Source organism: Uloborus diversus, chromosome 4, assembly GCF_026930045.1.
Source record: "Uloborus diversus isolate 005 chromosome 4, Udiv.v.3.1, whole genome shotgun sequence".
NCBI lineage: Eukaryota > Metazoa > Arthropoda > Arachnida > Araneae > Uloboridae > Uloborus > Uloborus diversus.
Window position 1 is genome coordinate 85,608,489 of NC_072734.1, and position 72,089 is coordinate 85,680,577.

General features: G+C 32.5%; 1 protein-coding gene across 1 annotated transcript; it reads left to right on the top strand.

Annotated features, from left to right (window-relative positions):
* Positions 1-2,182: 2,182 nt before the first annotated feature.
* LOC129220132 (uncharacterized) lies at positions 2,183-59,453 on the top strand. The gene is made up of 4 exons (XM_054854475.1): positions 2,183-3,431; positions 52,518-52,682; positions 53,742-53,922; positions 59,086-59,453. Exons 1-4 carry the CDS (start codon positions 2,267-2,269, stop codon positions 59,354-59,356), a joined length of 1,782 nt encoding a protein of 593 aa, XP_054710450.1. The 5' UTR covers positions 2,183-2,266; the 3' UTR covers positions 59,357-59,453.
* Positions 59,454-72,089: the final 12,636 nt, after the last annotated feature.

Here is a 72,089-nt window from a genome sequence, read left to right on the forward strand (position 1 = left end):
ATAGTTTTAAATAGAGATTAACATTTCACAAAACCTTTTCTTTCATTCGTGTAGGAAGCCAAGCAATGATTGATAAAAAAATATTTTATAAACTTGCCTTTTCTCCTTCTTTTTATTAATTTTCTTTCACAAACTTATATTTTATTAACCAAGAGAACACACACAAAAATTTTTTTGAACACAACACTGATTTAAAAAAAAAGTTATGCTAAATTGCTTGAAGTACGGTAGTTGATTAATTTCTGTAGAATTTAGAGAAAAAGTTCAAAAAGCAAAAATACTACTCTAAACTCTTATCTTCTCCTTTTCTCCATTCCCTAAGAGGATTTGCAAATGCCCAAGAAAATTACAAAATGATACATAGAGCATCATTTGTTTCAATAAAATATTTGTTTAGTAAATAATTTAAATATTTCTTAATCCATTCGGTAAAAAGGAAAAAAGGGCCTCACCCTGCATTAATCCTCTGGATCTTGAGCTTTTTCACTTTTTTTTTTTTTTTTGACTGCCGAAAAACTTTATTAAACACTCACCAATGTTTTGCATTTTACTCGATCTCTCTTACTCCAGTCATGTTTAGTTTTTCTCTGTTTACTTTTTGAGTAGTCAAGATTGCTCATTGATTTTACTCACAGCTTGCCTAAGATCTATTCTCCTTTTGATCTGTAGATAGTGACTGACATTGCTTTATGACGCAAATGGACATACACAATATGGCCCTTAGTTAATTTTAGGTCGTGTGCGGAGGTGAGAATTCACCCCCCCCCCCCCCCTTTTTTTTGACATTAAACGCTTATGCTGGTATATTGACGTAATCAAACATACATTAAAGGTATGAATAATTGCTCCCTAAATCGTATCTAACTTAGGATTTTCTTGTACGATAGATGCTTATGTAACTTTAAAACATGTTACTCATTTGTCTTTCGACTGCTTTGAAATAAATAGGGTTTTCAAAAAATATATAACTATCACTTTAAATAATATTTATTGCTAATCGCCGATCCGTAATTGCGTTTTATGATGATTTATGTTTTGACGATTGCTTCATATATTATGACGTACTTTTTAAGATATTACGATTTAGTAGCATCTTTTTTGCGTAATATTTTTTTGCATTAGTAAAAATTCTGAAAAGATTAGTTGACAGTTGTGCAATTTTATTGATTTTAGAAACGCGGACTAATCAACTGTAAAACACAGAAATTCGTAAAGCTAGAGAAAAAAAAGAATGTGTCAAAAATAAATAAATAATGAAAAAAAAAAAACAATGTTTAAAAAATCTGACATTTTATCAGAATCAAATTAAATATTTTATCCTTCAATAGTTTTCTTTTTTCTCTCATTCTCTACCTATCCCCCTCCCCCCTTTTTTCACTTTTATTTTTTTATCTTTTAACTCTCCCTCCCCCTCTAACCAAAGGACCTTGTTATGATAGCAGTGACATGCACGGGCTCACATGACGTTTTTACCAGGGTGCTAAAAGAAGTACTAATTACCTCTTCCGGAATGAGGAACATGAAAATTGGTAACGAATATTTGATGGAAAGTGATAGCATGACCGTAAGAACTTTGAGAAACGTTGAGATTTAATATTTTCAAGAAGCTTACATATTTAATGATGTATGAATGCTTCTTTTAAACGAAAAATCGATCGAAAGGATTTCTTTCTTTCAAATTCCATGCGTATAAGTAATGTGTTTTGGAAACTCTTGAATTCGGTGTAGTTTTGATGGCTAGTTAAATGCCAATTGAATTCAGCGAATCGTAAGTGGCGTCTGATTAAATCTCTGATCGATAAAAAGTATCAACAAAATTCTATACTTTTCCTCTTTACTCGCAGAAATTTAATTTTCATCACATTTCCGGTTATCCAACCGCAGTGGTGTCTAGATATGCCCAAACATATCTTTTATCCCCCCGCTCCCCATATGAAGCTGTTAGCTGAAGTAACTTCTTCCTACCTGTAGGAAAAAAAATGTGTCCTTGCGCGGCATATACTCATATATCTTCCGAAACCAAAACCATAATAACATCTCAAGCTAGCAACTGCAGTTTATTTGCCGCATCTCCGAGAGATGGCGCTTTTCGTGTTTTCCTCCTTCCTGTGGAAGATCCTCGCTGCCTTCCTGCCGCAACTGATTCTGTGTACGCAGTCGCGTTTGTGCGCTCTAGCGAGTAGGTGATAGGAATAAGTTGTGTGTGTGTTTTTTTCGTCTGTGATGCTCTTCGATCGATTCTCCTGTTCTCATCATCTCTCTCAAGATGGCGGAGTTCAATCGCTCACTTAGTACCCCTATAGAAGCCAGAAGCCGATCTCGAAGTCATGTTACCTGCCCACGATGCAGGGTGGACCCTAGTCACATATCGCGCCAGTTCTGGGAAACTTCCACACGCCCGGATCTGAGCAATACCAGCGTCCATGAATCCAGGACCAATGGATATCCGGATCTGTGCAGGAGATCCAACCGCTCTTACACTTCTCCGGCATCCGTTCACCACTATCAGAATACCAGAGGACCAGTCAACAGTTATTATTCCTCGACGTTGAATTCGGGACACATCCGCTATTCCAGCGACAACCATTCAACGCGATCAGCTGGTGATACATGGCGGATCAGAGGTATTCTCGAGAATCACCAACCCGACGTGACTCGTCGGGCTGAATCGAGCATGGGTAGGTTACCTGATGTAACGCATCATACCCAAGGGAATGCGACCATACAGCACGCGAGGACTCGATCGGTGCCTGTGGGTGGAGTGTATGATTCCAGGATCTCTTCTAATAGCTCGTACGATATCCACCTCCAACAGCATCCCCCTCAAATCGTTTCTAGAAGCTCTACTCAAGGCATCATATGTTCCAGAAACAGTCAAGAAACGCATTCGAATGCCTCCTTGCCTGCTGCAACCCCTTCCAGCAGCCGTAATCAGGATATTCCTTCTCACCAACCAAGGCAGGAGTTGCGTTCGAACACGTTGGCCACCCCCCAGTGGAAAAGAGACCAACAGGCATTGAATGGGAGTACAAGTACTAGTCCTTGGGTCACTAGAAATGTGCCGATAGACAGGCCAGTGAGTGCCAATACTTCAAGTGGTGCCCACTCTAATAACAATAACAATAATCCCAACAATTTGACATGGCCAAGCCATCAACAAACCAGCAACAATAGCAGCTGCTGGAGACCTAGTACTGTTACATCACCTTCACAAAATGTACTAAATCAGTGTCCTCTTCCAGATCTTGTGACTCCTAGGAGACAAGCTCGGAAACAATGTTGTGGACTATTAGCAACACATAGCGTTGCTATCAGGTGGTTAATTGTGGTTATAGCTGCCATGGGACTTCTGTGTTCAATTGTTGGGACTATTGTAGGAGTAGTTAAAGCGACTGGAAGAGAGCATCTCACAGTAGCACTTCTTTTAATTGGTAAGTGTTGATCTCTAGCTTTTATTATGTTTTATTACTTGATTTATACGTAAACGAATTTGATTTTTATACATATCAAATTGAAGAGCAATTGCAGAGAATTACCGTTCTTTATATGAAATAGATTCATATGTATAAAAAAAAGTTGTATATACTTGTTCAAGTATTGCTGAGTGCTTGAAATTATGCATGTCATGTTTTAAATTTTATTTGTTTATTTTCAATGTTTTTTGATTTATGACGCCGTAGTATACCAAGTAGACTGCTAAATTACTGAATGAAATATTTATTATTAAGCAAGGGGAAAATGGATTTTAATTCAATTCAGCATTGTGGTTTTTAAAATTTAGTATTTTCAAAAATCCCCAAAATTGCCACGTTTATCTTATCATTTATAGCAACAGTTCAATCTACGCACGATATAAAAACAAATCAACTACTGGATTCTGTTTTAAACACAAGCTTAGAAACTTCAGGTCATATTCGAAGATTTCCTAATTAATCAAATATTTCGTTCGTTATTTTTTGACTTTATGTGGTTACAATGTATTAGCAATAATATATATAACACTTGTTTTTTAATCTTCAATTATCACAATAAGTGTGAACTGTTGATTGCACGCAATTTAGATCTTCAATGCAGCAACAACAAAAAGGAATACATTTTACAGTGTAGGAGTGAGAAGGTGAAGGATTTATTGTGACTAAACTTTCATATTATACTTTATATGCATTAAAAAGGTTTTGCAGTATAAAGTTCGTGTCTTTCCATTTTAAATTATAGTTTTTCTTATCTAGGTCTGTTTAACATAGATTTTCATTTTTCAGCAATGAAATGACAAATGCTTATCTTATTACTATTATTATTATTTTCATAAAAAAAATATTGACATAAAACTTTCAAGTAAACAGGAATCAACAAACTATTTTTTCATATTAAAATGTTTATGCTGTAACTTTCACTATCCCAAAAAAATTGCCAGTTAGTGCTTAATTAATTCGTCATTTACAATAACAGCAATAATACATCAACTGTTCGGGTTTTTTTTTTTTAACTACAAAATAATTGACTCTTAAGTGAGGACATTTCTATTCAAAATCAGCTATATTTTATTTAAAATACGTAATATTTCTTAAAAGTTAAAATCAAAAACGATTTTTCTGAGTAGTGAGACAGAATTCAATTCTCACAATTAAAAAAAAAAAAAAAATTCAGAAGCGTTCAGTTTTTATTTTTAGTTAGGTCAACAAACTTGTTTAGAAACATTTCAATCGGTTTGATCATGCGCTACGATCTGACTTAAACCCACGGGTAAACTTTCTGCTGCCCACAGATTAAACTCTTGCTACCTCAAAATGTGAGAGGAATAAATTTTGCGTTTTAACTAGTGCGAAGCCTTAATTTCACTTTTGGATGTTTTTCGTTTTCTGTAATAAAATTAGGAATTTGCATATGCATGCATCAGAATTAACAAAATTTTATTGTTATACATTTATTAATAAGAGGGGTGGGGGAGGGGACAAAGTTAAGTCATGAAATACATTTAAAAAATGCTTTTAAAAGTTATTATAAGCTTAGCATTTTCGCAGAAAACGTCATCGTCAAACAAGAGACTGGTGGCACAGCGAGAAAAAAAATGGTTACGTGTTGTGGTTAAATACGTTATCCATCCCAATTTTGAATATTTGAATAAATTCATAACGGTTTACTGCATCAATATTTAGCCTAAACAGTTTTCTTCTATTGAGGATCGTATCGATATTTTCTTCCTCGTCAGTAATGTATTGTTGTTTTCTCCTTTGGTGGAGTCCAACATCGGGGAAAAAAATAAAACCTTCGTTCGCCGATGTACGAGTAAATCATCTGATATGCGTGCTAATAGCTGTTTTTGTGTCTTCTAGATAAATTTTGAATTAAAAAGTCAACAATAGCAAAAATACTGTTCTATACCTGGAAATAATTGTGTGGGTTGTTGTCGATTGTTTCAGTCGATTACAAATGATTGCAAATGTTTTCTTATTGTCACGCGATAAAGTGACCTGACAATGACAAGGAGGAAGTAGTTTCTTTTGGCGAAAAATCGCATTATTTGGAAAATGAGACATTGTTCAACAAATTACGTCCATTTAAATGCCGTCACAAATTTTTGTGGAAAAATATTGCCACAGAATAAGTTCATACAAATAGCTCACATTTTGTTAATATACTATTTATTGATTTAAATAACTGCGAAGAACAGTCCACACATTTTATATGCATCATATGAATGTTCAGCATCCGAAAAATCCCGGACGACTAAAAAGCTACTTTGGCGACTAGTTGTTTCACTGAATTTTCCTATAAAGTCGGAGAAATCATTTGTTTGGTGCCTTAACATTTTTCTTGGTGACTAATATTTTGTTTTTTATAGGTCCCTGTAAATGTGTAGTTATAATTTTTACTCCACCTTTTATTTGATCAAATGGTTTTCTAAATTCCATACCAAAAAAGCAAATTAAATACACTGACTGTTATAGGTATCAAAAAATCGAATTATATATGTATGTAAGAATCAAATTAAATACCTATTTAAAAAATATTAATTTTAGACCAGGACCAACTGCAGACAAATAAGGCAAGGTTATGCTAAAACCGGCAGTATAATAATTGTGAAAGTATTATAAATTGAAAAAAATTAATAGCGTATATCTCGAAGGATATTTTGAGCTCTCTGCTTTTAGTTTAAGTTGAATATTTGCCAACGTCGACAAATACCTTAATGTTTTCTTTTTCTTCTTAATCTATCAAGACTTGTTATTTTTAATTTTCCCACTGTGAGCACAAAAGCATTTGCAATAGTTATTTTTCTTATTTTTTAAAATTTTATTTGGGAAATTTGTTGTTTCCGACATATATATCTCAATGAATATGTTAAATTAAATAGCTCTAATGACCCAAACACTTTTCAGATTAAATGTCTTTTAAATACGAACGTAACATCATGCGTCTTGGGGCCTGATTGTAAAAATTACAACATTACGCACCATCATTTACGCACCTTTAGAATAAATTCATCTAAGTTCCATTGAAACTCCTACATCTGTTAAACGGAAACTGAAAAGGAAAAGAAAAAAACGGAACTCATTTCTGATTCAAAATCCATCTGCAATTTTCAGAAAAATAATCCGACACACCAATGCGTGATAATCAACCGCGCAGCTGAAGGGATACATATAAGGGTTACATCTGCCCCGGTCACCTGGCACAACGCATGCGTCGCGCGCCGCGTGTCACACCCCCTTGAGCGCGCGCCAGCCATATGCAGGAACATGTTGAAGTAGCGGATATCCCCCCTATAAACAGCTGATGCTTTTATATTTAATTTCTGTCCGGCCTGCTGCTTAGATTGCCAGGCTTTCCCCCCGCTAGCATTTCTATCTTTATGCTAGCTTTTTTTAGTCGGCGCGAACTCTGCCACAACCTTGGCTACCCATTATGAGGTTTGTTGATGTACGGGGTCTTGAACCGGGTTAATTTGGAAAGGAAATGATTAAATAAAAAGTTTCCCTGCTTAATTATGTTTTGTTTTAATTAGACATTCTATTTTGCCTGGTGTGACCTCTTTATTTGCTCAAACAATGAAGATTACTGTAGCTAAAACAAACATCCTCGGCTAATTAAAAAAAAAAACTGTCTTTTCTGAGAGTTGGATTATAAAACAATTTAAAGAACTGAAACTTTCAAAATTGAATTTATTTTCAAAGATGTTGTTTGGATGTGATCTTACCGAACGAATAACGACCTTCACAAAAGTAATCATTTATAGCCCCAGTTTCTACATGTGCCATGTCTAGGTCTATCCTTTGCTATTTTTTTCTGGATGATTATATGGAAACTATTCATGCATAAGATGCATCTTTTTCCGAAAGTCGTGGTTAAATTACCCATTATCAGTTATCTTTGTGTGTTGAGTTCCTATGACCACTAATAAAAATTTAACCTTTGTAAAAATGTAACTGAATTTACAGATTAAATTCTTTTCACTTTAGGCAAAAATTTACGTACCTACGAAAAGAAAAAAAAGAGAGAAGGAAAAAAGTCCCATTTGTTTTAAACTTTGGTGTAACTTTTCTGTTCATCCAAAACAAAAATTTTTTTCTATCAAATTTTAAAAAAAAAGAAGAAAAGAAAATATTTTATTAAATGTTCAACAGTATGATCTCAAAACTAAAAACATTTATGATGTGTAACTCTACTCATATTACAAATGTGTGTCTTGAACATATAGCCCAGCCGTCCAAAAAGTTGTAGTTCTTTACGTTTAATTTTGGCTTTTTGCAGATATGGATGAATTTCTGTACAGATTTTGCATTAAATATTGCTACATATTTTCCCCATTTCTTCGTCTTTCTTTTTTTTTTAATCTAATATTTATTTACTTAACAAAGAATTCCATCTTTCAATAATCAAGTGTGAATAGACTATTTGTTCTCTGACGTTGAAAAAAATGAAAAATCACTCTCATGCAGCCTTTAGTGACGGCAACGCAAATTCTTCAAAACAGAATTAGAGCAGTGAGAAGCAAAGGGATGTAAGTTGACATTTTCAGGTTTTGAGTAAAACGCATATAAAGATTACGTCCTAGGTAGGCCTTCATTGACTTTTTTTCCTAAATCATGCTGTACAGCAGCACCTACCAGGGCTACTAGTGCTATCTCTTGCCACAAGACAGAGGAGGGGTTCACCAACCATTTGTACTGGTTATCTCCAAATTTTTAATTTTGCCACTTGCATCCCTTTGCTTCTCACTACCTCAATTGTCAAAAACAAAAACAGCATGATAGAAAAAAAAAACACTTTTGAAATTGTGTCCCTATACTGTGCATTATTTTCGTGTATCTGACTAGGGTTAGTATGGTTTTCTTGTGCGGTATAATTTTACATATTTTCTTCTGTCCTAAAACGTTACTTTTTTGTCCCGCATAAAAATTTTATTTTGTACAAATATTTCCGATACATTGAATGCTTTCGTTTTCTTTATGAAGCGTTTTCGTACTGGAAGCGCAAAATTTGTTACAAACGAGCTGATGTGTGCATCACATGACTTCCTTTTACTCCAATTTAATGTAATTTCCCCATTAATGGCATTTCTAATGTGATTCAATAGTTTGCTCTCTAGGTATCACCAACAGTGGCCAAATTAAAACAAGATTTAAAAAAAAAAAAAAAAAACCGCCAAATTTGTCGCCAAGTTGGTGACAAAACTTGGTCACCAAAAGACTGGCGATATATCGTCAAAGGTCCGCCAAATTATAATACCACTTGAGTTTACATCGAAATTAACAACGCTTTCCCCCCAAAAAGGGGCAAAAGACCCCTTTAAAAACACCCGAATGTAACCAAAAGGGAGGTGCACAACTAGACCCCACTAGGAGCCTACGTACCAAATTTCAACTTTCTAGGACTTACCGTTCTTGAGTTATGCGACATACATACGTACATACCAGACGTCACGAGAATATTCGTTGTAATTAACTCGGGAATCGTCATTTTGGATATTTCGTGTGTCTATACGTTCTTAGGCACTTATCCACGTGTGGTCGAGTCGGAAAAAAAAAAACTCAATGTTCATTCGGGGGTGAGTAAAATGGAAATTAAGGTAAATTTTTGAGTGAAAACTTTTTCGCGAATACAATACTTCCTTTTTTGTAAAAGGATGTACAAACATTAATTCAAAGTAGAGTATGTAATACGTCACGTTCAAAGAAATTGCTAGGATTTTTTTCTAGCCGAGAAAATACTCTTTGACATTTTTTTAAAGGGGTGAAATTCACTTCGCAAGGTTGACAATAACGAATCCAGTAAAGATCATAATAGTGATTACTACGATAAATTTAAAGAAAAATAAACTTACTGAGGGGCTGTTTACAAATGATGTCCCGCTTTAGGAGGGAAGGGGGTTCATGAAATTTTGACAAGGGGGAAGAAGGTAGTAACAAGAAATCTGACATCATGCACTTTTTATAAGAATATGTGTGTGAAAAGTAGAGTGACACGTTACAAGGGAGGGGGGGGGGTCAAAAATGTTGAATCATGTATGGACAAAATCCTAAAGATGAAATATAAGATGGCAGGGAAAAAAGAGATGGTAATATTTTGATTTTAACTGTTAGAATGTTTGATATTTTGGATTCAAAAGTTTAAAAAAATTATGAACATTCAATTGTAATATTTTTTTAAAAAAATCCATTTTTTTCCTCCTATTTTCTATGACGATAAGTTTTTTTTTTTTTTTTTTTTTTTTTAAATACAACGCGTAAAAATATACTAGACTAAATTTTGCGAAGCATTTCCGATATTCAATGCAAGAAATACGCTTGTTGGGCATTGACAATTTCCCTTATTTGGATATGTAATAGGTTCGGGTTTTGCCAATACGGCATTAAATGTTATAGTTCATTTATAACAACCAATAGTTCATTTTTAACAACCAAACAAATTACATTTTATAAGACTTCAAAGACATCTTAATGTTAATTCCTAAAGTAATGATGCGAAAGATTCACATATGCGACAAATAGTTTTACTTGTTCACTCTGAGCAAATGCAAAACATAAAATGAAAATTCAATACGTTTTTATAGTGACGAAAAAAAATCTTGTCATTAATTCAAAAATATACTCTTCTGAAATATATAATTACTGAACTTTATGTTTGAAAAATGGACATTTTCCTTGCTATTTGAATCCTAAAAATTTGCAGCCGAACTTTTAAACTTGAAAAAGTGTGCATTAAAGTATTTTAAACTTGGAAAAACATTTTCAGGCTTTTAAAGTACATCCATTTCTCAAAAAATAACCCATAAGCATTTGGCCAAATGGAACGAAGTTAGGGCTATTTATGCTGTTTATTACCGTCTCTCCTTCCGGAGTGCGGGTCGGTTCCTTCATTAAAATAAATAAACAAATGAAAAGTCCGCACGATATTTTTTCCACAGATGTAGTTAATTGTCTCAAGTGTACCCCTATAATTCAGCTCATTAACTTCTTGGCCGTCCGCCCATTTCCTTATAACCTTGAGCTTGTGATCATTACCAAAAAGTTGGTTGAGAGAATCACAATTAAGCGAGTGGCAACAGAGCCGAAAGAATACTTTCTAAAGGTTAATGCTTCCGCCATTATTTACATCAAAAAAGGGATAATTGTAACTCAAAAAACTTGCATTCCATGATTTGTATTTTGCTCTTAGATTTTTATCGTAAAGTAAAGCGAAAACGACTATTGTTTCTTCTTCGAGGTATTTTATAGGTTAATATTTGTCTAAACGACATAAATGTATGTTGTGGAATCAAACTTATTTTTGTTTTAAATTAAAACCACTTCGTATTTATCAATGTTCTACAACAACATTTTTTACCACAACAAACTCACACAAGAACTATTTAATGAGTAATGGAAACTAAAGTTATGTAAAATATCTAATTTAATGGTTATGACCTGAATTTTATAGGTCTAGTTTCCCATTGATAAAAATAGTCTACTTTCCCTCGCAACATTCGAAGCAGAAAATTATTGTCACTGTAATTCAAAGCCAAACACATACACAGCTTGCTGTTTGTTCAATGAATATTTTTATCTGATCAAGAAATATTAGACAGTCAATTACAATCTACTGAATATAAAGATAGCAAGAATTAGCTTCAAAAAATATTTTTTTAAAGCTTGGGATAAAATGTACAAACAAATTTTGAATGACGAAAACTTGGAAACTTATGTGCTATTTAATAGAAACTCAGTATTATGGATTTTTCTTGCTACAGTAGAACATCTCAAAAAGGGACACTAAGGGGAGTAATGGAAACTAAAGTTATGTAAAATATCTAATTTAATGGTTATGACCTGAATTTTATAGGTCTAGTTTCCCATTGATAAAAATAGTCTACTTTCTCTCGCAACATTCGAAGCAGAAAATTATTGTCACTGTAATTCAAAGCCAAACACATACACAGCTTGCTGTTTGTTCAATGAATATTTTTATCTGATCAAGAAATATTAGACAGTCAATTACAATCTACTGAATATAAAGATAGCAAGAATTAGCTTCAAAAAATATTTTTTTAAAGCTTGGGATAAAATGTACAAACAAATTTTGAATGACGAAAACTTGGAAACTTATGTGCTATTTAATAGAAACTCAGTATTATGGATTTTTCTTGCTACAGTCAGAGGCGTAGGAACTTTGTAGAAGTAGGGGGAGCTGGGACACAGCATAAGAAGTGTCTGGAATCTAAGGGGCAGAAGCAGAGGCGCAACCAGAAAATAATTTTTTTTGGGGGGGGGGAGGCTTTTAAACGTTTTTCCCCATAAAAAATTGGCTTCGAAGCTTCCATCTCTTATTGAATATTGTATATATACAATTGTTTATGGAGAGAATGAGGAGATTAAACTTCTGGTTTTGAAAAGGAATCGGTTAGTACTCGAAGATGAGCACGTAGAAATAGAGGTGTTTTGGGTCTCTCCCAGAAAATTTTCAAAATTCTTGTTCTAAAACTTATAGGTGATCTTTGATAATGTTAAGGGGAGAAAAGGTTCGAATACCCTCCCTGAAAATTTTTCAAAATTAATGTCTTAAAACGCGATTATATACCATATGTGTTGCCTTTAGTCAAAATATGACTCGAAAGATTGTCCTCGATCGATTTTTCGAACGATTTACATCTCTGTCCCAATATTTCGAATTAGAAGTTCTAAAAACGTAATTGTAGACAACCTTCAATGATGGCAGGGGAAAAGGCTGTACTAGGGCTCTACTCTGGAAATTTTTCAAAATTGAAGTCCTAATAGAGAACGTTTTTCATGAAATAATCAGATGATGTAATCTGAAAAAGTTCAGAGGTTTCTTCTTAATTTTTTCGAAAATTGTAGTTGCTGAAAAACGCGACTGTGAATCATATTTGTTGGCGTTGGGGGTCCAGCAATTTTTTTGAAATTGAAGTCCCAAAAACGGAATATTACATAATCTCCCATGTTGTTGGAGGGCAAGGTATTCAAAGGACTCTCTTCCGGAAATTTTCAGGGAATTGAGCCTTGAAAACAAAATTTGAGGCGCTCTGTAATAATTTTGGAGGAAAGGGGAGGCTTCGACAGCGTAGCATTTAGAAGACTTTCTTATTTTATGAGAACTAGAAAAAGGGGAATAGATGAAACAGGAGGGTGGAAAAACAGAACGTTGGATATGTGTTAAAATGAATTGTTCACTATATATTATATTGTTCAGATACATTTTTAGTTTAAAGTCTTTGAGTCTTTGATAGAAACTATAAAATATTGCTGGCTTTTTTTCTGCAATAATAGATGAAAGGTAACAATTTTGGCATAAAAATATATCTGTAAGTGATGAAAAAATCGTAATTTTGAGAAAAAAAAATATATTTGAATTTTGACATCTGGAATTCAAATTATGTTTTTCGCAATCACGAGTGTGTGTGTGTATGTAGGCGTGTGTGTTTGTGTCTGTGTGCAGGTATGAGTGTGTGGTAGTTGTGTGTATGAGTGTTTGTGGTAGGGGGGATGTGTATGTGTGTAGGCATATGTGTTTGGGTCTGTGTGCAGGCATGAGTGTGTGAGTAGTTGTGTGTAGGTGTGTGTGTATATGCCCGTATGTATGCGTGTGTGTGTATGTGTTTGTGTATGTGTGTAGTTGTATGTATGTGTGTGTATGTGTGTAGTTGTATGTATGTGTGTGTGTATGTGTTTGTTTGTACGTGCGTGTATGTATGCGCGTAAGTGTAGGATATTGACGCTACTTGGAGATGGTTTTCGCTAGAGGAGCAGCACCGTGAGGATCCGGTCGACGGTGGTGCTGCAGAGGGGGCTGGCGGGAAAATAAAATGATAGCACATCAAAACAGTCAAATGAAAGCAATAAGCAATCGTGATTGCTCAGAAAACAAGAATAACTGTAACTTTGTAAAGTATAATCTGAGGGGTCAGATAACTTAAAAATGAGATACAATGGCTCCCAAAAGTGTTCGTACACCTTGAAATTTTGTAGTAAAATCAAAATAACGCAAAACTGAATTTGAATATGAAGTCCTTTTTTTTCACACCATTCCTATGCCATTCTGAATAACACCCAGTAGTTTTTTTTTAAATATTGCCTGATTTTATTTTTGAAATTTGTCAAAAGACGAAGGGTCAGAGAAAAAAATACGCCACAAAAGTCATCGCACACTGAAATATTATCGAATAAATTCGTGATTAAAATTATCATAAGTTGTTTTTTTATTATTTTTGCATTGTGATGACACACTGTAAAGTCAGTTGGCTTTAATTTTTTGTTAATTTATGACCTAATATTCTGCTTATTATTTTAAAATGGCAGCTATGCGCATAAACCAAAAACACAATTCGAAATTTGATGTTTTTTCTCTCTCAGTAGCCGTAAATTGGTTTGAAATGTCTCTAAATTAGTTAATTTATACCATTCTATAGTGAAGTGCTTGATAAAATGCTTTAAAGACAAGAATCGGATCGAAAACAAGGTATAAGAAAATGTCAAATGCAAAGATAACAAAACGTAATCGGAGATTTACAGTTAAAAAAAAAATTATGAAAAATACATCTTTGAGTGATGAAAAATTTTCTGCAGAATTGAATGAAACATTTTCGTTTAATTTTCCCCTAAAATTATTCGCCAAGTTCACTGATTACCTGGATTAAATGGTACCTCTTCCTGCAGAAATTTTCTTGTTCGTACGAAAAACAGAAAGCTTACGTTTTTAGCCCTAAAATCAATGATAAATAAGCTCAAAACATTTTGGAACAACGTCTTACTTAAAGATAAAAATTAATTCAACATTTTGAATTAAATTGTTGCATAATTGTAAATAAAAAAAATTGAAAAATTAAATCTAAAGAACTTAGTTGGGATCAGTTAATCAGGACGGTGAAGGTGTTCTTGTGTGAGGGTGCAGGACTTAGAAGTTTGAAATTTTTCGATGAATGATACTGTTCAGTGAAATATTTTTAAAAACAATTTTAAATTATTAGCCCAAAATTTGGCAATCGGAAACAACCTCGTTTTTTTAAAATCAAGATATTGATAAGAAGCACACGTTTTGCGTTTGGTGCCTCAAATATTGTCATTAAGCTTAGAAATATCTCCTCAATCGCCAGATTTAAACTTAATAGAACATATTTGGAGATATCTGGTGGATATATTACGAAAATACACTATTGAAACGGAAAACGAATTAGAAACAGTAAGACTTGAAGTGCTGCTGAACACTTACTCAGAAATTGTTCAAAAAGAAAGAAAAAAAACAATTAAATCTATTCCCAGACGGTTAAAAGCTGTTGCTGATACTGCATGATATTCTACTAAATAATGACTTAGTAAAAAGTTAGATTATTTACTAGTTTTTTGACATTTTTTCAAAGTGTACGAAGACTTTTGTGAGGTCAAATTTCTAGCACTTTTTGATTATTGATTTCTTTAAAAATCAAGTTTTATTATGTTATTAACAATTTTCATGTAGTTTTGTTAAAAAATAAATCATAGATCTTATAATTAAATATCCGTTCCAAAATATTAATTTTAACGAATCGATAATGGCGTATTTCATTGAAAATCGTAAGTGTACGAATACTTTTGGGAGCCACTGTACGTTTTTGGAAAGTTGAAATTATTTGAACAAGTTCAACATTATTTGAACAAGTACAAACAACTTTAGTAACCTTTTTTCAATCATGTCTGGAGCACCTTCCATGTTATTCATATTTAAATGCCAAACTGGCTTATTATTATCTCTTTTTGTGATCATTGGACTAATGGCGAATCCGAGGGGGGGGGGCGGCTATGAGGCTGCATCCACCCCCATACCAGAAATAAATTCTTTCACCCTCTGTCTATGCATCTTAATGTTAAAATATATATATATATATATATATATAATTTCCTACATCCATTCTATCTTTATCAATTAATTTGTTTTCGCTCTTCTTAAGGTTGATACACAAATTTGCGATAGTAACAGGAGTGTTAGTTTTCCGAAATTTCCCTTCAAATTTCTGAACTTTTTCCTTACCTATTCCAAATATTTATACATTTACTCACTGAAAGAAGGAAAGGAGAAAAAGTGTAGATATAATAGCTACTTGTTTTTCTTTCTTTCTCTCTCTTTAATTTTCGTGTTTAATATCAATTCTTAAAATTTTGTCTTCTTTCTCGCTGTTTTTCACTATTTGTTTAACATCTTTCAGCTTTTCTTTCTTCTATTTCATTTACATCACCTTGTCAGCGTAATTGCTTTGCATCCTTAACAAGAATTGAAAATTTTGCCTTCAAATTGCATAACAAATATGTCTAAACGAATGAAAAAACTTTGAATATACATTTAAAATTTAGAGTTTTAACACTGAATACCAAATTTTAGATAATTTCAAATGTAACTCAGAAAGATTCATTAGTCATTAACACCCCTAGATAGCAGATAATGATACAGAACACTTTCGTTTACATCGATAAACTTTGGTAATGACAAGGAGACCTCAGCAAGAATTTTAACTACCTCAGTCGCCCCCAGAATAAAATTCTGGATTCGCCACAGCATTGGACAAAAAAAAAAAAAAAAACCGCATGCAAAAGTAATAAGAATATGAACTGAACTGCAATGCCGCTCTCGAAAGCCGAAACACGAGCTCAAGGTGGGGAGCAAATCCATATTGGTACTGGTACTGATTTCCGCAGGCCGCGGGGTAGAGCCCACTTTTCCGCATTTCTGGAATCAAGAGATGTTTTAACAGTAAAAAAAGGGTGTAGGTGAATTCAAGTGCACTGACCACTCCGTCTGCCCCCTGCTTTTGTTGCTTATTGGGTGGAAATTCCGAAATTCCTGGAAAAGGCAGATCACATTTTTGAAATCAGGTTTGAGGAAATCAATGTATGGCAATAAGCTGCAGAGCTGGAATTGTCCGGGGGAGCTGAGCCGGTTTGATATATTCCAGGGGGAGCTCAAGCTCCCCCAGCTCCCCCGGTTCCGACGCCTATGGCTACAGTAGAACATCTCAAAAAGGGACACTAAGGGGACCGGAAATTTTGTCCCTTAAATAGACGTGTCCCTTCTTCGGAGGCAGATGAATTGATGCATGCAGTATATTAGCTCGGTATAGTTTCATACTAAACATATACTATTAGCATTTAAGATAAAATGCTAAAAATGATTTATACTGAACGAAATTCAAAATGAATGAAATTTCAAATGTTATTCTTTTGATAATTAAAATTTAATAAAAATTTGGCAATGGTATAGTTTTGTAACATACATAAATTATTTTGAAGTAATTCCATGACTGAACATGAATGTGCATGAACTTGTTCGATTTCACGGAATTTAAAATTTAATATGATTTAACTTTCATTCAGTGTTCACATTGCAAGTTTTTTACACGAAGCTATTCATGGGCCGTTGATTATCCTTCGGCTATTAGCTTACTTGGAAAAAATACTAAGAGAAAAAAACACTAATGCAAATTTTAGTAAGCATTTCAGAATACATCATATTTGTGCATGCTAATGTCAAGCTTTCATCAGTTGAATTTTAGATTCTTAAATTCTAGTAAATTCAAAGCTTTTCAACTGTCCCTTAAACGGAGTATCCCTTATTCAGAGGCAAATACATGGAGATTCCAATTCAAATGGACTGGGACCAGAAAAAAATGTAAATAGAGGTGTCCCTTACAGGAGGTACCAACAAAATAGAAGTTAGAAACTTAATACCTGTACTATGTTTTGAAAAGTGATACATTATTCTGAAAAGTTACTTTTTGAAAAACTGTCCTGATTTTGAACCAAAAATAGGCAGGCATCCTACGTATATACCCAAAAGAAATGTCTATGCCTCATATGGTAAGTGTTACGATCTAGACCTTTAAAAAATAACTTTCTCTTCTCTTGTGTTCAAAATAGAAGTTAGAAACGTAATACCTTTTAAAACAATTATGAATGAATGAACCAAAAATATTTCTAGAAGTAACTAACAAAGTAACTGAAGTAGTTTTCTTATGAAATAATTAAAATGCGTCTGGCTTTATATTACTCGAACCTTGCCTATAAATATCAAATGAGAAAAAAGGTCACAGAATCAACGCGTTTAGACTTGCTGGATGAGTCATCAGATAAGAGGGCAACAACTCACCCAGCCAAATGTTCAACAAAAGAAGGGAATCGGTTTCTAACAAACATCCACAGGCAAGAAAAAAAAATTAAAAAAGATGGAGGAACTTTCGCGCCAAAAATCTTCCCCCAACTTGATTCTTTGTGCCAGCAAAAGCGCGCGAAAGTGCCTCCGGATAATAGGAAAAGGCGGAGGGAACCAAAAGCCATGGGAATTCTTTTCTAGGGGGATGGGGTGGATGAGGCCACAGACAGGTAAAGAGCACGAATCACTTGCGGCGCATCTGACCTCTGGCCCTCAGCCTCCCTTCTTCTCTATTCTGCAGATCACTGAGAAATATTTTTGAGAATTTCTCTCCTCGGTGTCTTTTGTTGCCAAATAGCCGAAGTAGAATATACCGGATGTGGTCTTTTTCTAGTTTCCAATTTTAGATTTTCATTTTTTTTTGGTCAACCAGAAGTTTTAAACAATCACAAAATGAAATTTTACTTTCTGTATCACTCATACTTGAATTGAATTATATTAAAAAAACGAAAATTGACGTTACTTTGGAAAAAGAAGGCTGGTTAGACATTTGTGAATGGAAATGGTTTTTGTCTGGCTATGTGATAAGAGCCACAGTGCATCTCATAAACATAAAGTATTACCTTCAATATCCAAAGGGGTCGTCCACAAATTATGTCACGCTTTCAGGCAATTGGGGATAGTGATATTGTGACAGAATGTAACAAAGGGAAGGAAAGGGGTCACAAGAAATGTGACGGCACGGCACATATTTTGGTTGAAATTAAAACATTCATTTTACAAAATGAAATGTAATATAGCATGACTTGCAACAAAGGATGGGGGGGGGGATACGTTTAAAAAAAGTGTGTCATCATTTATAGACAGCCCCTAATACGAAGAACATAAAAAGTTTTAGAGTGATGTCGTGCATGCGAACTATCTGAAAGCAAGAGTGATGCATGTCTTAAAAACTTTTCTTTAGTCAAATTCTTTACTCTACGTCACCAAATTCAACATTTCAATCAACTTATTGAAACTTATTTAACACACAAACATAGGAACTCAATGACATTAGAGTGGTTGAGTTAAACTCAACACTCTAATATCATTGTACATCTAATATCAAAATACGCGAAAATTTATCGCTGATTTACAACGAAATAAATAATAAAAAAGTGATGAATCAAATTCAAATTTGAAAAAGACAAAAACCACGAACCAAATTTGGGAGAAGAAAATCTGTCATAAAAACTTTAACAAATAATCTATTTGGAATTAACTTTTCGAAGTGAATGGGTTAACGACGAAGGAAGTCGATTTTGAATTTACTAAATATTTCTTAAAAGTAAAATGGGGTGGTTTCCTTCAGTCAAAAGTACTACTTTTAGTCATTGAAATGGATAGAATGAGCAAAAAAAAAAAAAAAAACATGGACCCAGAAAATACTTTCATTTTCCCAACAGTTTTTTTTAAATTTAATTTTTTAAAATGTCCGATTTTTCAAACAAGGCGTGGTCTTGATGACGTCACAAATGATACATTTTGCCTCATCTTTCTACTACGTTTACACGTTATGATAATCAAGCAGCGAATTAAAATTGCGCTCTACGCTTGCTATCAACCATATCGTTGCCAATACACGTTAGTAAAGATGCGAATTAAATATTTTGCACTGTGAACGGCAACACTGAATGGCATTTCATCATTTGTGATGTCATCGGCAGAAGCAGTTAACAATGAAAGCGCTCCGGTTTAAGTAATTTTTTTTAATATTAAATGTAAACGAATTTATTAAAAAATGGTCAGATCCTACGTTTTTAAGCATGCTCTTTCAGAAAAAAATACTTTTAAAATTTTGGAATGGGGTAAAACACTGTAGTTAATGCAAAATTTAGTAAAGTTTTGATACTCTTGAACAAGAAAAAATAATATACTTTCTGAAAATAGTAGTGAATTGGAATTTTGAAATAGAGGTAAAAAAATTATGGAAGAGCACTATTAAAAAATAAAAGAGTGCTTTCTATGACAAAGAAAATAAAGTAGAAAACGAGTTTGGAACGCACTGAATTTTTCCCATCAAATACGCAAATAGAAAAATTTGTAAATCCGCATTTGGAATCTGACCAGATTTTTTTTTTATAATTTGTTTGTGAAAGCAGCCAGAAGGGGGGGGGGGGGAGTTTTTCCCTTCATGGGAAAAAAGAAATTTACAATCCTTAATCTGCAAAGTAAGGTCCACTGAGGTGAGAATTTCTGATTATACCTGTCTCTTCTTCAACAAAAACAAAATTGGTGCAACGTCCTGTAGAATTCTTGCTGCTGACATTAATTCTCCCGCAAACATTTTTCTTTTCTTCTGTTCACTTCAGATCACCATAGGGTAAAAAAAAGACGAAATTACCGATGCTTGTAAGCCGTGGTAAAATTCTACTTTCCCAGGCCTCTTTCTCTGCAGATCCATAGCCAGAGGGAATACTTCAGTTCTTTTTGCATCATTCCATCCAAGGTAAAGGACGTCGAGTGGAGACTCGTTTGTTGCGTCCGGAAATGGCAGACGATAATTTGCTTCGCCAGCGAAGTGGAAGAGCTAAAATTGCGCTCGCAATCTGGCTTAATTAAGTTGGATATTCGTAGGCCTTTTAACCTATCGTGTTAATAAGTGTAGCAGGGTTTGTACTGGTGTTGCTATTAAGTATGAAATAGTTTAGAAGAATTTTTCTGACAGCAAACAATGTTACCTCAAACCTTCTTCATCCTCATCTTCGTTTTTTGAGCAATCACGATTGCTTATTGTTCTCACTTGACTGTTTTGATGTCCTATCATTTTATTTTCTCACCGCCACCCTACGCACCATCACCGCCGACCGGGTCCTCACGATGCCGCTCCTATAGCGAAAGCCGTCTCCAGGTTGCATCCATGTCCTACACACACGTGCATACATACACAACTACACACACATGCACGCACACACACAAACACACGCACAAACACATACACACACCTACACGCACATACACAAACACATACACACAACTACTCACACATTCATGCCTGCACACAGACAAAGACACATATGCCTACACACACATACACATACCCCTCCCCCCCCCACACACATTCATATACACAACTACCCACACACTTATGCTAGCACACAGACATAAACACACATGCCTACACAAACATACCCCCTACACGCAAACACACATACCCTCCCCACACACACAAACACACAATCGTGATTGCGAAAAACATAATTTGAATTCAAGATGTCAAAATTCAAATTATTATTATTTTTATTTTTTTAATTTAGGTACATTAACGAATACATTATATCTTAAGTGTCGAATAAATTGATTTTTATTAATATTTTATCAACCAAAAACTAATGTCTTTATTTATTCATTTACTTTTTTTCTTCCCTTTGATTTTCCCAGAAGAAAAAATTTCTTCAATTCATTGCTCTTACATTTAATAAAACACTTTCTTTTGTCATCACAGGCATTGCCACATCAAAGCGTTTTCTGAGACTAATTTGAACGTGTTTTTTTTTTTTTTTTTTTTTTTCGGCTTCGATCAAAACTGCAGAGATCGAGCAATATGTTAAAATACTACAGCAGTGGGAATATTATAATCGTTTAGAAAAGTGTGCGATTTTTAATTTTATATAAAAAAAACGCAGTATTTCTCATCATACTAATAATAATAATTATCTGCTGTACTTACTAATATTTGTTTCAATGTTTGAATTCACCTTATCTTTACCGGATATAGTAATTTAGTGTCTCGAAAAAAAAATTATAATTAAACGATGGAAAAAAAATATTTTGGGAAAAATATTATGTTTGTTCAAAAAAGGAAAAAAAAAAGAACCAATCATTTACCATAAGTTATAATTTTTTAAAGCAGTTAATTATTATTACTATTAGTAGAAAGCAAAGATCTACTCTCAAAATATTCGAGACCGTTCAATCCTTTTGTATTTGCAACAAAATATAAATTGTTTGTAGTTCTTTTTTTTTGTGTGTGTGTGTGTGTGTGTGTGTGTGTGTGTGTGACACAGTGCCCTTTAATACCACCTCCCAGGTTACGAATTAAGCACGGTGCTTTTCTCCAATTAAGTCTTATGAATATTTTGCATAAATATCTTTCGTCATCAATGCGTCCAGCAATCGCATATTCGTAACAAAGCTAATTGTTTCAGTAAAGGTTAAAGCTATTAAATATACGTCACGATTCCTTTTTGCAAGTGTTCAAATTTATGTGGAGAAATATTTCCTGTCTTCTAGTAAAAGTTAATATCCACCTAATTAAAGAAAAGGACTTCATACGAGGGAACTGGTGAAAATTTATGTCATCCAGTGAATTGTTCTATCACGATGTTCCGCGTTTTTATTACTCCCGCCGGAGCACTGTTCACTAAATGGTCGCTGCAATGAAATTTCAGTGCGGATAGATGGACATAAATCAGACTTAGCTTTGATTCTTCCAGTACCAGAGAGATAGATTGAACAAGTTTCTTTCGTAATGTCCCTTGCCCGTAACTGTAATGGGATTTTCCCGCCGTATCGTTGAGAAGGATAAAACAAAGAAATAGGGAAATCTGTTTTCAAGGATCTTTCTTTCAATAAAGTAGAAAACCACTAGTTGTGCATGTCATGCGTGAGATTAATGGAACTGTAGAACTGTTGTTATGATATTCCTTCTTTTTAATACCTCATTTATTTTTTATGAATAGGCGGACGATTAAGTCTTTTCTCGCATTGAAGAACTTGAATTACTAGTTTTAGTATAGGTAAATATTTTAAATTTACTGGCAGAAATTTTTAGGTTATTTTGATGAATATGCAGACGATTAGGTCGTTTCTCGTGTTGAAGAAATGGGAATATCAGTTTTAGCACAGGCAAATGTTTTGAATTTACTGTCAGAGGTTTTTAGATTTATCTTCTAACATTTTAAAAAATGAGATGACTGTTCGTTCGCGTGTTAGTGCGTGTGCGTTTCCTGAGAAAACGGTAATGCCTGGCGAAACATGAAATTTGATTTACATGTGTATTTTTGTCGACAATGTGAACATCGTCTTCCGATTTTTGGAAAATTAACTGGAAAACAAATGTTCTTAGAAATGTATCGGGATTGGATATATGTGTTAAAACCAAGTGCCCTGGCGGGCAGTGACGTAGCGGAGGAGGGAGGGGGGAACCCCTCACACAAAAACAAAATTTATAAAAGTGCAGCAGCAAAGAATCTTCCGCTGTACCAATTCATCAGTTTATCTATCTATTGAAATTTAACTATCTAGTCACTTATTTGTATTTATCCATTTCTATCTATTGATTCACGTATTTATATTTATCCATTTCTGTCTATTTTTCTCACTATCGATTTGTATCTTTCCATTTATATCACTCTATTTATCAGTCTCTATCTATCTTTCTATCTGCACCTACTATTTCTGTTTATTAACACCTATTCATTCATCTATTTATGCCTATCAATTTATCTATTAATGCCTATCCATCTATCTATTAACAACTGTAGTTCTTTCCATTAATTCCAATCTACCTATATATGCATGGGAACAAAAATAAATGAGAACCTCTTCCATGAAAATAATTCTTGCTACACCTCTGCTGGAGGAGGGGTGATCCCTAAAACCCATTCATATACCCCTTCTATGTATTAATATCTATCTATTTCTCTATATATTAATAATTATCGATCGATCTATTAATACTTTTTTACCTAACCTATATCTATGTGTCTATTTTTATGCGTGGGTATAAAACTAAATGAGAACGTCCGAAATAATTCTTGCTACACCTCCGCTGGGGGAGGGGGTGACCTCCAAAACCTCACTGCGGTGAACAGCATACCATTTAAAGGAATTTTAATTCATTCTTTTCTTAATTCCTAATTAATAATTATCGCCCGGGAATCGTGCAAAGGAAGCAAAATGGCGGTATCAGTTTCATCAAGAATGCAATCGCAATTCGAAACCTTGTTGTTTTACTCTTCGTGATAGACACTGGAGGAAAAATTTTCACCTCTGCAACATTAGCTCTCGTATCAATCGTAACTCGTTTTGTAATGCATAGTCACTCGTTTGGCCATTGAGGGAAGAGCTTTAACGGCCTGTCAGGGCAAGCATTTTCCTCGTTTTCTTTTTGTTCTTATTTGTAGAGCTGAAAAATACCTGTGTTCGGTGGACCATGAAGGACGGGCAAGGTATCGTGATACGTTGAGGATGGAATTATATATCTACAAGTAGCAAAAAATGTTTTACACCCTTTTTTTACGCTGCAAAAAATTACAAAAAGGTTAATGGGATATGACGATTCCGTCACGAGCTGGTAGACAACAAAATTTTTGGTTGGAAGTTTATTTATTTTTTGCGTGTTTTGTTGTGATAAAAAATAGGAATCTCGAAGATAAGGCTTGTTGCTTGATTCTTTTTGTCTCAAAACATTTTCCCCAATAGGATTTCGATTTTCGTTTTTTTTTTACAACATGATAGTGCAAGCAATAAGAAACACTTTCAGTTTTTACGCACGTTTGAGCATAACGCGCATTGGAATGGAATTTATTCTTGTTACAGAAATGCATCGAATCGAATTTCATGTTTTTATACTTGTGGAAAACATACAATTATTGGAACTGATATTGGTTGTCATCAAGTAAAAAAAAAATGATTATAAAAATAAATAAATAACTTATGGCGGACTAATGGTGTTTGAGTATTCGAATCGAATTTGCATATACAATTTTGACTTTCACCTGAAAATTTAGCCACCAAATGTGTGGTAACGGCAATGAATTTGTTTCAAAAAGTGAGTCGCTTATCTACTTGCTCTGTCTCTCACTTGCATACTTGCCGGCAGAAACATTGTTTGAACATTCGAGTCCACCACAAAATAAATAAAAAAAGTAATTTATGAAAATTTGGATTTAAATGCTGAGTAAAAACATCTACTAAAAATGTAATCTTATTTGTGTAAAAATACTGCACACGGCATCAAATTTGAGATTTTATGCTTATTAAAAATATACAAATATTGTTATCATTGTGTTTAGGTTTTTATTCATTTAATTTATTTTATAATTTTTACGAACGCAAAAAGCATTTAAGTTATCTTTACGCAAGACTTGAACATGGAAACTAAAAATATAATGCCCTATTTTAATGCCTATCAAAAACAAGCTGTTATTAAAATCCATTTTTTTTTGTTTTGTTTTGTCAAATCAGAGAGGTAATATAATTAAATACAGTGGATATTTTTTTTTCTCCTATAATCAATTAATGCTCCATAAAATATTTAAAATAAATCAAATTACGGAATCAAGACCCCTGTCTATGGCTTGATTCTTTTTCTTTTCCCTCTTGTAACATTTCAAAATTCAATCAAAAATGTTTGCTTTTTTCTTCTATATTCACGCTTTTCTTTTTTCAATTTTTAAAACTACAGACGATTTATTACTGACGTCCCATAAACTAACTCACCTGGCGTCCTGCATTATGCAAAGATATTGCTGGTGGTCTTTGGCTGTGTAATTCATTTCTTTCAAGCCATTTGTATCGAATTTAGAACTATTCCCATAGAAAAGGTAATTACAATGGCTTGAATGCGGCGAAAATTACCCCCATCCCTCCTTGAGAGCTGTTCCATTTATCTTTCGGCTCCGCTCACTGCCTTGTCGCCTTACCTTGCAGGTTTTCAAAGCGACTCAAAGCTTTACGATTTGTAGAATGGCAACAACTCATCATGGTGCATTCTAACAAAAGGTTGGAACGAATATATTTTAAATGGTTTCAGTGAGGAGAAAAGTAATTCGATATTTCATTGTAAAGTTAATTAATTTTCAGAATTGCTCTTTCAATACTTTTCGCTGGTACAGCACTTATATGTACACATCATAATCTCAACTCTGTAATATCAAAAGTTTTATACTTTTCAAGGTAAAAAAAATAAAATAAATAAATAAAATAAATTAAAAAAGGGGGTTGGGAGTTATTAATAAAGTAATTAATACTTTCACATTTAACAATAATAAACAACGTATATCAAGTTGTTTATCATTGTTACTTTGTTGCACAAAAGTATTTATCATTTCATAATTCATACTTTGTTTTCAGTTAAAAATATTTTTATGAACATCATAATTGTTTTCTTTGTTTTTCCAAACTGCCATCGAATGAGTTTACTGCATCGTTCCAAATGTTTCAACACGCCATGTTGAATTGCTTGTTTGATGCTGCACCGATTGTCGTTCTTTGAATCGGTCAGCTGGTCGTTACCATGGTTACTAAAATCGACGTCATGAAGTAGCGTTTTGTGAGGGAAGCAGATGTTTTGCTTTAAGTCTTTGAATTTCATGGAAAGGATGAATTGGGGTGAGGAGGGGGTGACATTTGAATTTATTGATCCGAGATGCTTAAAATTCTATTTACCCTTTCTTTATTTTTTTGAAAATGTATTTCAAATGGATTTAATTTGTAATTCTAAATTTAATTTAAAAAATGAGTACTAGAAACATTAAGCTGAATGTGCTGCTAAGAATGAGCAGCAGTATTCAAAAAATGAAAAGAAAAAATAATTAAAAAAAAAAAAAAAAATTCTTACAAATTATTTTTTTCGCTCATGTTGTTTCATTAAAACTGTATTTCAAATTTCATCTGGCATTGTAAAACTAAATCACAGTTTGAACAGAATTGGGATAGCCAATACAAACAGGTGTAATGTGTATGGACTACAGACTTCTTTTTCTATAGGCGTTTCTTTTTCTTTTAGTGTACGAAGTAATAAGTTAATAATTTTTATTTGTGTATATTGACGCATATATTTATTGAAATTTGGTACTATTTATTATTTTTTGAACCTGAAAAAAATTTTAATTAGAGAAATAAAAATAATTTTGGTGCATTTCCTCCCATACACGTCATTTTGGATTAAACCTCTGTCTCTCTCTCTCTCTTTTTTACAATATTGGAATTTAGAACTTAAGAATAATATGAAGAAAATGGTACAATATTAAAATTTTCTCGGTAAAATTTTGTCGTGCAAATGTTTTAAAAGTTGTTTCATGATTTGTTAAAGGAAAATAAGATAGTCCAATGCAAGAATTTTTTTACATCAAATTCAAGCATAAAAATCGACATAAAATATTTTTCTAATCATAAAATTTTTTATTGTTTTCAGAATAAAACATTACATGTAAAGAGGATGAAGTAAAAAATTGTGTTGTAATTTTAGAATTACTATTTGTTTCTATTTAATAAAAAATAGATTTCTAGACTCACACTAGATTCTTGGAAAATGGTCAAAGTGGAATTTTTCACCATGATCAAAATGTTAAGTTGGATTTCATAGGAACTGCCTGCTAATTGATTTTAGTTGTGTGGAATTTGGTTAAAAATTTGCCAAAATCGCGCCAAAGTGCGAAAACCCTGGATTTTTTAAAAAAAATTATGTCTTGTAGGTAAAGGAGTGGTTCCGTGTCCGGACCCCTTGAAACTCAAAGTTAAATTCCCATAGTGAAAATTTAAAATAGCATTCTCTCAAGTTTAAAAGATGTTTTTCATTTTATAATCAATTCTATCTGTTCATGAATATACACCTAAAATTAAATCTAAATCTGACTGTTTGTTGTACTTAATTTCTAAGATCAATGTTGGCATTTTTATCCTGAATTCTTGAGGAATGTCTTGCTAGTAGTGATGCTTCTGGTTTTCTTCTGTACACCTAAAAACTTATTGGTGATTTTGTTTGGCAATAAGTTCTGATAAGTACCATTTTGTTTGTAACGATGTTCCTCCCGTCCCGTTGTCGGCATCTTTGCTTTTATCGCTACAAATCCTGTCAAATTTGGCGGGACCACCACCACCATTATTATTGCAGAATCTACATTTGGTATAACTTACCAACAACGATTTCCTGTGAAAGAAATGGAAAACAAAGATAAAAAAAAAAGATAACATCCACTCCGAAAAGGAGAAGGAAAATGTAAAAGAAAGAAAAAGTACTTCTCTTGGTAATGCTGTAAAGAACATGTTCATGCGGCCGAAAAAGACGTGGGAATAGGGGATCCCCCTCCCCTCCCACCAGAAACAATTCTATCCTCGTGCACATTCCAGTGATTCACCTTTCACCTTTCGGAGAAGAGTCTGCATCCCCCTTCAAAAACCTTCCCGCTACGCAACTCAATAGGTAGGAGGGGAATATTGCTGAAGGGCAAACCTTATACAGAAGAGGCATACCGCTTTGAATTGCATCCCCATAGTTTGTTCTTAAAACCCCTAATTTCGGGCATAAAGGGTCCGTCTGGAGAGCAAGTTTGATTCAAGATTTTGTTTTTTAGGCAACAATAAGCCACGTTGAGTAATTGTTCGAAGAAGAAGAACTATGATCTTGAGGAATTCATTTCCGTTTGGAATGAGTTCTCTGCTGTTAATTTATTTCGAGAACTCCCCCCCCCCCCCTTCTCGTCGAAAAAAATAGAAGGAAAGAGTTTTGCTATTGAAAACCTCTGCACAAGAAAGGGACAGCTTCACGTCATTGTGTTTCAGGTTGAAATATATGAAGAAAATTTGTATCATTCATTTTGTACAAGAGCGATATCTCCAAACAATACTCCGTAAGAATCAAACAAATTAGCTACAATAGGCAACATTTTAGATTTTAGACGAAGAATGATATAGCTCTTAAATAGCTCAATGTAATACATTGAAAGTGTTTTTTATCACCAGATTGGCATTGTTTTCTTACTAAAACCAAATTTTATTTGGGATTTATGTAAAAATCCGAAACGTGTTTGAATAATTGCATGCACTTGAGCAAGAAAGGGACAGCTCCAATAATGCAATTAATCACACATAAACTTTCCCCTTCTGTCACTGATGTTTTCAATGTTTTAGTCTTCCAATTTTGGTTTATTTATTTATTTTTCAATTCCAAGCTCTTTTTTTTTTTTTTTTTTTTTTTTTTTTTTTTTGTAATCAATTAGATAACCTGATTGTTCTCAGATAAGGATAATTTGTATATTTTCTCACTCGTAATATTTCAATGAAATCCCCTTAAAATTTTGTTGACTACGTACTATCATTTGATCTAATGATTGTAGTAACGAATTGCAGATTACTTAGTAAACATAAAAATCAATGCAAAATATTAAATAAATAATGTCTAAATATGTTGAAAAAAAAAATGGATCGCACTAATAAAAGTGCAATTTGGTTATGACCTTTGCTGTGATGCAATGAAATGCAAATTCCTTTTTATCAGGGAAATACTTTACACACTTTTCGTATTATGTTTATGTTTTGTAGAGATAAACAACGCATATTTTTTCCAACACATTTTTATAAAATATTTATGTACCATTTAGTAGACCCCTCCTCCCCCACCAACAAAAAGACTATTTGGACATAACAAATAAAAGCACTTGAATTCCATACTGAAACCCTATACCCAAAATGTTCCTTTAATTTGCACTCAGGGTGTGGTTTTTAATCTTTCGCCCATTTCTTTGTTTCCTTCGAGTATTTTTACGGAATGCATTGTTAAAAAACTTCTTCAAGCAGCTGCTACGTATGAAATTATAGCCAGAGTAATTAGCAGTCTCACATCTTTCAACAGGGAAAAAACATTTTTACAATGTGGTTCTGATGGCAACTGTCACTTTTTTTCCTCCAGCAATTTTTGGGACAAATTCGTATTGTATGATTTGGGTTTGAAATTCATTTTTCTTGTCAGATAAACTATACATATAAATACTTTTTTTCTTTCTCATTTTCGGTTTTAGTTTTAAATTATATGCAATGTTCTAGTGTGGAATGTGTAGTTAAAATGTTTTCAAATGAAAAATTCTTTCTTTTTAATGTTCTAAACAAAATTTTTTTCTAATTTCAATTAAATGTTTGAAGCAAATACTCGTAATACATTAAAACTTTTTAAATATTGTGAAAGAAAAAAAAAACTTTTTTTTTCTCTCTCTTAAATAACGCATTAAAAAGTGTTTCAAAACTAAAAGATAAATGATTAGAGCCTGGGGAAATGAAATAATTAAAGATACTTTAAAACTTTCCCCCCTTTCTTTTCACTTGAAAGAATGCAGCTAAACAAAGCGTAGTATTAATTTATATATTTATCTTTTTTTGTTCCTTACTAATCATTTAGAAAATAATTATGTTTCAGTCTTTCAGTTTTGCTCAGTTTATTTTTTTCTTCCAGTGATTAGTTCTATTTAAAACACTGAAAATGTCACAATAATATGTGTTTATTTAAGGTCTTATTGAATTTTGTTACACACTAATTCTTATATTTTAAACATAACTCTTAATAATTGCGTTTGCAGTATGTTTTGATGCATACAGTGTACAGTCTTCTTTTCTTCTTTTTCACCTTAAGTTTTTAAATTCACTACTCTTCTAAATTTCTTCGGCATACTAGTTTTCTTCTATATTTCCTGGCAGAGTGAATTTTCTGCTCCGTGTAATTACCCTGTGATAAATAATTTAATTATGTAAATTAAGCTTTTGCCAACCTTTTATGTTACTACGTGTATGAATAATTGAGGAACATTAATTTAAATATGTTGGCAATGGGAAATTGCATTATTTCACCAAAAAATAAACTCTGAAGCAAATTCGAAAATAGCTGAAACATTTTTTTTTTTTTTTTTTTAATTTATCTCTAACTTTGTGCAAAAGTGGTTTCCCGAAGTAGATTTTCGCATGAGAAGTTTTCTGACTAAAAATTAGCAGTCGCACATAAATCCAAGTAACTTACATATAGTTATTTGGAGTATGAAATAAAACCACTTTTTGACAATTTTCAAAATGTAATATTTCCATCTGCTAAACGGAACTGCATCGACCTAATCGATATCCGCCAAAAAAAAAAAAAAAAAAAAAAAAAAATATGGTTCTTTCGTTAGCTGATCCATAATACTTAGTATTTTAAACCAGAATTAGATAAGAAGGCCTTGTATCTGATGTTTATTCAACGTAAGAATAATATAGTGCATTATATTTTCACAGAACATTGTAGCAAACAAATATGCTTTTAAAGACTGTCGGAACTTAAATGATTTACTTTACATCAGCAGTTTTACTCTAAAGAATAATTCTGTACGTAGATTTTTTTAAAGATGAATGAAATTTTTAATCCATGAAGCAACTGCAACTGCAACCCTCTGAAACTATCGTTTCAAATTCTTGATTTATTTAATTATAACTCAAATCCCGAAGTTCTTCGATTTGCAATTTTTACAACAAAGATTTCCTTTTCTTTTATTTGTGATCATCCCCTGAAGTATATTTTTGTAGGCTGGGTCAAAGCTGTTGGCCGACTCCTATCTTCAACTACTTCTCATCTTGTCCTGTTTTTCGAAGAAAGCCTGTTCCACAAGCTTAACCGAAAGTTCAAATACACTTTTTCCCCCCTCTCTCACTGTGCGATTTTTTGTTATTTATTTTTTTTTTCGCTCATTGGATGGACGGGGGCGCACCTCCGTGTGAAAGGGCCACCGCCCTCCCGTGAATAATAACATTTCTCCAAGATTCCAATTACCGCCTTCTCATTAACCGTAACCGTAGTTCTGCTTTGCAAAAGTGAATTTTCGCGCTGTCACTCGCTTTGCAGCTAAGCAATGTGTAATGAATATTAAATGACGATATAATAGCCAACAGTAGCTATGCAATTCTTTTAATTCCACTTAATTCACGAAACAATAAATTATATTCTCTGCAGAAATATGCATTACGGTTTCCGAATAAAAGAAATAATGCTTTAGTTCATTAGTGCGAATGCTTGTAATGTGCTTTAGTACAAAAATTAATTTTCACTTATGTGCGTTGATATATTATCTTTTATATTAAATCTATTCATTTGACTTGCCCAACTATGTTCCTTCATTTGCCATATGGAATTCTTTCAACAGTGATGAACTGTCAAATATGTAACAGGTTTTGAAATTTGGAAATACATCTATGTTCTAAATTATTTCTATGAAAATGAATTCCTAATATATTTTAAATATTTTGAAAACTAACATTTTTGTTCTCATCATTTTCCAAAAAAAAAAAAAAAAAAAATATATCAGCACAGGGTTAAAAACTTATCTATTTTTTTCCTTTTCAGTCATTACTTCTGTTTTGCAAAACAGTTCCAGTATTAAAACACATAATTTTTGTTTCTAATTGTTATTTCATTTTTTTTTCTTCTTCTATTCCATTTTTCAATTTAGCATATTGCAATTCGTAAAGTTTTCGCGAAGGGATTTTGCTGCGTATTTATTAGATGTATAATTTATAGAAAAAGCTATTTATTAAATTTTCAACTGTTATAAATCCGAAAGATATTTTTCATGTGAAAACATTTGCAAAATCCATCGATATAATAGTTTTAATTTTGTGAAGTTATCTAAATGTAAGGCTATAAAATTGCAGAATGATTAAATAGTCATGTAGAAACAAATGGCACTAAACTTTGAAATTTTTGTTAATTCCTTCTTATAACAATGTAAAGCAACCGCAGTTCTCTGATATTTGTTGTTCATGAAACATTACAAAGGTTTTACTTTATAGCTATTTCAAACCATACAACCTACAAGAACCAAAACTAGATTTGCATAATAGTTTCCATTCTGTTCATTCCTTTAAATTCTTCGAAACCGTTTTTGCAAAATGTTTTTCTGTTAGGTAGCGCACTATTTTCAGGATCATAAACTGAATACTATAAATTATTTTTAGCTTGAAGAATAGTTGAATTATTCTAGTTATGGAACAAAAATAATGTTTCGAAATTGTTCTCAGATTCCAAGAAAACTATTTTAGTACTTTAGGTGATGGATAGGCATAAGTCCAGACGAATTTTAGCCATGGGAAAATGTTTTTGCTTTTGGAAATAAATTTGCTCTACAATGTTGTTTCAGAGATCCGAAAATTGCATATCATTAAAAGTCAACATGGGTTAGCCCATTTCCAGTTTTTGGCATTTAAAACGTGTAGTTTTTTTTTTTTTCTTCGTCTGTGAAGAGTACATATTTGTCAAAGTTTCAAAAATGGTTTTAAAGAATTAAATCGCGTTTGTTTTACTGTCCCCATTTTTTCCCCTTGATGTATTTTGAATAAAAATGCAATAAATAAAAAAGTTAGTCACAGTATAAATCTATCACTATTTTTCATTGAAAAGTCAAAAAGTGATGTAACTTTATTTTTCGTTTTATCTTTACTAATAATAAAGCTAAATGTCTCTTTGTCCGGATCTCTGTCTGTCAGGATCTCTGTGACGCGCATAGCGCCTATACCGTTCGGCTGATTTTCATGAAATTTGGCACAGAATTAATTTGTAGCAGGGGAGTGTGCACCTCGAAGCGAGTTTTCGAAAATTCGATTTTTTCTTTTTCTATTCTAATTTCAAGAACATTTTCCCGAGCAAAATTTTCATAAGATGGACGAGTAAATTACTAAGTTATCATAACGTAGAACCGTAACTTGGGCAGGCCAATTGGCGAGAAATTCATCATACAATATTTGTAAATATACAGGCGAATCAAAAGACCTTTTAATTTTTCTACTACGGGCAAAGCCGCGCGGGTGCCACTAGTAATGAATAAACAGGGAATTTAATGCTTCATATGAAAGATTAAGATGCAGCGGAATAAAAATGATTGAAACATTTTCAACTTTTCTCCTACAAAGTTTTTCCAAATAAAGACATCCTATCTTACTCTTATGGGTATTTCTCTCCCATACTTTCGCTTTTCTGAAAATCTTTTAGGTGTATTTTGATAATTTCTCGAAAAAATTTCGTTGCTTCATAGTATTGCTTGAGTAAAATATCTGGAAAAGGGTGAAAAACTACTTACACTGTCTAAATTTTTTATTACATCTTCAGATTTTTTCCCAATAATTTTCTTTTGCTTTAGCGTTTCGTCATATGAAAAGGATTTCGTCACGAAATATAGGCATTATCTTAAATATCTATTGGGCAGTGCGTGAAAAATGAATTTCCTTTTCAACTTCCTCCCGTTGTATATCAAGTGTTAAGCTATCCAAGTTGTTCATATAAAAATAAGCATGAGTTAATGTATTGGAGCAATGTTCACATTAATGTATTATTGTTTTACTTTCATATTATATTTCTTAATTTTTCCAGTGCAAATGTATTTGAAGTGTGTGAATGAGTGACACTTATCATACGTTTCTCATTCAATTCCCAAAACACCTTTTAAATTTAAAATTTCAACCTTTCAAAATTTCTAACATCTAAGTAAAGCAAAGCAGTTTTTAAAATAGTGGAAAATTTAATTTCCTCTTCAGCACCAAACTTATTATAGCTGCAGGGTTTTTTGCTTGTAGCACTATAAAAAACAATCAGATCTCTTGATAAACTTAGCCCCGCTGAAAACCATGCAATAATTTTTAAAATTCTGTTTTCCCAGAAAGTTGTTGGAGTCAGAGTCACTTCGAATGATTTTAAATGTTAATGTATAATAAGCTTTATTATTTTTTTCTTTTATATTATTACATCAATTTTAACATGAGCTCCGTCAAAAGTTTTTTTTTTTTTGTTTAATTACAAAAGTTTTTTTTTTAAATCGGTTCACTGGAAATCTTTTAAGTCTTCTTTCAATTCCAATCTTTTTTGTGCATCACCAAGTGCTGTTTCCAATTTAGGTTCGTTTCAAATATATAGTCGTTGCTTTTTTAGATGGAGTGTCCTATAAATCTTGATGTATGATTTAACATTAATTTACAAAGTTAAGGGGCGAGAGGGAGAGAACTTGTGTTGAATTCTGTAATGTATTTTCTACTCTTAGTTTGAATACTAAAAAGAAATTGAAGAACTACAAGGTATACGTAATTCTCCTAAGTTAAAACAAGTGAGAACAAATTAACATATTAACTTCATAGGTTTAGTAAGAAAACAAAAAGTTTTTCTTTTGTTAAAAACTTGGGTTGACACGTTTCTGCTAAAGGTAAGAAAAACATGGAAAGCCATAAAAATTGCCATTTTTGCACTATTTGCCTTAGATAGTAATCTGGATATGCTTAATTTACGGGAGTGCAAGTATTTAACTTTAATTTGATAATAGATATTTTTAGAGTTATTTCAACTTAAAATAAAAATGCATTATTGCAACAGTGACCTAAATGTAAACGCTCTTATGTTTTTACCTTTTAGTACTTGAATTAATGTTAGGAGTAAAAACATGAGAAAAAGGAAGAGTAAATAATATTAAAAGAACTCACTGGACTCTTGTTTTAAAGATTTAAACTACTTAACAACCGTCGCATCATAATTGATACGTAACTGTATTGTATTATGCTTTTTTAGCAGAGAAGTAATACCTATTTTGCTATACTAACAGAACAGTAATAACTTTAAGAGGACAAACTAAAATTATCATTTTATTAAACCGTTACTTTGATAAAGAAAGGAATTGCACACACAATAGTTAAATCTTATAATATACTTAACAAAATTAATTTATTTGTAAAAAAAAATAATCTTTTTTTTTTTTTTTTTTTTTACATTTAATCCAAGCAATTTTCCTGGTTTTACCATTTTTGTTGGTTTTTACCATGTTTCAATATTAATGAAATAACTAATTTAAATTTTGAAAAAAGAAGTCCCAATTTTATTATGTACAAAATAAAATTGTTTTTAACCCAACAATTTTCCCTGGTTTTGCATTTTTGTTGGTTTCAACCAGATTTTGAAATAGATGAAATATTTAATTTGTTGTAATCTCAATCATGTTACGCGCATTATCCTATTGACTTTTTGCAAAAATTGCAATATTTAAAAATCCAACCAGCTAAACCATTTTTTGTCTTTTTTTTTGTTTTTGTTTTTATCGGTTTTTGCCACTGTACTGCGAAAGTACCTATCAATTTGTCGGGAAAATGACCAACCCCAGAAGAAACCATATTATTTTTCGTGTTGCATATAAATATATATATATATATATATATATATATATATAGAGAGAGAGAGAGAGAGAGAGAGAGATTTTTTAAATTTTACATACTATTTTTTAGTCTCCTTCAAAAAAACATCGTATCTCTTTTTTATCCATGATATTACACACATTCACACGTAATTAAACACTGGACTCATTTCCGAGAAGGATATTTTTTTCTGAGCAAGTGTAGCTCTGAGCGATTAATTTATCCATCGTGTTTTCGGATGTAACTAATCATATTCTACGAAGCTGCTCATGTAACGGAAACCTATTTAAAACGGCGCCGTGATGATATTAATAGGTCTGCGACTGCATGTTGGTAGTTGCACTAATTATTGTGGAGCACTGGGAACGGGTTTTTTTATGTCTTAATGGCGAAGTCTATAAGAATAAAGATTCGAAATGAGAGAGGGATAAAGTGTGTCCAAGAATATAAATGACTCGAAAATACTTCTGTTTTTGATTAATTTTAATGAGGCTTGTAAAGTTCATGAACTAAAAGTAATGCTTTGGACTTAAATAGAACCCTTTCGGTATTTTATTTGGATATTTCACAGAAAAAATAGAACTTTTGATATTAATAAATCAAACATCTTCATTTTATGTGTCGATTAGGAAAACTTGTTTTTGGCAACGAATAAAAAGCTTTGCCCACTAACCAACAAAAGAGTAAATATAATAAAAGCTTGAAAGAAAAAAAAACCAGCAAGAAAACGGAAAGTAGGGATGTCGAAACTTTAATATTGTTGTAAAACTGTGCTAGTAACTTTTATGAACTCGAACTTCTGCAAACAAAAATTTCTGAGTCACGTGAAATTTTCATTAATTGCATGAAAAATTGATCCATAAAGAATTCAAAAATGTCCGTCAAGAAATTAAATTTTCATTTTTCTCGTCATGTATTTTATTTCGTTAAGTAATTGCTATTCAAATTACAAAATGTATTTCAACCAGATTCCAAATATCAAATTCAAAATTGTCCGTCAAGAAACTAAATTTTTCATCTATTCTCGTCATGTATTTTATTTAGTTAAGTAATTGTATTCCAATTACAAAATGTATTTCAATCGGATTCAAAAATGTCCGTCAGGAAACTAAAGTTTTCATCTATATTCTCGTCATGTATTTTATTTAGTTAAGTAGTTGTTATTCAAATTACAAAATGTATTTCAATCGGATTATCTCCTTTCTTCATTAAGTTTATGTTAGTTTCATTTTTTATTATGACACATAATGCTGCAGAATTTTCCCTTGATACAGCTTTAACTCAATTGCTGCGTGAATTCTTTCAGAATTTTAACCATAGTTTTCTGTTTGAGCATGCGAGCTTTCTACGTTCCAAAAGTCAACGACCACATTCTGCTAACAACATTATGTATTAAATGTCATAAAGAATTTCCATTTCAATACTTCATGCCGCAAAATTTTTCTTTCGAATGTTTAGCGCCAGAATGTCACATTGAATTTACATTCCTATTTCTATGCCCTTGCCTCGCAATCTAATTTTTCAAGCCCTCTTTTCTCTCTATCTTGAGCGTCCCCTGCCGAGAAGGGCCCGAGTTACAAACAACTCCATCTGATGTTCCACTTGTCATCTCTACTTTGTTGCCATGGTAACTGAAAAATATTTCCTCTCTCCATTTTTGTGTTTTTCACCGTGGAATTCTGAGAATTTTCTGCGTTCCCATGTGGTTGTTGACGGCATTCGTGACTAAATAATTTCATCCCCAACTAAAGACCAAAGGAATGCCGACTACTTGTGGAACAAGATTTGTTGTTTGTTGGAAAGATAGTTTAGGGAATTTTGAAAGTGACGGAGTTTCAAAAGTTGCTTGTTTCATAAATCCCTTCCAAGCTCTATAAATCCTTCTAATGAATAAAGTATGTGTGCCAGTTACTACACTGTCAACTTCAAACCTCTTCCATCTTATTCCTTTTTAATAGCGAAATGCATTAAAATTTAAGATTTACAGACAAATCCCGATTATCGGCAGTCGAATTATCCGCTGGTCTTTTCACAATTTTTTTTCTAAAACTTATGATTGTGTCATTGTTCGCTTTTAGATTTTACATATATTTTTTATATTCAATGTTAATACAGATGCAATGTAGCACCGTTTCTTCTCTACATACTCTAAAATGAAATCTCCAAAAAGTGTCTGTTTGCTTGAACGCACAAAACTCGAGAATTACCCGGCCGAGTTAGCTGAAATTTTCATAGTAGCAGGCCGGTTCGAAAAAAAAAAATCGATGAGTAGTTCTTTTTTTTATTCCAATTTCGGCCCAGTTCTCACATTTCCCAAATGTGGTGGGGGGGGGGGCAATTCCCAAATATGGGGGTGAAAAATTATTTGCACATATTAATATTACATATCGTTGGAAAGGGTAGAATTTTCCGCGTTCTACGCAATTTGTTTCAATACTCCAACTTAATTACGGCGGAAGTTATTTGCGTTTTTAGCTCGAATTTTTTTTAGGCTTAACTGAAATTTAAGAACCATTTTCTTCATCAAATCTATTAATAAAAGGTGAAGGAATTGTACCACAGTTTTCTTTTTGACACCATTGGAAAAGTAATATTTTTTACTCCAGATCCATCCCCACCTACGGTCGAAAAACTAAGCTTCTATCTCGAAAGGAAAATTGCAATAAATAACACAAAAATATGACGAAAGCATCCCTACAGAGACTAATAAAATCATAGGACGCCAAAACAGTCAAATGAGAATAATAAGCAATCGTGATTGCTCAAAAAACATTTCTTTCTCTCTCTCTCTCTCTCTTCTCTTTTGCCATTCCGGTATATATGTATGCAGCACAGTACACTATAGAGAAAAATGATGTATAATTCACATAGATACAGGTTTCTTTCAGAACAGAATCTGTACAATAATAATTTTCAATATCTATATTGAAAAAAATCAAGACATTTTCATATGATGTAACTTAATCCGCATCAACCTTAGAAGAGTCATATTTTTACACAATCCTTGCATATTTTGCTTTTGAAAATATCATTTATGCGAATTAATTTTTACTTTACGCCCTGATGAATGAATATGTATCCCTCCTGTATAAGTACACCTGAAAGGGAACTTGTTTCTTTAAAGTATAGAGTTAATGGTTTATTCATGAAGCCTTGATTACAGATGCATCTTCAGCAAAAGAAATGTAAGAGATACTTGATGTTTATGGGCACTAAAAAGTATTTTTATAGCAAAGCGGAACTTTTTTTGTTCCAGAAGACCTTCTCGGTGCTTTAGGGGCAGCAGATCATTAGAGCTAACTTTTCCATCCCGGCTTCGTTGGTTGTTCTTTTTTCCCCCACCATTTTTTTTCCTTCTACTTTTTGGTAACACCGGAGGAAAAATTGTGAACGCGAAGGCTTATTATATAGACGTGAATTGTTGTTAGAAAGAGCTTTTATTGTAACGAGCTTTTTCGGTTGTACCTTGCCCGGTTATTTAAGAAAGGAAAATAAAAATGAAAATTAATGGTTCCCTCTGCGGACGTTATTAAAAAAGAAAAATATATCCTAAAAATATTTTCCTCCCTCCTTCACGTTTCATGGTTTTTTACATCTTTTAATGATGTTTGGTGAAATGATTATATCTAAACATCTTTACATTTCATTCTTTATTTAAATTAAACCGGGTTTAGCACTTATATAAACTCAAAGAAAGTGCTGGCTTTCAGGTTCTTTGCCTTGTAATAAAATTTGAAGGCTTATTTTTGACTGTTTAAAACGAACAATAAAATAACGTTTTGTGTATGATTTCATAAAGGTAGTTTGGAATTTGGAGGTTAATGTTATTTAAACTTTTCGTTCAATAAATGTGTTTGGGAGTGAAAAGAAAAGAGAGATTCGCTCAAGTTCGAAAATGTATGATAATTTTATCATAATCAATATTTGTACGTTTGAGAAAAAATACTTTGAGTACTGATACCAGTGAAAATAAATACACTAAATAATAAAAAAAATAATAATATAAATATAAAATTAACAACAGTAAAAATAAGCTTTTTTTTTTTTTTTTGAAAAAAGCAACTGATGTACGAGTTTATGTTCTGACATTGTTTTTGAACTGCGATCGATAAAAATGAAACACTTCAAGATTTGGTGAAGTATTTTTAAATATTAATTTTAAAAAAAGATTCATCAGTTACTCTCTAAATTTTACGCCGTAGATGTACTTTTTTACGAGCTTCATTTCGGAGGAAAAAAAGCATGCACAGCTTGCTTTATCAGGATAAAAATTTCCATAATTTTCCTCCTCTTAGCTATTTTAATTAAGTATAAAACCTTTCTTGTCGCAAATAATTAGTACGTGTTCAAAATATTATTTCCAAAAGGTGTGCTTATTTATCTCTGTGAAATTTAATGCAGGGAGAAAATATGTTGCTACAAAACAGTATCTATTACATTAAAAGTTATATATAAATGTTCGTTCGGAAACGTTTATGAAATACTTTTGACTATACTCTGCATTAAAAAATTAAATAAAATTCCTTACAAAACTATTCTAAGTTTGAATCACATCTCTGACGGTTGATTTTGGGGGTCCAAAACAAAAGTAAATGTGTTGAGGATCCGTCGGAATAAGATTAAAAAAGAAGAAATCAAAATTAAAACATTAACGTCGGCGGATTAATTATTCTATTGTTTAGAAAAATGATTCAAAAAATTTGCACATTGTTTGTAAAATAACATAAGTTTTTATAAAGAAGGGGAAAAAACTGCGTTGTGTTCTAAATATTTTAAAAAGTGAGTAATGTACAAACAAACTCAACCTAATACAATTTATAGTTGTCTTTTTTTTTAGTTTATAGTCAATTCAATAAAAATTTAAGGAAAAAACCTCCACAAAATTAATAAATTTGCAAAACCATACTCTCCTGTCTTCCTCTCAAATCTGAACTCTTCCCACTTGTGAAATGTTTGCCTTCTTAATTTCTACTTAAATTGTTTACAAGTTGTGCGTCTAATCTGCTTTTTTCGAACTTGTTAAAAGGAATAGCCATCTCCAATTTCTCTTTACGGCACTCCCCTTAGAAAAAAAAAACTAAATTCTTTGCCTCCTTATCTACTTTTTCCCAGATCCTCAGACAACCACTTAAACAACGCTCCTCCTCCTCCTCCTCTTCCGAATCCTAGCTGAACGAAATTCTCCGAATTCGGTCCATTCATTGTCAACTGTCTGTCCCTTATTTACAGATACACGGGTGGTCTTTTGTGCCCCCCCTCCCCCCTTTACGGGCGGAGTGCGCGCTTCGACAGACGAGAATTGTCACCTGGTTTTCGTGACGTGATTTTTATCGGTTCAGTGATTCTGTTTGCTGCTTTGCTTCACAACGGGACCGATGAGAACATTTTTAAAGTAAATAAATGACGGAAGTTAAAAGCTAGTTTGTCTTTGTTTTGGATATTGCCTTAGATGATATTGCCCCCTAAAGTTTTTTTTTCTGTGCATTCTCAGGAATGTATTCTAATTTGCCTTGCTTGTCATTTTTAACTAACAAAAAGACTGTTCACCTAACCCACCAAGCCATTTTTATCATCACTTAAAGTCACTTTTTCTCATTGATCACTTAAGTCTCTTTTCTTAGTGAATGATCACTGAAATTCATTTTCTGCTAAAGATGCTTGTTTTTCAGAATTGAAATAAACATTCTGACTTTTTAAGGTCTTGCATAAGAGTTTCTTTTTTTGATTTAATGTTATATTTTCTATGTTTTGAACATTATAGATAAAGTTTCAAGGAGCGATCAAGTAGTTTGCTTTTAGTGTTTTAGTGTTAGTATCTGATTTTCTTTTGGTGACTTTTTCTGTAATTGGTTGTTTTTGCTCTTGAATAGTTACTATTTTTGCATCATCACATTCTTGGTGTACATTCTTCCTTGTAACCTATTACTACCCTTCCCTCCTTTATTATTATTATTATTATTATTATTTTAGAGAAAGTTTTTTAGCCTGGTAAGTTACACGCAAGAACGAAAAGTTGAATAAATTCATAGTTATTTTCAAATTATGTTATGTGGGAAAGTATATGTAGTACTTTTGAAGAAATCCCTTCCGATTTTGAAGGAAAAAGAACAAGAACGATATTCACGCATTTCATGTATTTCAACCCATATAGGGGAGACAGGGGATAGTTTGCGAACTTTTTAAACTCTATTTTTTTTAAAGGCTGTAAATAAAGTAGAAATTTTTTCTTCTAGTACTGGGATAATCTGTATGATATCAGCAATAAAGTCGAATTTTTGTTTTCACAGTACTATGCTTTGTCTATTTGTTACATGTTTTTTTTTTTTTTTTGTGAACCTTTGCAGAGTTCGCACACTTGCCCCGTCACGGGGTAAGTAGGCGAGCCGTATGGGGTAAGTTAGCGAATTGAAAAAAACTCATAATAGCCACAGAAAATTTCACATAAAGCCTCGATGATGCTTCAAATAAGCAAGTAAAACTCACCAATGAATGAGAAAAAGCGAAATTAGTATTGTAATTGCTTTAAAACTAGGTATGTTACACCATTTAGAAGGTTTAACTTTAATTTTAGAAGTAAATGCTGAAAAATGCAAACATTATTTGAAATGAACTATTTTATTGTCAAGTATCATTCAGTAATATATAAATTACTCAATTCATGCACATGTTTCAAGTTTATTTTAGATGAATTTTTAGCGTTAACATTTACGAGCGTGTCAATCTGACGTAACTTCCCATTAGTTTTTCAGTTCCTGAATCTGATTCGTTCCGTTAATTACTTATTCCTTATTGCGAGATTGTAACTAGACAATTATGAAACACCTAAGGATTCTGTTGTTGGAGAATTTTTTCCCCCACTAGACGTGTAAAATTTATGAGGTGATAAAATTTCGCCAATGCTGCTTGCCAAGTAAAAAAAAAAAAGAGTTACCATTAAAATTCCACCTCTACGAATCTTGGTCAGCGGTGTTTACGAGGAAAATAAAATAAAATAATTAATCCAAAAGTAGAATATATAGATATATCTTTACATTTTCCGAGATATCTTTAAATTTTTCGGAAATATCTTTAAATTTTGCTTGTGTTGTTCAATAGCAGCAGAATTTAAAAAAAAAAACGTAGAGTAAAAATTTGATGACTCAGCGACCACAGGAATCTTAGGTAAATTAATAAACCAGTCGAAAATTCAGGAATTTAGTCAAGGGAACGCAGTGCTACAAAAATTTGTTATCCTTGTGACCAACCCCGTCGTTTATAATTTTTTTAGAGGAAAGGGAGGAAGGCAAAGGCAAGGATATTTACTCAATTGATATCAGAGTCATTCCCGTTTATAGCGAAAACGAAGGGACCAAATAAAAAAGTCGTTATAGCCATAATTTCGATATGAAACGTTCCATAATACACTGCGAAATCTGTGAAAGAGTTATTATTTTTGGCTATTATTTTTGGCCAATTTTAAGTAGTGTTTTGGCTATTTTCAAAACTTTTCACCTGACAACCCTGGTCTAAGAGACCGAAATAGAAAACACAAACTGAGTGTCAAAGTTTCCCGATGAAGTTTAATTATTGATAGTGATTGACTAATTAATTAATGGTATTTTTATATTTGTTTCTCTGTTGAAGTTTAGGTACCATTCTTATTTTTAAACTGTTTCTCTTTGTTCTTTGTAATAAACAAACATTTTATTTATTACTAGTGGTGCCCGCACGGCTTTGCCCGTAGTGGAAAATTAAAAGGTCATTTCGTTCGCCTGTATATTTACAAATAATGGATGATGAATTTCTCGCTAATTAGCTATGTTCATTTGCTCGCCCATTTCACGGTTCCACGTTATGATAATTTCGTAATTTACTCCTCCACGTTGTGATAATTTACTCGGTAAAATGGTCTTAAAATTAAAACATAAAAAGAACGAAATCGAATTTTCGAAAAATCGCTTCGAGGTGCACACCCCCATGCTACAAACTAAGTTTACCAAATTTCATGAAAATCGGCCGAATGGTTTAGGAGCTGTGCGCGTCAAAGAGATCCAGACATTCAGACATCTAGACATCCAGACAGAGACTTCGAGCTTTATTATTAGTAAAAATTATTTTTATTTTAAAGCATGCTGTTGCCTAAATTTCTAAAGGGGGGGGGGATCTGGTCACCTTAGTTTTGAGTCGAATAAGAGTTATTCGTGGAAACTTTAGGTTTACTGTTATTTTGAGAAAATCTGCAGAACTTCTGGAAAGTGCCTGTTTGGAGATTTTGCAGAAAATCTGCTCTTTGATTACCCGCTTCCTCTTCATGCCCCTTACACGCCCTGGTAAAACGGATGATGCAATGATCGGCTATATGAGTGTTTCTCAGGCAAAAATTTTCCTTGTTCCGAATGATCAACGTTTTTTGTAGCCAGCTCTTGGTCTAATAGGTCTTCTGTACTTCTTTTGCTAGAAATTAAGCCTTGATGATGCATGTTAAAATATAGGATTGGCAACTTAGCTCGGAGTCAAGGTTTCTTGCTAGAGGAGGAATGGTAATGAAAACTGTTTGCTAAGTATGCAGATCTGTATGAATTAAGCTAACAGACACAAAATATTTTCTTATTATTTTTATGTCATTTATTGATTACTCCTAATCCACAAACTCATTAAATCCATACGACTAAAGGATCCTTTCACGTCAATCCATCAAAAGAGTACCACAAAGGAATCCTTCATCAAATTCTCAACAAATTCTTTTCAAATATGCGTTGCCATTCAACAGCATAAAAAAATAATCATAATAATAAAACGCCAAGCGGTTCATCCGCGAAATCAGGTTCAGGAAACAACAACGGTCCATTCTTTAGATATTTCCCCCTGAAGGAAGAAAAAAAAAAAAAAAAAAACGCGAAACAAGAAAAGGCCACGAACTAGAAAGAGTAGTTCTGTGAGGGTGGCTCGAATCACGTGAGTGCAGGTGTACGTGCGCGGGGGGAGGCGTGTTCGTCCACGAATTCCTCCGAGTTCGGTTGGTGCCGTACGCTGGACAATCGCGGAAGGAAAGAGTTCCTTCGTAGAAGGTTATTTTGTTTGTTATCTCGCCACTTAATTTTTTAAACCATCCTTTTTTCGCGCATTAATAACTCTCTCTCTCTCACTTAAGATCCGGTCTGTTCCCATACCCTAACCGAGTCGTGTTCACCTACACTCACTCCGCCCCCAGCCTACGCTTTAGCAGAGGGGAAAGAAAAAAAATCGGTAATCACGATTTACCTGCCCGAACTCGTTCCTTTCTACTTTCAAGTTTACCCGGTTCTTTAAATATATTATTACTCTGGTGAGGTGGCAACTGACCAGTCGTTGAGCTGCAAAAGTAATTTGGAGATATGTCACTTTATTTATTCAAGTATAAACGAAATGAGACACAAAAAAAAGAAATTGGAATGTACTAGTGTTTTGGAGTTAACCCTTTAAGGAGGGACACATAATAGGTCCGTCTCCTAAGTTCATTTTATAAATCATTGAATACAAATAATTTGCAAAATATCAGCAAAAGAAGGAAAAAAAGCTATTGTTTAAAAAAGTATCCAAAAAATTTATTTTTTTATAATTTATTTATTTATATAATTTTTAAATTATATAACTTATTTATTGATTAATTTGTAATTTATTTATTTATTAATTTTGAAAACAAACAAAACTTTCAGAGCTTATGGTACGAACAAAATTAAAAGATTTTTCTTTTTAAGTAAAAGAAAAATAGATTTAACCTATTTTTAAGTTCTTATTTCAAAAATGAATAAATTAACAGATAAAAATAATAACAGCCTTGCATTGCAAGAGTATAATTATCAGAATTTTACAAGAAAAGTAAAGGAATATTGAAATTTCGAAACAGAGCACACAAAGTCTTTGTTTTGTGTTTTTAGATGTTAGAGCAAGAAACGTTTCTACTTTGTTCCTGTAATTCGTTTTCTCTATAAAGGTTTTATTCACACAATACAACTTACTATTATCATAACCAGTTTAGTTTTTGCGTAATATACTGTTAATTTTTGAAACTGCTTTGTATGACTGCCTACTAACGTCACAATTTTTGTTACACTCAAATAGTTTTAATATTTTACTAGAAAAAAAAAGCATGCATTATTAGGAGAAGAAAAGATTTCTTTGAGAAAAGCTGAAAAAATGATTTCTGCTAAGTAACGTTAATGAGTGCACAAGCCTACATATGTCATAACCATAAACAGTTTTCAATACAAAGAGATTCAACATTCCAGTACGTATTTCTTTGGGCTTGATTTTTACAATGCTTTAAGAAAGTAGTTCGCTTAAAAAAGTACATGTAATCTTATGCATAAAACCATTAAAATCACGTGGGTACAAATCAGCGAAAAAGGAACTTGTTATTTATGTGTCAAGAAAGATGGGAATGAAGTTTAGAATTTTTTTCTTATCCTTTAAATGTGTCCCCTCTGTCAAGAATCCCTCTTTATCTTGGGTTATTTCCCCAAGTTTGATGCAATTTACTGGAACCGTAGAGGAGTTTTATAGTAATTTAACGTGCCACAAAACTCTTTCAATTGCAATTTCATCATAAGTTAGACAGATTCCTAGAAATTTTCCTGCGTGAAGTGCAAAAAAGACGGGGGACTAATTTTATTCAAACCATTGATATCCAAGCTGGCAAATTATTTTGTATGAATACTATACCAATTTTCATATAATGTAACTATTGTTGTCATTTAGTTGTGAGGAAACTTTTCTTTAAAAAAATATTACTTGAAGAGTGATGTCATAACTTAGCAATGATTATATTTTTTAACAACTTCATATCCCTAGCCCCGCCCTCCCCCCACCCCAATTTAAAAGACAAGAAGGAAGAAAAAAACAGCCTCAGATCAATGTATACGATAGAGATGTTTTTTGTTACCACTAATTCATGGTGCGAACGATGAGCATTTGTCCATGATAAAAAATTATAATAAAAAAACTATTATTAGCTTTAAAAAGAAAAAAAGAAGGACTTTCCCACTTTTTGTGGTCAAGAGAAAAGAGGTCAAGTTGTAAAGTCATCAGTTTCAGCTGCCATTCTGCAAGTAGCAAATCTGTTTTAAAAAAATATGTTTCTTAAAATTAAAGACAACGGAACAACGAATCCAAAGGAAAAAATGGTTAAAGTTGAGTGTTCCATGTTCCGTGACATGACCGTTGATCCTGAGACTTAATTCTGGATGTAGATTCATTGGTAGAACTGAAACTCATAGTCTTCGAAAGTTGTTCTCTTTTCCATTTAGAATAGACAGAACAACTGCCCATTGTTCGTGTCCAATTAATCCTTTCTTCTGCCAAATACAACCCCTCTTTGTTTCTTCTGTGTCTTTTTCAGTACAACATTTCTGTTTTCGAATGAGTCGATATGTGGATTCTTGTTTCAAATATTCTTTTGAATGCTTTGTTATGCTCGGTTGAAAAGCGATTTCCGTGGTTCATTGATGGCTGATAATTATCTGCTGGAATCGTGCCGGCCTGAAATGTCTGCATCCATGTCACAACAACAAATCTAAGTTTCAAAATTAATAATTTTTAAGAGTTTTCTGCTGAATTCTTCTTAATTCTAAATATAAATAAATGTCTACATTCATGTCACAAGAACAACAATAATTATTAAGTGTCACTGCTGAATTCTTTCATTTTATTTTAAATAAAATTATTTTTGGGAATGTGTCTCCAAAATGTCCGAGTACTAGAAATAACAGTTTTTAATGAGTTGCAAGTTAAAAATTTTATTTCTCAAGTTAACACGGCATTTATGTTTTAAGATACACTCATGTGATGTGGTTTAGTAGGATATGTATTTAGTAGGATATGTATTATTCTTAAGTGCCAATTAGCTGATGAAATGCTTTCTCGCAGCAAGCATATGATGTATCTTGGATCTTGTTTCTAAGCAACTCACAAAATTTATATAAGTACATTATTTAAAGCTTAAATGGCTAAAAGAAAAGGTCTTTGACGTTTCAAAGCAGCAATCAATTTTCTATTATCTATATTTTTTTTTAAAATACAAATATTTTAAGAAAGAAATAAGAAATTGCAACAGCATGCGTGCAACTTGTCGCTTTAGAATATCCTGCGGTGTAAATGGAATAAATGGTACTCGAATAAATGAAAAAGTTAGTGCTAACGGTTCCGCAAAAGCGTGTGAAAATTTTTCATTCTTTTCATGAAAGTATACTTTCTGGAAAACTATTCTATCGTTGTTGGAACGAAAAAATGACAGACAAAAGTTCTATTTCTAATGGTTTGTAATTTGAAAATTTTTTACATATTCAATAAAATTTAAACCTTTTCCAAATTTTCTCACTTTGTTTTCTGATCAACTAACTCACTATGAACGCAGTTCTCCCTTCCTCGATGAAAAATTCTCATAAGTTTGAATTTCCTACCGAATGTTATGAGATGTTTAGTGCAGATTTATTTTTTCTTGCGTAGGATGACTTAACGTTTAAATGTTCCATAAGATCAAAAAATAATCAGCACTATTTTTCTTTGCAATTTATACCATAGCTCAGAAATATAAGCGATAATACTTCGAAATTATTACTGTCATTTACCCATCCCATTGTAACTAGCAATCTTATCTAGAACCAATGTTTTACCGAGAAAATATTTAATTTCGAAAATGTTTCTAGGAAGCGCTTTGTACCCCTGACCATTTGAAAATGACGTGAAACATAATGTGTGTGTTTTTTTTTTTTTTTTTTTTTTTTTTTTTTTTGAGAAAACTCTCAGATTGGTCCGACATCAAAATGTTGCTTTTTAGTCAATGAACTTGTACATTTCAAAAGTATCATTTATTCCAACACCAACTTTTTTATTACCCCCACCACCAGAACTGAGCAAATCGTGATTGGACATAATGGAGCAGAAGTGTAATACCCCCCCCCCCCTCTACCACCTTATTCCCATTTTCCATTAAATCTCTTCATGCAGTGACATGAGTTTTGCGAGCCCCTCCCAGTACACAAAGGGTAACATCTCTTCTTTTCGAAATCCACTCGGTTTTGTGTTAATATCTTTTCCCTGAAACGTGATACGATCTGTTTCGGGAACGAGCGACGCCATGATGAATGGATTCGCCATTATGGGAATTGCTCCACTTCCGTGTCATGCGCAGAAATAAAGGGACCGTTCAAGGGAATTATGTTCGAGAACTAAATTCAGATGTCATTACACTAGTTATTGTTGCTTCTTCTTCGAAATCTGGACAGAATGTTATTTTAATACGAGTGAGTGCTGCATCTGATGCGATTAGAGTATGCCTGAAAGTCAGTTTCCATTACCATAATCTCGATCTAATTTCTGTTAAAAGAAACGTCTTTTTGCCAAGCAACACACAAATCCATGCATCTCGAAATGGGAGGCTTTTTCAACAACAGTTGTTTCCTTGTTTATGTCTTGGTTCATATTTTTTATTATTTTTTTTCCATGAGTGATATTATGATAATTAGGGAAGCCCCGAACTTATATTTTTTTAACTGGAAAAATTCTCAATTTGCTGAATGGAACTACCAAATTTTGCTGCATGCTGAAAAAACGGATATGCACACATGCGTACATTTCTAATGAAAAGGGACATTCGGAATGCTGGTTATAATATTCTTTTCTACTATCTTTTTAACCGACCCATTTTGTTGCAATATATTTATTTACCGATCTATGTCATTTTAAATAAATTAACTCATATTCATAGCTGGGAATAAATAACAAGTCATGCTTCAATAAGATCGAAAGAATTTCGTATTTGCTTTAGATCTACAACTTATTCTCAATCTATATTACAATAAATAGGTTTTATTTCACAACACTTGAACTTAATGACTCAAGAAATTATAAATAAAAATCGTCTAAGTTTCAAGTTTATTTTAGATCAGCATTGATTTTCGAATGTGCTCTCTCCTTCAGTTACATTAGTTTTTGCTAATGTTGTCTTCACATTGTCTTAAGCTGCCTTTCGAATCAGCTCTCTCCATAAAAAGCATTGGTTTTTGAATATGCTCTCCCCATCAATATAAGGTTTCTGGTTTGTTATCTTCATCAATAACACTGGCTTTCGATTAATGTGCTCTCTGCATCAATAACATTTGCAGTCAGGTATGCTCTTTCCATTAATAACATTCATTTTTTGGTTCGGGTCTTCATCAACAACATAGACTTAGTATATGCTTTCGACTTAGTATATGCATAGTATATGCTTTCTCAATGACATCGTTTTTCTGGTATGCTGACTTCCTCAACAACACTGACTTTTGAGAATCTGCTATTCCTTTCACAAACATTGGTTTTCGGGTCTGTGCTCTTCATTAGTTTTTTCCTTTCTTTTGAGGAATTTGGCTGCCGGTGTTCGCACAAGTAGATGAAGATAATATCAATTAAATAAGATAAAAATTAACATAAATTTGACAATTTTATTTTTAACAGAATAAAAAGAATCGATAAACGTACAGAAATAAATTTACTGCTCCCACATATAGTATTTAAATTGAGTGGCAACACTTGAGAAAAGAAGATAAATGTTCTATGAATATGATAAAGAAAATAGCTAAGTATTCTTCGATATTTTCCATCATTATTCCATGCACTTTCTTAAAGTAAAGCAAAGATCCGGGGAATGTACTCTAGTGGAACTTTTCCCAAAGAAAGAAGAAAACTCCAGCATTTTATTCCTCTACTTACGGTGGCCACGTCTACGAGTAGAATAATCATTTCCTTTCCTCTCTCATGCAATCGATCCGTTACGGTCACAGCAGAGGTTGCACAACGACGAGCTTCTATTGTGGTTACTTTTTGTGCTTCTGAACTTAATTTGTGCGACCCCAAACAAAATGAGGCGCATTGGAAAAATATTTCAGTTTCAACCATTGTTTTCCAGACCGTTTGATATCGCAACCTGCACAAAAGTCATTGCATGGAGTTACGTTTGTTCTGATGGTGGAGTTAATTGCTTGAGTAGGTTTTGTTGTGAGGTTGCATCATTATTACCAAATTTACCTGAGTTCAGCTTTTTGTGGTTTTGAAAATCTAACTGCATTTCTGTCAAATTTTCCCATGGTAAAATCTTTACACATTTTTAAAGCAAGCAGTAATTTATAATTAAGTTGAATGTATTAATATAAAAATAGTTCTGTTTGGAATGTGTTTAAAGTTTCAGGACAGGCTTAAAATTTCCTTGATTTTAAATAACGTAACGAGGGAAAAAGTTTTAAAAAATTTTGCCGAAGGATTAATACTTTATACTAGAATTATAATTTGGATTTAAAAATTAATCATTTTGGTGATGCTACAGCAGCATTTATTGATGTTATGAGTGCTTATTTTAATTACAGTTTTGTAAAGTTCAAGGGCTTTTTTTTCTGTTCTAAATTTATCACCAAAATCATTTTCAATTAATTCGACAACATGAACCTAGAACGATCATTGAACCTTGCTCGCACATTTATTCAATTCCAGTTTGGTTGTTCTCATCGGTTGAATGTAACAAGCATTATTGTAAATAAAAATCCACTGCCATTGAGTTTATCAGTTTGTATTTCTATGGATTAATGGAGTTTAAAACTCGATCGTAGTTGTTGTTGAACTTTGGTTCCCTGCGTTCTGAACTGTGACCATTTCAACGCTTTCAAGCTGTTGTACATTGAGGGTTAATGACCAGATATCCTCACATTTTCGACAAATACGATCTAGCCTTTTCAAATGAAAGTTTTAGTAACTGTGCAAAAGTAAAAGCAGAATGCAATGGGATCTTTATTAAAAAAAAAAAAAAAAAAAAAAAAAAAAAAAAACACTAAAGGAAAGCCTTGTGTTAAACTGCTGATTAATAAGTTTTTTAAGCCACTTATATGACAAATCTAAACTTATTCTATTACTGGGTGCCCGTGTGTCTTTCGCATGCGCTTGCCCGAGCTAAGCATGGGCTCTGCGGTGTCTAGGGGCCTAATGCCAGTATAAAAAGCGAAGTTTTAGAAATAAATGTATTATGAAAGGGCTAAGCCTGTTCCTCTTGACGGCAAGCCGATTAAGATCGGGTTTATCTAAGGAGTTAAACCATGAAAGGGCGTGGTTCTGCGCCCTTACACTGTTCCAAGAGAATTTAAGACTTGTGGGCTTTTTCGGTTAGAATACGGTCATCAGAACAGACTTCGAATATAATAGAAGAATATATCGAAAGAAACCCTTAATAAAGTATGCTATCCTCAAAATCAAATCTTCAAAAAGCATTTAATCAAAGCAATTTTTTTAAAACATGGATTAGTCAAAACGGTTACTTCCCTAAATAAGCATTGGTCAAGGTGAATTCCTTCATTCAAATATACGATTGTTGAACCGAACTCTTCTCAAAATAATGATCATTGAAAGGGATATTACGCAAATTGGTGTTCGTAAAAATCATCCTTTTATAAAACATGCCACCATCAAATAGACATTTTCAAAATATATTTTCAAAATGGACCTTTCACTAATCAAGAATTTAAAAAAAAAAGTTGTTATTTAACAGTATTAAATAATTTCATATTGCATTACATTATTTTTAAACGTGAAATAATGTTGTTAAACTGGGCAAGTTTTGTGTACGTATGTAAAGATTGAAAGTATTGTTGAATATTTAAAGATGAACTCTATTCGTATAATTTTTGAAAAATATTTTCATTTAATTTGACGTAATTTTTATCCTTACAACTTTATTGTTATTAATCTGGTTTCTTTTTAAAACGACAAATGTTTGGATTTTGCCCTGTTGTAAGGCTCCACTTGGTTTTCATGGTAAATACTCGTAACTACTGCATTTCATTCGAAGCATTAAAGAGGTGAATGTAGACTAATTCCATTCGGGGCAACAAATGAGCAGAGAGCTTTCCAATTGCTTTTGCACTACGTTATTTTCTACAAATGAAGCTCTTATTTGCCTTTTTTCTCTAATGAAAAGTTTTCTATTTCAGGTCTGGGCATCGTGCTGGTGTCTATGAGTGGTGTGGCGTGGCGTCTGACCTCAAGGGAGTCTCCCTCCTGTAGGGCAATGTTCGGATTCAGGAGGGCGCGACACGAGCCACACAGGAGGTTCGTGCCCAGGGTACCCCACTATGGAAGGCCGCACCCCTTTAGTGGTAAGTTACGGCTGCCCTTTGTTATTGACAACTGCATCATTAACGTTCTAAAATTGTTACCTTTTTGGCGTTAAACATTACTTGATGTTTTTTTATTGGCTTGGATACACGTGTTTCCTGGTTTTCTTTCTTATTTACCAGTGTAGATTGCTCAATTTTTCCTCGTGGAAAGTTACCTGATCAATTCCATAGATGTGGGAATCGAATGTTCATATCATCAGGGAATCTGGATTAATATATGTTACTTCTGATTTCAGTCTACAAACAATTTCGAAGGATCATTTATGTCTGTAACGTTCTTTCAAGTCAAAAGCAATGCATGGTTGAAATATTTAAAATAATCTCCGCATTTCTGTCATTTTTCAAATCATGATTTTGTTTTCGCCTGAAATTTGACCGGAAAACATCATTTTCATTTTATTGGAAAGTTTGATGGTCAACAAGAAAATGCTTCTTCACTTGCATTCAAGCCATACATTGGACAAATAAAACCAGATTAGAAGCATATGATTCACATCTACAAGGAAGAGAAGAACTTAGATTGTGAGGAATAATGTCGGAATCGCGCAGCGCCCAAGTCACGTTACGATTCCTCTTGATATTAGCAAACATTTCCTAAATCATATAATCATTGTACATGTTACATGAGTTACGATTTTTTAAGAAAAAAAAAACGGAAGAAAAAACAACCTTTCCATTCTTCTCGAGTTTATTAAAAGTAAGATCCCTTCAATAAGTTTTGAATTTTAACTTAAGAATTTGTTTAATGATCAGTAAAACTGTTACAAATTTTACTAAAGCATTCAATTTTCTCCAATAAAGTAAAAACAGCTCCTTATCAATGATATATTTTGTTAATAAAATTTAATATTTACTTCTAATGGCAGCAGTTTCCAAACTAAATTTGACAGCTCAGACTTGCATTGCATATTTCGTTATATATATTTTCGCTGGTGCTCATTTATTTTTACACGAAATTCTTGAAATGATACTTTTGTTTCAAATCACTCAGTCACGATTGATGCCTAAAATTTATTATGATTGTTTTTTAATTTTCAGCAATGTTATATCCAGATATCACACTACGACCGCCTCCTCCGTCGTATCAAGCCTCGATGCAGGAATATCGTCTGCGCCTTCTGTTGATGGATAGACAGACACCCCCCACGACACATCCTCCACCACCACAGCCACCGCCACCTCCACCGGTGTACCGAGGGCCAGCTACAGTTTATCCCAGGTAATAGATTGAAATAATTACCATATGTGATATCAATTCCTTCCTTAAGTAAAGAAGAGAGATTCCAATGCGCATGAGGAACATGGAAGTTTTTATTTATTTGAAAATAAAATGTATCTTTGTTTCTCCTTGTTTTTGTTTTTTTCCCCCTTTTTCCTTTTTGTTTTGTTTTGTTTCCTTTTTTTTCCAATACAATTGTAAAATTCCCATTTTATTTAAAATATGCACCGAACATGGATATTGTGTCATAAAAAAGAAAATTGTAAAATTTGGGAAGTTGTGGCGTGAAGTGTATATAACTCGTTGCAGTTAGGGTTTCAAATCCTGCGCCGAATTCAGTACCGCGGGATTCGGGATTGTAAGGAGTCAATTCCGCGGGATCTCGGGATCCCGCGGGATTTATTTGGTTAATTAAATTTTAATGTCAAATAGAAAAAGTTGTGGTTTTTAGAAAGGACTGCTTTTGTAACTTGAATTATTAGTTTTCTTGAATCCCGTACATCAATTGTTTCGGACTACTAAATCAGCTCCCAATTAACCATTAGCGTTTAGTATGCAAAAGTGTGCCCTAAAAATGTCCAATGCGCCTTACTAGGGTTTCCAATCCCGAATCCCGCGGGATCCCGCATGATATTTAGCTGCTCAAGAGCTGATTTTGCTCTCAATCCCGCCGGTATTCTCAATGCAAGTTAAATTTGAAACAGCAAAACTAATATGCTGTAGACATCGTTTTTATCCGAAATTTGCAATTCTTGAGCAAAAACCCAGCATAAGAAAAGAAGAATTTATTTCAGAATGTGATGAAGTTAATGGGGATCTTTTGGTAAATGTCCACAATAATTTAAGCTCAATAAAACCAACTGCTGTAGAGCAACTGTTTTCATCTAGCACATCATTTTTTTGAGCTAAAATTCTTTCCCATTCCAGCGGGTAGTGCAATTTGTAATACACTTTTTCTGTCTTTCTGTTAAAGCGTAATTTTCTGGATTTTAAGTAATAGCAATGGTTTTTGAAAATTTTTGTACATTTTACAAATTTTCTCAACTTACGAAAATTGAGACCTCGAATGAGAATACCAATTCAATCTCAAAAACATATACTCGACTTTTTTTTGTGTTTTTAATGGTAAATCCCCGGTTTATCAAAAATGAGACACAAAGATATACGAAGTGATTCAAATTTCAGATGATGCTTGTGAAAAATAGTCGTTTCATGAGCTGCAAATGTTGGAAAACGTTTATATGGGGAAAAAATGCGGGATTGAAAATCCCGCGGGGTTAATCCCGTTAAATATCGTGCGGGATCCCGTGGGGATTCGGGATTGGAAACCCTAATTGCAGTTGCCGACAATTTGATGGAGACAAGACCCAAATTAGGAGAGTTTCATTTCTCTGACTTATTGCTCAAAGGCAAATTACATTTCAAGTCAGTTGAACATCATTTTCTATCTTTTGCTGAAGATAAGCTTTGAGTTTCTTACTAATTGCTAACCAATTGCTACAAGTTTCATTGCCAGGGCATTTTAGCCTTTTCTTCCATTTTTTTTTCCAACGGTGGTCCGCGAACCATTGGTGTTCAAAATAGGAGTAGAGGAGAGACAGAGAGAAAGAATTGTATATCGTAGTTCTTGTACTTTATATTTATTACACAATTTTACAGCCTTTAAATGTGTAATTGCTTACATTTTTAAAGACAACTTGGGGGCTCCGCCCCTACTTGTTGCCGCTCACCAGCCCCCAAAGATTGCTTTGCAATCTTATTTGGTTTGCGAAGATTTAAAGTGCCTGTAAGAAGAATTAGTTACAATACGTATTAAGATTAGAACAAATAAAAATCACGCTCTCCCCCTTCCCGCAGAAAATAGAGTTTTAGTAAAACACTCATTAAACATAGAAAAATACTAAAATCCCACTCCAACCCGAAAACAAAAAGAACTTAATAAAAATACGTATAACAGAGTTGTTTTTAAAGAAACGCTTCAAAAAGCTCCCCTCCCCCAGGGCCCAAACTAACTTGTACCAAATTTCCAAGCTTAAGGGAATCGTGAACATAGCAAAACGGCCTTTTTGTATGTTTCGAAAGTCGCTTTTAAATTCATGGTCTCTAGTAATATATTTCGCTCTTTATCTCCAAGCTTGAATTGAGTTCAGCATAAGATTTTCGCTAAAATGGAAACCCTTATATCTTCTGTTCTAATTAATTGAGAAAAGCTTTATACTGTCCAACCACGGATTGCATGGAATTTTCAAACGTCCAGATAAGACAAATCAATGTGAATAAGGGGGAAAAGTAAAATTTTGATGCATGTATTCCGCTCATTTGAATGAGACTCTGCTTCTGAAAAAGCTGGCATCGGTAAAAAATAATAGATTCGTCCATTTCCGGCTGTAAAACGGATGTTTGTCTTTCCACACAATCCGTGGTCAAACAGTATGATGCAGAAACAAAATCTCTTTCGAACGACATAGAACATTAAAGGTGTGGAAAATCTTTGATCCCTTTAATAAGCAATTTGCATGAAATTTGAGCTTAAAAAAAAAAAAAAAACTCATTCGAAATTTAAGAAACAAAACCACAAGTGCAAACCACCTGAGCTCGAAGTAATTTTGTACAAAATTTGAAGGCTGTAGGTGGTAGGGGGTGTCCTGGGCGAAGACCCGCCAAAGACTTCCTTTCACAATTTCTTTGACTTTACTTTTTTTTGTATATAGAAATAGTAATGAAGATACTGAGTACTTGTTAACCGTACAAAGTAGTATGTTTTCGTGATGGAGCAAACGGTCACATCCCATAAGAACTATTGGAAGTTGGTCATTAGTTTGTGAATCCTTGAAGAAAAAAATAACTCTTCATCAATTGCGTAAATTTCAATGTGATCTGAAATGCAGGCTTAGAAATTTTAAGAATCATAAACATATCTGCTTTGGCTGATATGTGTATGGGAAGAAAGAGATATTTCCTTGTTTAAGTTATCGAACACAAAAGATGTATGTACACACTTCTCAATAAAACCGCGATAATTAAAAAAAGAACTCAAAAGTTGGAAAAGCATTAAAACATTTAATAATTCTAGATCTTTTTGATTGTCATACTTTCTGTTGACGCGATTCAAAAAGTCAGACGATCGTTTATAAAATCCAGCCATGTTATTACGAAAGTTTGGGATCGTATGAGAGGGGAAGAATTTACGACAAATCTCCCTTCCTAAGCAATAAATAAATGAAATGAATCAAAACTACATCGCCCCAAGTTCCAAAAAGAAGCTTTATGATCCCCGCTGCTATAAAATTATCATGCTTTATCGATTTCTGGATTTTAAAATATCCCCCAGCGCTTTCATAAACGGCTTTCTGAACCATCTAAAATGTCCATAAATTCTTGAGATTTTTTAGGCCTCGGAATGCCTAGGCCGAATCTAGGCCTAATTTGAGGAGGTTTTTTTTTTGCTTTTTTCTTTTTTTTTTTAAAGGCAAATATGACGTTCTCTTATAAAATCTTCAGTTGATGGTTTTTTATTTAGTGTTTCGATAACTGTGTTTCATTCTATATCACAAGAAGTTCGTGCAGAACTGGACAAACCTACTTTACCGTATACCAACAACAGTTTTTGTTATACACTGAATCAATATTTCGAACTTTTCCAGAGGGGAGGAGAGGGGGCAAAAGGTGTATTCTCAATGAAAATTTTATCAGAAAACAACAAGAACCATGCCCACTCTTACGTAAAACATTAATTTTTCAAACCCCCCCCCCCCCACCCCAAATGACTGCCCTGTGTATATCTCCCTCGAATTCAAATTACATCAAATATATTATTCAAACTAATTTTCTGAAAAAAAAATATGTCCCTTTCAGGAGAAAATTAGTTGTTAAGGTAAAAATTTTATGAAATTCATTGTGTAAATTATTTTCTAGTGGCCCGGCGAGGGGGGGAGGAGCGTATCAGCCCCTTCGGAGCCCTTAGCTTTAACACACATTGCTAATCATGGTATGGTAGTTTATGTACATGTTTGGACAGTTGCGACCAAAAAAAAAAAAAAAACGTCAGAAGGGAAATTTTGGCTGTGTTAGTGTTATCGTGTGGGTGGGAGAAATACGTTATAGAATTAGAGTTGCAGCACAATGTACAATCTTATACACCAGAAAGTAGAAATGAATAAATAAGAACGATTCCATGAAGGCATCTATATCACGCCCACCATTTCGGACCCCCCGGGGGGAAAAGGGGTGTACTCTTCGAATTTTATCTGAAAACAAAACAAACCACTCCCGCTTTTATTCAAAAACATTCATTTCTTAAAGTGGAGACAATGGGATTGTTTCCAAAATTTTAAAAGTTTTTTTTTTCTGAAAGAACATGCTTAAAAACATAGGATCAAAATATTTTTTAAATAATTTGTTTAAGTTTAATATTTTTAAAAAACTGCTTAAATCGGTGCGCTTTCATTGTTTACGTTTCTTGCCGATGACTTCACAAATGATGAAATGCCATTCTGTGTTGCCATTCACAGAGCAAAATATTTAATTCGCATCTTTACTCACGTGCATTGGCAACGATATGGTTGATAGCAAGCATAGAGCGCAATTTTAATTCGCTTCTTGGTTATCATAACGTGGAAACGCGGTACAAAATGCGCCAAAGAGCATCATTTGTGACGTCATCAAGATTACGCCTTGTTTGCAAAATCGGGCATTTAAAAAAATTAATAAAAAATAACTGTTGGGAAAATAAAAGAATTTTCTGGGTCCATTTTTTTTTTTGCTTATTCTTTTAATTTCAGTGACTAAAAGTACTACTTTTGACTGAAAGAAACAACCCCATTGACCCCCTTAAATGGCGGGTCTGCGTATATTTTTGAACATACATTAATGAATTTACAAGTTTTTTACAGCAAAAGAAAATTAGAAGACTTTTTAATCTTTACCAAAAACAAAATAACCATAATAATGTTAAAATTCAGAAATAAAATAAATATTATATTTTTCAGTTAGCAATGATGTCAGAATTAAAATCGCATACAACTTTCGATTGTTACTACTATTATTATTTCGAAAGATGAAGAAGAAATGATTTTTTTTTCATAATGGTTTTTGCTTTTCAGCTAATTTGGTCAAGCTTGTATTTTTTTCCTGACTTGAAAACGTTTTTTAATTTCATTACAGATTTCCTATGAATATTGGCATCTCGGACTACAGTCGACCGCCCAGCTATCGCTCTAGGCCGAGCAGTGCAGGTCAACCAAGTCCAGTTGGGCCGGAGGATGTGGAATTAATCAATAATCCATCTACATCTAGCTCACATCACCTTCCCAGTGACGTCATCGCTTCTTCTTTAACGGTCGTCGCGTCCACCGCGCAACAGCAGAATGTTGGACGTTTAACGCCATCTGCCGTTACTAATTCGAACCATGTCGAGGTTGTTGCACAGGTGTGATAACAGATGGCAGCACACTCAACAAATCTAGGAAATATGTGTGGAATGGAAAGAGAAGCTATTTGAATTCGCCTTTTTTCACATGCTAAACCCCCCTCACTTTACGTAATTTTTTCAAAAAAATAAATAAATAAATAAATAAATAAAATAAATAAATAAATAAATAAATAAATAAGTAAATAAGTAAATAAATAAATAAATAAATAAATAAATAAATAAATAAATAATAGTTTTCATCGCCGTCATTAGTGATTAATTTATTGTGGAAAAAAATAACAGACACAGAAATTTAATTGAAAATAAAATTAAAAAAACTACTTTTATGTATTGGATTTAGTTTTAATTTATTTAAAACTCTCTCTCTTCTTCGTTAACATTTTTAAAAAAGAAGGAAAAGAGAAACATGTTTTGAAACTTTTTTTATTTGTATCTGCAATTTACAATATTTTGTTCTGTCAACCCAAATAATAAAAATACTATTTTTCACTTTATTTTATTTTTCTCCTATTGTTGCAAAATATGTGATAAAAAAAATTACTGTTTTACTATTTAGTTTTCACACAAATTTTCCTAGCGCTGTATTGATTTTGAGTATGACACTCAATCTATAAATGATAACAAAATGAAACAAATTTATTTTTTGTCTCCTATCCTTCAAGACTGAATAACTCATAAGCAATGATTTCTGCACAGAATACTTCAACAATAAGGCAGAGAATTCAGTTGTAGCATCAATTTCAGATTTGTTTCCTTTTTTTAATGGTTGTGAAACATTTTTTTTTTTAAACAAATGAAAGTTAAATTAAAATAAATGTTCTAAAGTTTTGTACAGACTATAATATACAAACAGAGAAGAAAAATACTCTTTCTGTTGATTTTTCTATGGGACTAAATGGCAGATGCTGCTATAGGTGCTGTTTTAGTTTCTATGCTAGTGTTATGGGGGGGGGGGGGAGATGAGTGTGAAATAATTGAATATTAGCTATATTGTATGATATATATATGTTGCTGTGAAAAACCAAACTTGGAACATGTTAATATTCATCGGACAAATGCACAAAAATATAACTAAATATTCAGTCTTTCACCAATACATTTGATAAAGTTAATGTTTGCCGCTGAATGTCAATGTCTACCAGGTTGTGGTACTCTAGCAGTAACATATGTACTGAATGCATTCAAATGATTTAAGACACTTTTATAAAGCACATATTTTGAGCATTTGTATTTTGTTTATTCACTCACAGCATGGTGCTATTAGAGTTTTTCACAAGAACCATTACATAAATTTCAGCATTTTATTAACTGGTGCAGTTAAATAAAATTTTGTTATGTTTGCAAGTAGCAAGCTACTGGAAATGGATTACAATATCAACAATGTTTTAAAATATGAATTGAAAAAAAAAAAATTAAAGTACACTTTGACTCGCAAATGAAATTTTCTATTTCTTTATTTAAAGGTATTCACTAACTGATTTTTTTTCCTTTTTAAGCACAGTTTGCTTGCAAATAAAGCTTTCCATTTTTTTTAGTTAAATTGATTCGCTAACTGATTTTTTTTTAAAGTAGAGTTTGACTTGCAAATGATGTTTTCTATTTCTTTATTCAAAGTTATTCATTAACAGATTTTTTTTTTTTTTTAATTTCTCAGTTGAAAATGAACCTACTATATATTTATTTGCATAATATCAAAAAATTTAAAAATTTGTAACGAAATAGTTAACATTACTAATTAAAGTTTTAATTACTACTAATAATCAATAGAATTTTTAATGTGATTTCAGAACTTATTGTGATTTATGCTTGTAGGAACTATGTTTTAACGTTGTAAATTTATTGAAAAGATATTAACTACATTCTTTTATTTTATAAACTATTGCATCACCATGCGGTATGAGGAGAGTAAACAAGATATTGATGTTCTTAGGAAACTTTAATCTGGACCAACTGTTTGATAAAAGTGTATTGTTTATGCATATAAAATTGTGATGATTAATCCTTGCACAAAAGTTCCTTATTTGACCAATGATATATTTAATCATTTTCATCAAAAGGGTGGAAACATATCTTGAAAAGTACTGGTGATATCTTTATGAAAATTAATTCAGCTTCAACATATGACAAGCATGATTTTTAAACACAAATTATTGCAGAATTAAGAACTTTCATTTTTAAAGTGAAGCAGGTTCTTCAGAGTAAGGAATTTGAAAATTTTAAATAAAATTTAAAATGTTAATACCAATAAATTTTTGTCTTCTAAGAACAGCTGAAAATTTCTGACCTTTTCTTTTCTTTTCCTTCAACCCCCCTCCCTTCCTTCCCCCTGGATTGTTTGTAGGAACTTCTTAAACATGTTAAGCAAGCTTAAAGAATGTTCTCTGAACTCCCTTTCTGGTTAGTTTTTATTTCAGAAATTCTACCCTCCTCTTCTTGGACATTTTTTCTCAAAAGGTTTTTTTCACCTCATAAATTTGAATTATATTACAATTTTGTAATTTATAAAATAAAGTAATGAAACTATTAGTGGTACAGACTTCAAATTTTCATCACATTAGCAAACTTAAAACACTCATTCATACAATTACGTTTTTTTGAATAAAATTATTTCCCTTTTTCAGTCAAAAACTACCTCTACATTGAATGCTAAGATTTTCTGTAACTTTTATTTGATGAACATTAAAGTATTGTAAGCTTTTGGAGGATTTCAAAAACATAAAAGTATTGCTTCACTTTTGAAACAAAACTTTTTTTACAGCTGCATACCATCTCTTTATTTCTAATAGTGCCAATCACTCAGCATTCATTCATTCACATATTCATCCAATAAATGATCACAAAAATAAACCAATCATAAATTTTTTAATCAATAATATTTTATAACTGCAAAACTAATTAAATTTTTTAAAATGATTTGTTATTTATTTTACATAGGAACCTTTTAAAGCCAAAACGTTGTAGATCCATTACCCGTTTAAGGCTTCTTTTTTTTTTTTTTGTATCAGTGTAACATCAAAACCTTTTTTTTTTCGTATTGACTGGTGAAAGAAAAGTGATTTTTGTTTTGGCCTTTCAGCTATTGAAATTATTTAATTTTTATTCCTTTTTTTTTGTGATTACCTTCTTAACGTATTTAAACATTGATGTATGTTTTAAAGCAAGTACCAAACAGCTCATTATGGCATCCACAGACTGCAATTTCACTCTTGCCAGAGTTCATTAGTCTCGAATAGTCGAAACTAATCTGGAGAGAACAAGCCTCTTGTACAATCAGAAACTTTCACACTGATTGTTAAATTTAAATTTAACGTGCTAATGTGGAGTCTGCAAACATAGTGCAGCTCCACATCACAAAGTGAAGGTAAACACAAGTGTAACTAACTTATACTGTGCATCTCTGGTTAGTTGAGCTGTAACCTCGACTATGTTTATCTGTTTTAAGGGAGCTTAGTAAAAAATGGAAGTATTGTTGACTCGGATCTTAGTTGGGATAGTTTTGAAAAACTACTAAGAAAATGTCTCAACTCAACTTAGCGCCAATTACCCCTCCCTTTTTTCCGAAACAGAGGTAAACATTGTCAGAGTCGGAGCTCAACTTCTCAGAGCCTCACAATAGCTCATTGATGTATTATACTTGCCTCAGCTATAGAAAGATCTTCACTAAAAGGGAGTGAAAAGGATTTAATATGAGCATTAACATTTGTTGAATTTGGGGGGGGGGGACATATTTGTCACTGCCTAGTAAAGGGTTATGGACCTACAGCATTTTGAGTTCCATTAAATGTTAAGTTTATCAGTTTGGCAAAACCAAACGGAGTTCCAACTTCGACTTTAAAAGGCTCACACACACACACACACACACACACACACACACACACACACGCATATATATATATATATATATATATATATATATATATATATATATATATATATATATGAAGACGATGTAAAGTTTTGAAAGTTGTATCTACTAGTACATCAACATCAGTAGAAAGTGTGCTTGGAAATACTGTCATGTGTGTCAGGTTTTGTGATCTGCATAACTACATGTTCAGATCTTTTATACAATGAATGTATAAACTGATATATCATCTGCTGATGAGCATATTTTCATTGAAAGTCATTAAAAGTACTACTGACATGGAAAGCAGCTATGCAATATGTGTAATAAAAATGCATTATTATTTCAATCCTTCTTCAACTATACATGTGAATATTTTTGTACAGATTAGACAAGGATCATTGTGCCATAGTCATGTATTTATGTGTTGATATATATTTGAATAAAATTCCTGTAGATACAGTACTAGTATGTTCTCACTGTCTCAATAAAACACACATTTAGAAACTCCACTTGTTCAATATAATTTTAGAACAATATTTTCTAAAACCGACCGTATGTTGTACACAACATGGTTTGTAATGCAATACAGTCAAACTCGCTTATAACGAGTCCTGATTTAACAAGAACACGAGGAAATCGAAAATATTTGGTTGGTACAATGTTAAGTCAATGAGAGCATAACTCGCTTAAAATGAGAAAACCCTTCTTAAAGCGAGCAATATTTTTGTGATGCATAAAGATTTTATTGATGTGATTTCCAGCTTAGCTTATCCTTTCTCAGAAAAATTCCTTTGACACCCAAAAGTAGAGCTCGAAAATATCATGAAATTTTCAAAAATATCGAAAATATCCGATAATTTGATATATATTGGATATTTTGATATATATCCGATATTTTAAATCAGCAAACTCAAGTCTTCAAAATAGTAAATGCGACCTCAAATCACTCTTTATTTTCTTATATTACTATGATACATAATATGTAAACTTAAAAGTTTCTTTCATTGTTTATACATAACATTTCAATTAATTTTAATTGAAATAATTTATCATTAGCTGTTTTATTTATTTTTCTTCTGTTAGCTACTAATACAGTTATATGATTCAGAGATAAAAAGTATGCATTAGTCGGTGCACAGTCATAAGACATTTTTTTTTTCTTCTAACCAACGTTTAATAATTAATTAGGCACTTTTATTATGAATTAAAATTGTTTCATTACTAATAATTCTATTAATGATGTATTAATGCATTATAAAAATATAGTACATAACTTTTTGCTTGTTTTTTATAATGAACAATATTACAAAGATTAATATAGATCTTATATCGAAAACACACACACACACATTGTAGTTGAAGAAATAAATATCGAAAGTATCAAAATATCATGATATTTTCAAAATAATTATCGGACATATATCGTGATATATATCATGATTTCTATCGTCTGATATATATCGGCGAACCCTGCTCTGAAGTCAACTGAAAGTTAGTGATGAGTCATGAATCCTGAGAAAAAATGATGACGGTCTTTTTTTTTTTTTAAATTGTTGGAGTAGAGAAACACTTAAAAATTACATATTTGTTGACACCAATACGTTATCACTTCCAAGGATATGGTAAGTCAATTTCAAGCAAATGCAGATAAAAGAAAAAGTGATGAAAGCGATGACGGTTAAGACAAATGTGAAGAAATAGTCGATGGCTTTCGAGCTGCAGAAAAACTTTAATCTTTTTTTTTTTTTTTTTTTTGCAGAGGTGTAAATTTCAATTTTTTTCGCATGCACAAGAAAGATACAACCAGCAGTTAGGCAATTCAAGGCAATAGTAATAATAAGTAAGTGTGTATGAATTTTTTTGTGAAATTTTCAAACTCGTTTTTACGAGCACTAGGTTATAACGAGCAAATATCGCAGTCCCTTCGCGCTCGCTATAAGCGATTTCTACTGTACCAAAACCATGGAGGGATCCTTTGAAAATTGATATTGATCAAAGATTCCAAAAGAGCCATTTTCAAAGAGAATTATGGATTTACTGACCATACTAAGAGCCCTTGATATAAGTATAAATTTTGGAATCCTCTGTATTTTATTGTTTTTATTCTTTATTTATTTATTTATTTATTTATTTTTTGATAAAAAGCTCAAAAATGCTCCCGGAGAATGTTGAATTGATTTGAATTGTTCAGAAACTACTCTTATTAAAATAGCCATATCAAAACAAAACCGTTTTTCAGCATTTTGTTTTTCGTCCAGAGTTTTTCCAACAATTTTCGTTTGAAACAAATCGTTCGGGATCTATTATTATTTGTTGACCAGAAATTTCCACGTTGGCGCTATGTGAAGTTTCTACGAGTTGTAGAAATGAAATGTGCTGGCCGAGATCTTTTGAAAAAAAAAAAAAAAATCAACGGCTATTTATAGCACTGCAAGCAGTATCCTACTTTCCATTCTTTTATTTTTCAAAACTTCAATATTAACGTACTTATATTTGCCCTTTTTTTCTCTTTTTTTTTTTGTTCTTTGTGATAGTTTGACAATACATTAAGCTTTCTTTTATATCCTTATTCAGTTGTTTAAAAACTTTTAAGTGAAAGTAGGGCAAAAAGGAATTATAACTTTAAAAAAAAAAAAAAATTCATCGCAGGTTACTAGTGTATTCATACACTAGGTGGCCCAATGCAATGTATTCCTCCTTTGACTTTAGGAATGATGGTGTTCACAAAATCGAACCGATATCAATGCAATTCCCCTCCAAACGCTCATAAAACTAAAATTAATAAATGAAATTTAATTAATGAATTAAAATTTGAAGAAAAAAAAACTATTAACGTCAAGTGTCAACCACTACAACTTATAAAAAAAAAGTGGAATTGGATTCCAGTTTATGAATAAAAAGTATTTTATTGACGATTGAAAATTTGAGCAAGTATTTTTTTTATACACATAGAGGAAGAGTGTGAACTAATACTAGGAGTTGGAAAAAAAAATATCTAGCTTTAGTACTTTTCATTTACTACAACTCTTTTCTTGGGAAAAGGGGGGAATTATTAAAAAACCAAAAGCAAAAATGCCTTTGGATTAAAACTATTTATAGCACTTTCTCTCTCTCTCTTTTTGAAGGGAGCTGCCAGGGGCGAAGGTCATTGTGATCTCCCAAAAATTTTCTTTATTCGCAACTTTTTTCTGAGGATTTGGGGACAAAACTGCAATTTTTTAAATACCCAAATGTTCCTTTTCATGTGTGCTTACGAACGTGTGCATACCAGTATTTTATCGTTCCATTCGGTAATATATATATATTTCGGTAATATATATATATTCGGTATATATATATATATATATTCGGTATATATATATATATATTCGGTATATATATATATATATATTCGGTATATATATATATATATTCGGTATATATATATATATATATATATATATATATATATATATATATATATTCGGTATATATATATATCTTACTACTATTATATATGCGAAAGTTTGTCTGTATGGATGTATGGATGTATGGATGGATGTTTGTTACTCTTTCACGTAAAAACTACAGAACGGATTTTTATGAAACTTTACAATAATATAGCTTATGCATCAGAATAACACATAGGGTAGTTTTCGTCCCGTTATGGGGGGCAAAACCCCCTTAGGGGGGCAATAAAATACAATTTTCGTATAAATTCTCTAATATAGGGATGAAAAAATACTTGCACATATTTACATTATATGTCCATCGAAAGCTCTGATTTTTCTGCTGAAGATGGCACCTGTTCGAAATTTCTAAGTGGAATAAAAAACGAGTTATGAGCTTTTTAGTTCCATGTTCGAAGGCTTTCCTCAACTCAATACAGTATTTGGTGTATCATCTCAACTCCCTGTCGATAGCGGCAATTGTTGTATTGTTGGCTATCTTTGCTTTTCGTGACTGTTCAAGGCTTTTCTCAAGTCAAATCTTGAAGTAAGATTTTTGCACAAGATTGGCAAATAATACATGATTTGGCTGATCATTTTCCATTTAAACGGAGCTTTAATGTAATTAATGGTTTTTATTAATATTTATGTTGATTGAACACTTACTCATTATCTAATCAATCAGCAGATCGCCAAAATTTTTGCAGAAAGATTTCCGTAGCTGATGCATTTGGCAGTTTTTTTCAACGTCGCTGTTTTTGAAGCCGAAAACTACGTTATAATGTTTCTCAGCTTTCACCATGTAAACAAAATATCGCCAATCAAAGAATCTTTAAAAAACTTCTTTTACAGTGTTAAATAATCCAGCAACTAAATTAGGCAAATCCATAAACAGCACAAAAACTTCCATTAATTTTCCTTTTTGCACAATTTCAAACAATCGCCAAATTTTACTACTTATTTTGGAAACATTTCGGATGAAGCTCTTTAGCGCCATTTTATGGTGACCAAAAGTATCTCAGCACCTGGCGATAATATCTCAACGAAAATTAATATCATATCGTTCTACAAAGTAAGGAAAGAAGGGGGGAGCATCATCGAAGGTATCCCAAAAACGATTCAAGCAAATTCGGTAAAATCGCACCAAGAGCCCACAATGATTGAAATTTCCCAAAATAACTAAAGCAAGTATAAGGGGATTACGAGCGCGGCTATATTTTTTTTAAAACTGCGTACTTCAATAGCTATACAGAGAAGGTTTTAGACTCCATGTTAAAAAAAAAGTATCAAGATTTTTTTAAACACCAGAAGATTAATTTCATTGGAAATTTGTATATGCTTAAATATAGTGCTTTCGTTTCTAAATCAATACTAATTTGTTCTTTATACTTATTGCTATTTTAGTTTTATGGGTAAGGAAGAAACTCGATTTTTAATCACGTCAAAAAGATGTGTTTTAAATTCTTTCACTTAAAACAGAAAACAAAAGCAAGTAACGATTTTTTCTCATAATTATTACTGACCCAGGCAACGCCGGGTATTTTTGCTAGTATATATATATATATATATATATATATATATATATATATATATATATATATATATATATATATATATATATATATATATATATATATATATATATATATATATATATATATATATATATATATATATATATATTAGGGTGGTCCTCATTTTCGAAGTTGTAGATATTTTACGCGACGCCCCCTCAATTTGTTCCATTACGCAAATAAATGATCCTTGCAAAATTTTAAGTCAATGCATGAATATACCCGTGTTCCTAGGGCTCACTTTTTTGAGTTTAGGAGAAAAAATTGCGGATTTTCTCAGTTTTATGTAAAAATATTGTTACGTTTCATATTTAAAGTAATTTTGAACCTCAATAGATGTTGCTACTTCCAGACCGACCATTCTCTCACTTTCAATCCGTAAAATTTTACATGTTACAGAGGTTACATGTACACCAAGGGTTTTGGGTCAGGCATACGGCTATTCTGCGTGCGTTTCAAACCAAGCGGCAGGGGAACATTTCTTTCCACCAAGATGGACACAAGTTATTCTAAAGGTCAATAATGAATGATCTTTGACAACAAAAAATTGCTCCTCCAGGCTTTGGGAGTGTTGATTTACAAAATTTCCTGTGTATGTAATAGGAGTAGCAAATAGGGTAGCTAGGTTTCGATGCTATAAATAAAAGTAATGGCAATTATATTTTAATTCACTGTTCTTTAGTTATAAATGTACTTAAATGTTTATGCAATTTTTAATTATTAAAATATAAATTTTGTAAAATTTTGTAAAATCGATTATTTTAACATAAAAATATACTGTATTTTCCATACCTAAAATATAAATTAAAATCCAGATAGGAATAATGTAATAATCTATACTTTAAATTGATTTTCTTCTATTTCAGTACATAGTCCTTTATTATCATCAAATTGTTCTTGCAATTCACAAGATTTAGAAACCGAAATGGGTATCTATTCTAAGCTGTTGAACCTTTTTTCTATATAAAGTCTACCACAACGCAAAAAAGCTTGACAGCAATTGATATCTGCTCGCCTGTTAGACAAATGCCATATTAGGGACAAAGATGCTATTCATTTATTAACAGCCTATGCAAATGCAGTAAATTTAAATCCAAATGACCTTGCTATAAATCGTACATCCCTTAGGAGAGAAAGAGAAAATCTACGAGAAGTAAAATCAAATTTCATGAATTTAGTTTTAGATTTTTTAGTTATTCACTGGGGATACAAAGCTACATCCAGATGTAACTGGGGGGAAAAAGGCCAATAGGCTTACCGTGACAGCTTCAGGTCCCAATGTTGAACAGCTACTCGGAATTCCTGAGATATTTCTTCATTTGTATATGATATCGTAGATGATTGCTTTTTATTGCTAACTGTTCAAGCTGTAGTGTTTGACACAACGGCTTGCAATACCGGCCGTATAAATTGTGCATGCAATTTTTTATAGCAAAAGCTGAACGGTGATATATTACGTTTGGATTGCCATCATCATGCACTTGAAATCTTACTGCAGTGTGTCTTTAAAGAAGTTCTCGACTTTCTTAGATCTAGACCCGATATTCCATTATTTAACGCTTAAAAATTTTGTGGAAAATTCTCCGTCATATAGAACTTATAACATGTGAATCAAGTACACATACAACTTAATTCTAAAAGACGAAGTTGATGACACATTATTGTTCGTAATAAGCGGAATTGAGAAAGATTAGAGATAATTCTCATAAATTGTAATAATATTTCCTGGTGAAGTCCCTCCTACTGGGATATGTTTTCGGCAACCTGGAGCTTATCCCTGACCCACATGGGTGGCAAAAGGGAATTTAATTTTTGAAAATTTATATACTTAGGAAACAATTTAAATCGACCTTACATGAAGAGAAAGCCCGTAAATATTGTTTTACAGTTAAATGCTGTATTATGAAGATATGGTTTGTCGCAGCAACCCAATCTAGGATCCTTTAAATAATTATTATTTTCTTGCAATACATTTTTTATAAAATGCAGTGATCAATATCTTTTCAAGTTACTTTATTGTTGGAAAATTTTAAAATAGTGATAGCTGATTATGTGTATTATCTATACTAATATTGTAAGGAGAGAGAGCATATTTTTTAATGTTTATATGTTCGAGGTAATCTCCGGAACCATTGCTGCTATTTGAAAAAATCTTTCACTGTATGAAAAGTGCATTCTTACTGACTGACATAAACTATAAATTATGCATACATGTATTTATCCTAATTTTTAAAACTAATAGTTTGTCTTCTCTTCCAGTTTATGTTCCGTACTGTTTTATTCTTATAAAAGTAAAAACAAAATCCGTTTGTACCGCATTTGCAACAACAGAATGGTTGAAGGTTTACTTCGAACCCAACGCTGAGGAATAAAAACACGTGTGAGAAAAATATAATCAAGATGTCAGAATAAGATCCGCCAAAAGCCTTACGTGTGTGCAGTTACGTGCAGAGGATTAGGTGTATAGCATTCCATTTGACTTGGACATTGCGTCCAAGAGTCCGCTATTGTTTATGCCTACAAACTTTTTCAACGAATTATAATTGAGATTACTTCGGGCAATTAGTTTTTGAAGTCAAGTAGTGTAGATGGACAGTATTAAGAAGTGATTGATTAAAAGTTGTAACTTTTTATGCATGCGTTTCGGACTGTCCTGACCTTTTAAACTTTTTTATTTATACTGAAATCGAAATGAAAAACATCTTTAAGTACATTTAGTTTAAAAAATTCTCAGCTAGAAGAGTAATTGCACATAAGTAACGTATATTTAAAGTTCAGAGCTAAAACAATGACGAACAAAAAACATTCGATAGGAAAAAAATTGACAAAGATGAAAAAAATAAATGAAAATCATTTGGATAAAACATTCGTCATGATGATCGTATTTAAGTATTTAAAACAGTATAATTAAATAATATACTTACAAGTATCAGTTTACTTATCATTATTACTAATCGATACTTAGTACAAAGGTGCATACGGAAAGATTGTACTGTTCAGTGGGAATTATATGTTGGTCTCTCTTGATCAGGAAATGAGGTAAATCAATTTGCTTCAAATCTCATAAAAAAACCAAACAAAAAAATTGCTTACTATTAAACTTCAAATTAAAAATTTACAGCACATTGTTTTTTTTAAAGATGGTTAGTTAAAAAAAAAGCAGCAGTAATTGATGCATTTTCGTTCCTTATCTATAGACTAGTTTCCAAAACTAGAATTTTCCACGTTTAGAAACATTTTATCCTCACAGCGCACACTAAAGATTTAGATCTATCACCAATTCTATATGGCCTGTGCTTTTGTATTGATATCATCAGTACAAGGAGTAAGTAAAAGCAGTCATATTCTGGCCCAAAGTAAGAAGTTGATGGACGATGCAGATAAGCTGTTGCATTAGTTTCTTTGATGTAGATTTCTGGAATAATATTCTTTTTCTTCAGTAGAGGTCTAACACTCATCACTCACATGGACTTTTTGTGTTAAACTGCATGTACAATCCAGTGATGTTCCCATAAATTTTCCTGAGGGTATACTCCCAGTAATTCATTAAGAACAATATGTGCATGTGATCATATACATAGTATGTTATAATATGAAAATTTATGAAGCTTCAGGGCATGCGCTATATGCCTAAAAAATGTTTGAGAGTATACGGCGTATATGGAGTATACCCTATGGGAGCATCACTGCTAAAATCTACCTTTCTCACAATACATAGAATTATATTATTAAAATAATCTGCCTTGAGGAATGGATGTGACGGGGCAGAAATTAATCTTCTAGCTTCTAGCACATAATTTAAATATTACTGCTCAGTCATCAGTCAATGTTTTCTATCGAATGAACATAATTGGATGCAAAGAAATATCTGTCTTTTGGTATTTGTT

What these genes read in the sequence shown, in the direction of transcription:
- LOC129220132 (XM_054854475.1), top strand. Translation starts at nt 2,267, where the DNA reads ATGGCGGAGTTCAATCGCTCACTTAGTACCCCTATAGAAGCCAGAAGC. An exon ending in AAGGCCGCACCCCTTTAGTG is followed by an intron (nt 52,683 to 53,741) that starts GTAAGTTACGGC and finishes TTTAATTTTCAG; the next exon opens with CAATGTTATATCCAGATATC. An exon ending in CCAGCTACAGTTTATCCCAG is followed by an intron (nt 53,923 to 59,085) that starts GTAATAGATTGA and finishes ATTTCATTACAG; the next exon opens with ATTTCCTATGAATATTGGCA.